The sequence below is a fragment of the Peromyscus leucopus genome, chromosome 19 (genome assembly GCF_004664715.2).
Source record: "Peromyscus leucopus breed LL Stock chromosome 19, UCI_PerLeu_2.1, whole genome shotgun sequence".
NCBI classification, from domain to species: Eukaryota; Metazoa; Chordata; class Mammalia; order Rodentia; family Cricetidae; genus Peromyscus; species Peromyscus leucopus.
In genome coordinates, this window is record NC_051079.1 from 54,828,616 (window position 1) to 54,890,888 (window position 62,273).

The following is a 62,273-nucleotide window of genomic DNA, read 5'->3' on the forward strand; positions in this document are numbered from 1 at the left end:
GAGCTGCCACTCCCTCCAACCTTTGGGAAAGAATGAGGCTTTGCATGGTCAGGGTCATTGTCAAACCTGGTGCCAGCAGAGTGATCCCTGTCAGCTGCAAGGCCAGTGCCCAGAAGAAAGGAAAAAGTGACAAAAGACAAACATCTGTACCCTCCGGTTTCTTATTTGCACAGTCACCTCCATGTTCCCAATAGCCAGGAGGAGGACTCGGCCCACTTATGGCTCAGCCCTAAAAATGGAGCACAGACTCACAGATGAGTGTTTATGACTTTGTGCTGAGGGAAATAAGCCAGCCTGCGGCATTCAGAAGGGGATCGGGGGGACCCAGAGGCTGGGTGTGGAAATGGGGGCTGCTGTCCAGTGGATGAAACAGTCCACCTGGGAATATAAAGATTTTGGCCACAATGCATAATGTGACTATACATGAGGTTGATGATGGTGGGCTGGGTGTAGCCACCCACAGAGCACTTGCCTAGTATGAGGATGCCCACATTTGATCCCTAGAACTGTAGGGAAAGAAAAAAAGTTATGATAGCCAGCTTTAGGTTATGTTTTTTTTTGTCATGATAAAATATTCTTTTTTAAAATATTTATTTCTTTTTATTGTGTGTGTATGGGTGTTTTGTCTGCATTAATGGAAAAGTACTACATATGTGCCCAGTACTCACAGACATCAGAAGAGGTCATTGGATCCCCTGGAACTGGAGGAACAGATGACTGTGAACTGCTATGTGGACACTGGGATTCAAACCCAGGTCCTCTGGAAGAACAACCAGTATCCTTAACCACTGAGCTCTCTCAAAAGCCCAACTAAAGATTGTTTGTTTATTTATTTACTTTTATTTATTGGTTTGTGTTTGTTTGTTTGTTTGTTTTTGAGACAGGGTTTCTCTGTGTAGACCTGGCTGTCCTGGAACTCACTATTATACACCAGGCTGGCCTCAAACTTAGAGATCTGCCTGCCTCTGCCTAGCATTGGAATTAAAGGCGTGCACCACTACCTGGCAGATTCTTTGAAAATGCTTTTTGAATATGTTGTCCGTGTGTGGTTTTTGCAGCATTATTTGTTTTGTGTTTTATACTCTATTATTATCTGAACCAAACCACGTTGCTATGTGTTTGGTTCAGAGGTTTTATTCTTTGTTTTTGTTGTTGTTTTTGAGACAGGGTTTCTCTGTGTAGTGGTTCAGAGTTTTGATGACTCCAAATTAAACACAAACATTTCCATCATCCTTGAAAGCGTCCTCCACCCTGTCCCCTGAGCTCCTAGCCCAGGCTTCCGCCACTTCTCCAGATGAGGTTACCGGAAGCACATGTTGGTTCATAAATTTGGGGGGAAATGTCAGTGTAGACCTCCATAATCCGGTCACATCCCAGGCTGTGCTCATGCCTCTCCTCAAAGGCCCTGCCTGTTCCGACCCCTCGAGCTCTCTGTGCCTTTGTGGGCGGCTGTTGCCTGCCCGGGATTTGGGAGTCAACCACATGTCCTTCTTGAGGAGTCTGATGTGTAAACCCTCAGCGTTGGCTTCAGTCATCAGTGTTTGCTCTCCGTTCGCTTTCGCGAGCGAGGGTGCTGTGAGCATGACTTCTGTGAACACATGTTGCGTTCTCTGGGATAAATGCTTGTGAGTATTGGAGTTCCTGGGTAATTGGATAACTGTGCACTGAATTCTGTTGTCTTTAAACTGCCAAGAGTTTTCCTAGCTGGGTGGTGGTGTCTCATGACTTTAATCCCGGCACTCGGGAGGCAGATGCAGGCAGAGATCTCTGTGAGTTTGAGGCCAGCCTGGTCTACAGAGTGAGTTCCAGGACACACTCCAAAGCTACACAGAGAAACCCTGTCTTGATAAACAAACAACAACAACAACAAACAAAAAAAAAAAAAAACCAACTCCAAAAACTAGTCTACTGACCTCAGCATGTATATTGTGGCAAGCACACACAGATACAGACAGCACACACATACACACACACACACACACACACACACACACACACACACGCACATGCATTTTTAAAATTAAAGTTGTACTTGCACAATGTCCACCCTTTTAAACTTATGTCCCTTCAAATTTTGGCAAACAGTTCAGCTGTGTAGCTACCACTACAATGGAAATGTACAGCAAGCCCCAAACCCCAGATCCCACGTGTGCCGCTGGGGGTCACCCTCCCTCCAGCCCCAGCACCACCGATCTGTTCCTAGATGCTCCAGAGCCTCACATAAATGGAATTACAGAGCACGGAGTCCTCTGAATCCAGCTTCCCTCCCTTGCCGTAACACAACTGAGGCTCACCTGTGACGGTCCACGAATCCACAGTTTCCGCTGGGTGCTCTGTTTCCTAGATCTGCCAATCTGTTTGTCGTATCCCCTAAGCAACCCACCTTTGGTTTGCTTCCAGTTTGGCGCCATCATGAATACAGCAGCCTTTATAAATATATACGGGGTTTTGAGGGAAGCTAAGGTTCTGTTTTGCTTAAGTAAATACGTGAAAATGGGATCGCTGCGTTATAGGATTGAATGCTTCACTTTGGAAGAAACAGAAACGCTTGTCCAATTTGCGTCCCCACCAGCCACCCTGAGAACCTCCGTGCGCTGCTTCCTTGCCAGCACTTGGGGTTGTCGGGGCTTTCTTCAGCTTTTCGTTTTACACAGCCAGCAGGGATATCTTGCTGCTGTTTTAACCTGCATTTCTCTGAGGACTACACTGGGGGCCACCTCTCCATGCTCTGATTTGCACATAAATTGTCTCCTTTAGTGAAGTGTCTGTGCATATCCTCCTAGTTCTGTGTGGTTGCTCACTTTCTCATCACAGAACTGGAGACATCTTTCCACATGATGCTCGCTTTCTCATCACAGAACTGGGGACATCTTTCCACATGATTCACAGAAGTCAGAACAGCAAGTCTGGTTTGTGCATTTGCTCCAGGTCTGTCTGTGGCCTGTCTTTTCATTTTCCCCTTGGAGAGCAGTCAACTCTGTGAGTTCTCCTCAACATACACACTTTCTTTTTTCTTCCATGAACCATGACTTTACTTTTAGATTGAACTAAGAAACCTCCTTCTAAACTAAGATTTGTTCTCCGTTTTCCTGTTTACTCTGGGATGCAGCTCCAGTCTGGCACTTGGCTAGTGTGATGGTTTGAATAGGAATGGCCCCCATACTCAAGTGTTTGACTGCTTGGCCCACGGGAGTAGCACTATTAGAAGGTGTGGCCTTGTTGGAAGAAGTGTGTCACTATGGGGGCAGGCTTTGAGGTCTCATATATGTTCAAGCTAGGCCAACACAGTTTTCCTTCTGCTGCCTGAGTATCGAGGTGTAGGACTCTCAGCTCCTTCTCCAGCACCACATCTGCCTGCACGACACCCTGTCTCACCATGATGATAATGAATTAAACCTCTGAAAACTATAAGCCACCACCTCAATTAAATGTTTTCCTTTATAAGAGTTGCCGTGGTCACAGTGTCTCTTCACAGCAATAAAACTCTAATGAAGACAGCTCACACGTGTGAGGCCTGGTTCCCATTGCTGGCCCTAAAAGCAATAGATGAACAGCAGCTACCTGTCTCCGTGAGACCCTGTAAGGCCACCACCCTTCAGGAGGCTGAGGCAGGAGGACTGTGTGTGATACCAGCCTGGTTACATAGTAAGAGTTTATCAAGAACAAAACAAGATAACTCTGCTGTTTGTTCCAGGGTCAATACCAAGTTTCAGGCCAGCCAGGTGCACATGGACTCAGTCTCAAATACAGAAACAAAACTAAGGAAAGCTCCTCCACAAGCTTCTAAAGCTTTTATAGGTTTATGTTGTACGTTCAGATCCATGATTCGGTGGGAGTCAGTTTTGCATATGGTGGACATACAAGATGACTCAGCAGGTAAAGTCACTTGCCACTGAGTCTGACGACCTGAGTTCCACATCCAGGATGCACGTGGTAAAAGAAGAGACACCCTCTGACTTCCACAAGTACGCTGGTGGCTCAGGCACGAGCCCCCCCTTAAGATTCCCCCACAAAATAAAATTCAAAAATAGAAAGGTAAAAACAAATTGTTTGTTTACATTGGTTTATTTTATCTATTTATTTTTGGTTTTTCAAGACAGGGTTTCTCTGTGTAAAAGCTCTGGCTGTCCTAGAACTCGCTTTGTAGACCAGGCTAGCCTCAAACTCACAGAGATCCACCTGCTTCTGCCTCCTGAGGGCTGGGATTAAAGGTGTGGGCCACCACCACCACTTGACCAAAAATTTATTTTATGAAAGGTATGGGTCAAATTTCATTTTCTGACACGAGACCTTGCTGTGGGATGTTCTATATGCTGTGAATATGTGTTGTTCTGATTGGTTGATAAATAAAATGCTGATTGGCCAGTAGCCAGGCAGGAAGTATAGATGGGATAAGCAGATAAGGAGAATTCTGGGAAGAGGAAGACTGAATCAGGAGACTCCAGCCCGCCATCCAGGGAGCAGCATGCAATGGCATACAGGTAAAGTCACGGAAAATGTGGTGACATATAGATTAACAGAAATGGGCTGAGTTTAAGTTCAAGAGCTAGTCAGTAGGAAGCCTGAGCTAATGCCCGAGCAGTTTTAATTAATATAATCCTCTGTGTGTTTACTTGTGGGACTGGCAGGTGAGAGATGTGTCCTGATTGCCAGCCAGTCAGGACACAGGAAAACTTTCAGCTACAAGACCTTGTCCCAGCACCTCTTGCTGCAAAGCCTGTTCCTCACCCTGCCCTGTCCATACTCTATTGAAAGTCAGTGTATGAACTATCTCTGAACTCAGCTTCCCTCTGAGTCACACCTATTTCTTTATTTCTTTCTCCAATACCACACAGACTGTAGCACCACAGCTCCACAGCAAGTCTGGAAACTAGGTGGAGTGAGTCTTTCCACTCTGTTCTTTGCCAAAATTGCCTGGCTCCTTTCTTTTCCACAGGGAGTTTAGTATCAGCTTATGGGTTTGCTTCTTTAAAATTATACATGCACGTGCGCACACACGGACACACACGGACACACACGGACACACACACACATGGACACACGGACACACGGACACACACGGACACACAGACACGGACACACACACACAAATGAGTATGGGTGCCTTTGGAGCCCAGAGGGCATCAGATCCCCTGACTGGAGTTACATATGGTTGTGAGTCACCCAGTGAGGGGGGGGTCTAGAACTTGAACCCAGGTCCTCTACTAGCAAATACTCTAAGCCACTAAGCCATCTTTCTGGACCTGTGTTGCCTTTTAAAGGTTAACTATTGTGCATACACACCACATTTTGCTCAGGCATTCTCTTGGTGGACATGTGAGCTGCTCTGCCTCTTGGCTGTTGTAAATCCTATGAACATTAAACTATGAACATGAATACACCAGGATTTGTCTGAGTGTCTACTGTAATCTTTGGAGGATATTCCTAAAACAGAAATTGCTAGTGCCGTAAGGTTTTTTTGTTTTTGTTTTTTCATCATGTTGGGGATTGAACCCAGAGCTCCACACATGATCGGTCAGTGCCTTATCATTGAGCCCCACTCCATCCAACCAAGCACGTTTTGAAGAAGAGCCCTTCATCATGGCAGCTGCGTCACTTCCGTTCCCATCAGCAGTGCGTTGTACATTCCAATGTCTTCACATACTCGCCAACATTTGTTATTTTCCTGGCTTAAAAAAAAAAACTTAGAGAAGTGCAGTCCAGGGAGCAGAAGCGGTGAATTGTTATGGTTTTGATTTTCCTTTCTCTAACAACTTGTGTCGTAGTTGAACATTGTATTAATTGCTTTGCTCTCTGCTGTGACCCAGTGTCTGGCAAGGTGCATTTTAAGGAAGTGTTGGCTTTGGCTCACAGTCTAGGGAGGAATACAGTGGGTCATGGTAGGAAGACATCACAGAGACAGGGGCTGGCTGGTCACAGTGCCTCTGTGGTCGGAGGAGACCGGAGAGCAGAAAGGAAGCAGACCAAACCTCAAGGAAGTGACCCACTTCCTCCGTGAGGCTCCACCTCCTGAAGGTTCCACAACCTTCCAAACCAACTTCACCAGCTGTGGACAGTGTTCAACACATGAGTGGAGGGAGGACCCTCTACATTCAAACCACGTCTGGGTGTTACACCCCAGTGACATACTATGTAGACAGGATGCATTTGCAGGTGCAAACAGCACTACTTACACTATGGACCAATGGAGACATCTCTAAAGTTCAACAAAAGGAGATGTTGAACAGGCTGTGTAATACGCATGCTATGGAATCGTATTAGCTTAAAAGGCAGGGAGGGGTAAGTCCCTACGTCCTCAGAGGAAGAGCTACATGCTGTTATGTGAAGTCCATTGCTGAATATAGTATGCAACGTCATTTATAGAAACAAACAAAACAAATAAGACCATACAGTGTGCATAATTGTCATCCAATGAGAAGGAAAACAACAGGATTTCAACTGAACGGAGAGAAGGAATAAAAAGGGCCCAGAGCCGTTGCTGGACATGGTCTAAGAAGATGCTGCTCTACCCGTAAGGTGCTGAGTGGCAAAAACAGCAGTCTGCCAGACAGACTGATGAAAAGCTCTTCCAGCCAGGCATGGCCGTGCATGCTTGTAACCCCAGCACTTGGGAGGTGGAGGTGGGAGTTTCAGAACAGCCTGGGCCATAATAGATCCTGTCTCCAAGAAGAAATCTCTTGGAGCTGTAGAGGTGGCTCAGAGATTAAGAGCACTAGCTGTTTTCCAGAGGTCTTGAGTTCAATTCCCAGCAACCACATGGTGGCTCACAACCATCTATAGTGGGATCTGATGTCCTCTTCTGGCGTGCAGGTGTACATGCAGATAGAGCACGCATACATCATACATAATAAATAAATCTTTAAAAAAAAAAGGAGGGAGGAAGGAAGGAAGGAAGGAAGAAGGAAGGAAGGAAGGAAGGAAGGAAGGAAGGCAGGCGCTATTTAAAAGACCGGGACATTCATACGAGAAAAGCAGAGCTGTGTGCTGGCGCAGCCTATCCCTTTGCCCTCTGCTCAGTTGAGGAAGACCTGGCATCAGCCCTGACACAAAAAAACAAAATGAAAAACACCTCACCCTGAAGTCAGCAGCGAAGAACATCACCGTTGTTCCCCCACTTGGAAGGAGAACAAAAACCCAAGCCAGCAACAGCAACAACCAGAGCGGCTCCAGGCAACTCGAGGCCAGCAGCCAGGGTTATTAATAGCACCGGCTGAGGGTCTGCCAGCCGCCTGGATAACCCTTCCTCCAGCAGAGCAGGCTTCCAGCCGGAGCTCTGGGTGCTGGCACACTGCTGGTGGGTGGGTCATGACCTCCATTAGATGTATGTGACCTTGAACTCCAAAAGGTTGCAGGCCACTGCCCAGGAGCCATGAAAATATCCAGTGCCTGTAACAGTTCCCTACTGAGTTTTGGTTTTGCTTTGTTTGTGGTTTTGGATTGGTTTACATCTCTTTGAACACAGCACCTGAAGCACACGAGGCAAGGGGCCTACCGCTGTCTGATCTGTATCCCCAGCCCCAACAGTAAGAGTTTGTTTAACACAGGATCTCACTATGTAGCTCTGGTTGTTCTGGAACTCACTATGTAGACCAGGCTGGCCTTGAACTCACAGAGAGCTTACTTGCCTCTTCCTCCTGAATGCTGGGATTAAAGGCGTGCACCATTATACCTGGCTCCCCATAGTAGGTTTTTTTCCAACAATTTATTTTTATTTTATGAGCATTGGTATTTTGCCTGCATATATGCTGTGTGAGAGTGTCAGATCTTGGAGTTACAGACAATTGTTAACTGCCATGTGGGTGCTGGGAATTGAACCCCCGTCCTCTGGAAGAGCAGTCAGTTGAAGAAATAACTGTATAGAACAAGGGATCTTATTACAAATGTCCTGACCACCCTCACCTCTCCACCCTGCCTCCCCTGGCCTTACTCACCCACATTCACTCCCCAGGGCTCACACTCAAGTAGGACAGTGGAGGTGACTTTCCTTTACATTCTTCAGAATGTAACTGGCTTCAGGCAGAGTAGAGCGCTTGAACCTAGTAAGGAGTAAGCCATTCAACTCTCGCGCTCTCATTCACAACCGTGCCCGCCTTCCGGTATTGTCCATTCTGTCGTGGAACCGAGGCTTGCTGTTGGAATTCCAGAGAAAGATTGTGAAGGGCTCACCTACCTTGAGACTCAAAGTGCAATTGGTCAATGCTCCATCCACAGCCCTGTCCTTTCTGGCCATAAATATCTGCACTGGGATCCCCTCGCCCCGATTTCTCTCCTCGAATTGCCACATCTGATCTCACTCATCCACAGATGGGAAAGCACAGGCTTCTGTCTTCCTGGAAGGTGCTCCTCAGCCCCTCAGAAATGCACGTCTTCAAGTTTCTGCTGTCCCTGGCTCAGAGCCACGGCATCGTGTTGATGCTGTGTCTTGGGCTCAGAGGTGCCTGAAACCAAACCGAGCCTCCTCAACCTGCAAGTGGCAAGGCTGGACTGCATAGCCGGTCCCCAACTCTTTCTCCCGTGCCTGCTCCTGAGGAACTAGGCTTCTCCACACAACCCGCATTCCCGAGTGGCAGTCTTGTGACACTCAGATGTGAGGGGGTAGTCACCTTGACACAATGGCAGCCATCTTGAGTTGTGACCTCCACGACTGCCTGGAGTCTCCTTGGCTGTTTTTGTCCTGCAGTATCTCAGCAAGCTGTACATAGATAGAAACCACAGCATTGTACGTGGGGTTTTTTATTTCTGTTTACATTACAGTGTACAGTACAACATGAAGAGGAAGTCAGGGAAGGGACCCACACCTACAATCTTACTGCCTACTCACCTCCAGCTCCTCCTCCACCTCCAGCTCCTTCACCTCCAGTTCCTCCTTCACCTCCAGTTCCCTCACCTCTAGTTCCTCCACCTCCGGCTCCTCCTCCACCTCCAGCTTCTCTCCACTCCTCTACCACCAGCTCCTTCACCTCCAGCTTCCTCCACCTCCAGCTCCTCCTCCACCTCCAGCTCTCCTCCACCTCCAGCTTCTCCCCACCTCCAGCTCCTCCTCCACCTCCAGCTTCTCCTCCACCTCCAGCTCCTCCTCCAGCTCCTCCTCACCTCCAGCTCTTCTTAACCACTGAGCCATCTCTCCAGCCCCCCAATAAACCTCTTGCACTAACTCTGTAGCAAATGGCATGTTTCCTTAGTGGCATACCTTGGCAGGGTCCCCCAAAAGGTGCCCATTTCTCCTTTTTAGTAAAATCATTGCACATGCCCTTGGGACTGAATTCCTCACTTTGTTCTTTTTTCAATCTGCATTCAGATATTACATGGTTCCTCATTCGTTCACGTGTGTTCAACTCTACATGACTTCTGAGTCAAGCAGCTCTCTAGGCCCCATGACCTTGACCTTGACCATTGTAGACCCTCACCCCAAGTACATGGTTAGTGCCCTATGTATTCAAATCAACTAGCTTGGATGGTTAGGGCATAGACTACAGACTATCATTTTTGTTAGGAATGATCCCACTGGCCTTTGGGAACATTTCTCATGTTTTTATTAGTTTTCTTTTTTAAAAAAAGATTTTTATTTATTATTGCATACAATGTTCTGCCTACATGTATGCACGTATGTCTGCAGGCCAGAAGAGGGCGCCAGATCTCATTACAGATGGTTGTGAGCCACCATGTGGTTGCTGTGAATTGAACTCAGGACCTCTGGAAGAGCAGTCAATGTTCTTAACCTCTGAGCCATCTCTCCAGCCCTTTATTAGTTTTCTTATTTGAGAGCTCCAAACACTGCATCATACATTCTGGCTTCTTCTCTCTATACCCTGCCCTCTCCTGTCTCCCACTTACCCTGTCAACCACAAACCCCTCCCCCACGTCAGCTCCTCCCCCCAGATTCACATCTTGGTTTTGTTCTGTGGCCCACTTAGTTTAACCAGGGCCATCTGTGTGGTGACCATCAGATTGAAACTGTTCACCGGAGCCTGGTGCCGCTCTCTGTGGGTGCACAACTGATATTATCAGGAGTCGGAAGGTTTCTCCTGGATTTCCTGTGCCATCCATGCCGGATAGGCAAACATTGTTCTGTGTGTGTGGGGAGGAGGCGGGGGCACCCCAGAAGGGACGTGTCCTGCTCTGTCACACTTCTGGAGCTAGGTTGGTGGCCAGCGAGCCACACCAGCCTCCTGTCTTTACCCAGGACACTGGACTTCCAGGCTTCCCCCAGTTTGTGGTTTGTTTGTGGTTTTGTTTGGTTGGGTTTTTTTGAGACAGGGTTTCTCTACACAGCCCCGGCTGTCCTGGAACTCACTATGTAGACCTGGTTAGCCTCGAACTCACAGAGATCCTCCTGCCTCTGTCTTCCAAGTGGCCCTTCCCCCCAGGTTTTTATGTGAGTACTGGGATCCAAACTGACATCTCTCCAGCCCTGAGAGAACTTTTTATTTTTTCAAGAAATGCAAATTTAGCCAGGGTGGTAGTGGCACGGGCCTTTAATCCCAGCACTTGAGAGGTAGAGGCAGGCAGATCTCTTCGAGTTCAAGGCCAGCCTGGTCTACAGAGTGAGTTCCAGGACAGCCAGAGCTGTAACACAGAGAAACCCTGTCTTGAAAAAAAATATAAAATAGGGGGCTGGAGAGATGGCTCAGTGGTTAAGAGCACTGACTGCTCTTACAGAGGTCCTGAGTTCAATTCCCAGCAACCACATGGTGGCTCACAACCACTTGTAATGAGATCTGGTGCTCTCTTCTGGCCCGCAGGGACACATGCAGGCAGAATACTGTATACATGATAAATAAATAAATAAATAAATAAATAAATAATAAAATACAAGTTTGCTGGGGGCAGTGACACAAACCTTTAAGCACAACACTCTTTATCTGTGACCGAGAGGCTAGCCTGGTCTACAGAGGGTGTGGGGAGGGAGGGACAGGGAGAGACTAAGGATTTCAATCGAAGGTGTTTAAACAAACAAGCAAAGACATCTGAACCTGGCTGAGCAGATGTTCACTCCGATACCCTGTGTGTCTGGACATTAGACTTTCTCTACAGAAGGGCATTTTCGTAAAGGTGATTTGAATTGATTGGCCCCATGGTCTCTCCTTCTAGGTGAAGTATCAATGGGAGGGTCCGCTAATGACCTCAGGTGGCTTTGTCCAGCGCCATAGCTCCGGGCTGGACAGGCTGCTTGCTCTGGGAGCCTCTTGCAGGGCGTTCACCGGAAATTGCTTTTGGCTTCTATTTTCCAGCGGGTCAGGTGAGGTTTGTTGACACCGAGGACTCCCGAAGACGGAGCAGCCTGAAGAAGAGGGCTAGAGATCACGCCTGGAGCACAGTACCAAGAGCTTCTGGCCAGCGATGCTGAGCGGAAAGGATCTTCCAGCAACTCGCAGTTCCAGAGTTCACAGCTTGCGAAGAAGGTCGTCTTCGCAGCGGAGCGCTGGTGCATGCCCATCCACTCGGCTCCTCGAGGGCGTGGGGCAGCCTGTGCTCACTGCGAGCGGAAACCTCTCCTGGCCCCATCAATTCTGAGCTTTCCTTCCGGTCCCTCAAGAAGCCAACCTACAACTCTAGTAATGAATGGTGGCAGCCGGATGCTTCCTCCTCTCCCTCTACCTAATTGTCATCTTAACCCACACGGAAGCCCTGGCACCTCCGAGAACCCGAAGTGCTGCGCTTCCGCGTATCCCCGGCCACTTCCCCCTGTGCCCCGGGAAGTCGCTGGCCAGCCGCCCAGCCCCGAGTCGGGCTCTGGAGACTCCAGCCTGAAGACAGGGGGTTCGGGCACTCCGCTCGCCCCCAAGCACACCTGCTTTTCCACGGTCAAGCGATGCTGCCGCTGGCCGTGGTAATGTCACCAGTTACCCCAGCCTCTAGAGGAGAAAGACCAACGAACTGACAATAGCCACCAACACCACCAAATCTGGGGTTCCGGGGCCCTCGGTACCGTTTGCCCACGAAGGGGCGTGGCCCCGGGACCCAGGCGTGGGAGCCAGAACTGTTTGCTGCTGGCAGAAGCGCTGTCTGTCGCCAAGGTCCGGGCCGGGTCGGGTCAAGTCGCCGCGGGGCGGGGCGGACAGGGCAGAGCTTTAAGAGGGCCCGGCCTGGGGACGTCTGGACGACCCGCGCCAATGGAGACCGCCAGGGACTACGCGGGAGCCCTCATCAGGCGAGTGCAGCCCGCCACCCCCTGCGTCCGGGGTACCCCGCTCGCTCGTCTCCATTTCCTCTGCTCCCCGGGTCCTCCGGCGACCCAAGTCACTCTCTCCCCTGTGCGTTCTCTTGAACCCTCGCTCCTCCTCCCTCGCACACCCCATCCGTTCCCTGCCTCCGCTCCCTCGGTTGGGGTCCCCCTGCAAGTCCAAGCCCCCGGGCCTAGTCCCCACCCTCGCCAGTCAGCGTCCACCCACCCACCCCCAGCAGCCCCGAGGTTCCTCCCGCGGAGGGTCGCAGGTGCCCGGTGGGGCGCTCCCGAGGTGCGGGGGAGTCCGCGAGACAAGGGGCAGGGGTGGACGCGCGGGGGTGGCCGCATCTCTTGCAGCTCCTACGGACTATGGTTACAAACCCTGGCATGTGTCCATGCTGGAGGGACAGGGCTTCTCCGGGTCCTGGGACTGAGAACCGAGTTGGGGGTTGAGGGGAGAGAGTCCCGGTTTAGGTACTTCGGGTGAGCATGGGCTCTGCCTACCCAGGGGAGGCTGGGCTCACCCAGGTTTGCGAGGGCAGTTTTGGCTCCCAGCCAACCCCACATCTAGGCCTTGCTCAAGGTGCTGGCGTCACTCCCCTTCGGTTTATCTCCATATGCTGATGGAACATTCTAGTTCTTGATACTATCCCAGGCGTTAGGAGGCAGAGGGGTGTGTGTATGTCTGTGTAAGAAAGAGACGGAGACCCGGAGAGACACAGAGACAGGGAATGAGAGACAGTGAGGATGAGAGACACAGAGATCGAGAATAAGACCCAGACAGAAGGAATTAGAAACATATAGACAGAGAAAGAAAGGCTGGCAGACATTCCGGGTCTCCCTCCAAGGCCTAGCTATATCGTTCAGGCTGGTCTCAACTCATAATCCTCCTGCCTCTGATTCTTCCATCCAGACGACTGGCTTTCAGAGTCGAGACCGGCTGCATGGCAGCGACTTTACAGAACTGGGTAAACAGTGAGATCTTGGAGGTGAAAATACTGCTAAAGGATGAAGAGACCCAAGTGCATATAAATGCAGGCCCCAAGGCGTACCTCTTGCAGAGAAATGTGGATGAGGAAGAATAGGGTCACCAACCGTAGGTGCTGTCCAGCAGCTTATGAGACAGGGTCCTAGGGGAAACCGTGTGTCAATTCTCAAGGTGAGAAAAGCAGCTACCAAAATGAAAAGGCTGCTCTTCGGGCACAGCCGCTGCTTCCTCTTGAAAGAAATTTAAAAAAAAAAAAAAAAAAAAAAAAAAAAAACACCTTAACTTTAGGGGCACCAGGGGACTTGTAAAGGCTCCCAAATAACACTGCATTCTAGCTATCAGCCTCAGGAGATGTGTGGGAGGAACATGGATGTTTAAATGGAGAGGATCATGGGTCAGCTTCACAGCGTAAGAACAGCTCTTTGCCAGATCTCTTAATTCCTGCCTCGCTCAGAGATAGGCTCTCCCTATCTGTGCTTGTTCTGGGAGACCTTGTTTTCCCCATCCGTCTTGTCCGACGGCTCACACTGATCCAGGGGTTTCTCTTTACCACCTTCACAGCTAGACATGCCATCCGCCTCCCCAACACTTTTAATCTCAAGGACAAGAGCAGTGACTCTGTGGTTTTTTTTTTTCAAGGGCCGAGGTTTACGGATGTTAGTGTTCAGTAAGCAGTTGCCAGTTGGCCTCAGAGTGGGAGGCGTGAAGGCCGAGCTTACCCTTGCATCTAACCACACAACAGTTCAAGGAAATCCAAATGTATCTGGGTGCGTCTCTTAGGTGTCACGTGTGAGGTGGAAGTGACTCCCAAGATCAAAACATGGGAGAATATATGATCTGTGACACCCTCCATTCCAGCTTGGCAAGCCCCAGGAGCCCGTGCCTTTTTGTTAGTGACCAGCTTGCTTCAGTTCTCAAAGTAATAACCTACTTCCAGACCCGCCTGCCCTGACCCTTTGGCACAACGTGAATTCCAACCCAAACGGGAAGAAAACAACCTAGAATACTTGCTGGAGGGAAAATATTCTTCCCCCTTCCCCACCCTTCCTTAAAATCCTGTCCAGGCTAAAGAGCCACAGGCAAGGTCCACTGTGTGTTCTTTGCAGTCAAGCTGTGTTTCTGCTTCCTTTCAGCGAGTTTAAATAGCCCAGCACAGTGGCTGTCGTTCATTCGTTCATAACGGGATTCTCCCAGGGAGGTAACTTAATCAATAAACACCTTATTTAAAAAGTTAGGTATTGTACCGAGGGTGTGGTGGTGTGCATGACTGGCTTAGAGAAAGCCCTGGGCAGAGATGGGAGAGAAGGGACACTTGCAAACAATTATGAAGCAGGAGAAATTGAGCATGCGGGGGGGGGAGGGGTGCTTCTTCATAAGCATAAAGACCTGGATTCAGGTCCCAGCATCCTGATGTAAAGCAGGCATGACCACAGGCACCCGGAACCCCAGCCTGTGGAAACAGAGAGGAGGATGGCTGGGGCTCACTGGCCACCAGCCTAGCTCTAGCCTCAGCCAAAGACTTGTCACAAAAGAACAAAGCAGAGAGACTGTAAAGCAGGACACTCCATGTCCCCCTTCAGCTCTGTGTGTGTGTCCACAGACTCACATTCACACAAAGTACTAATTCTTCTTTATCGATTTTTTTTTTTTTTAATTTCTTGAGAAGGACCAAACTGGAGTCCTTCTCAAGAGCAGTATGCACTCTTAACTGCCAAGTCATCTCTCCAGCCCCTAATACACATTCTTAAACAGCTTGTTGACAGGTTGTAGCCACTGGAGACCGTGGTAATAAGGAAAGAGACCTGGAATCTTCTAGCAAAACTCTGGATATTTGTAGGTGTTTATTACAACCTACAGACAAAATCTACTTTGGCCAAACTCTGAAGTTCTTACCAAGCTGATATTTACCCTGAAAGGGCACCATGAGCATTTGTAATTATTTGGAGCTTCTGTGGCTGGGTGCTGCTGGGTGGTACAGAGAGTGCCTAGCAAGTCTGAGACCATGGGCTCCATCTCCATATCAGTCACTCAAGAAAGAATTCGAGTGTCTTTGCTTTTATAAGGAACTTGGTTTTGTACAGCTGCTCTTCCAGTTTAGAATTTATACGGGAGTCCCTGGTGATATTAGAAAGACAAGTTTGCTACAAAGCAAATCTCCAGGTTTCTGTTTCAGGAACCAGACCTCCTTTTATAATAATGTTGCAAAGTGTTCAAAGGCTTCAGGCTTGTGTTCTATGCCCTTTATACCAAGCATTCTGTTAGGTCACTAAGAACAGACTCAGGTCAGGCAGCCTGTGTTCAGACTTCTGGGCAGGCACATTCCAAACTGTGTGTGCTATCTACAAAGAGCCATGTGTGGAGCTTGGCCATGGGAAACCTAATTTGCTGACATTTGCCATTGGGCCCTGCTACCCTTGGATGCTGCCCCACAGCGCAGAGACGCCTCTCTAAGCCTGATGGACACTACTCAATCATTGCCTCCTCTCTCTGCTTCTCAGTGTTTGACCTCACCATGGCCTACCTTAATGCTATCACATATTCTTGCCCCCACGGTGTTTGGCTGATAAAATTCCGCCCTTTACTTCCCTCATATGCATTTCTCATTTTGTGAACAACGGTGAAACACACAGCAGCTATGGAGGATCCCTGAATAGCTTCTGTCACTAATAATACCACAGTACGGCTGGCCTCCACACCCATGGCATCTGCCTCCAAGGATTCTACCAACTGCAGGGGGGGTGGGGAATAGGCGATTGATTGATTTTGTTTGGAGAGGGGGTAGGTTGGTTGTTTTCCTTGATACTAAGTCTAGATTTCCCTAGGTAGCCCAGGCTGGTCTCTAACTTGTGATCTGCCTGCTTCTGCCTCTTCAGGTAGTGAGAGTGCAGTCATTTTGTACCAGCTGCAGATCTGTACCACCTGAGGGTGCAGGTGTGTGCCACCTGAGGGTGCAGGTGTGTGCCTCCTGAGGGTGCAGGTGTGTGCCTCCTGAGGGTGCAGGTGTGTGCCTCCTGAGGGTGCAGGTGTGTGCCTCCTGAGGGTGCAGGTGTGTGCCACCTGAGGGTGCAGGTGTGTGCCTCCTGAGGATGCAGGTGTGTGCCACCTGAGGGTGCAGGTGTGTGCCACCTGAGGGTGCAGGTGTGTGCCTCCTGAGGTGCAGGTGTGTGCCACCTGAGGGTGCAGGTGTGTGCCACCCGAGGGTGCAGGTGTGTGCCTCCTGAGGGTGCAGGTGTGTGCCTCCTGAGGGTGCAGGTGTGTGCCTCCTGAGGGTGCAGGTGTGTGCCTCCTGAGGGTGCAGGTGTGTGCCACCTGAGGGTGCAGGTGTGTGCCTCCTGAGGGTGCAGGTGTGTGCCTCCTGAGGGTGCAGGTGTGTGCCACCTGAGGGTGCAGGTGTGTGCCTCCTGAGGGTGCAGGTGTGTGCCACCTGAGGGTGCAGGTGTGTGCCACCTGAGGGTGCAGGTGTGCACCACTATCTCTGGCTTTTGAAAACAGCTGTATTTTTTCGGTTGCACCTGTGCAGACTTGGTCTTTTCCTTCCCCGCTCTGTATAGAGTAAAGCAGCTATTTACATTGTGTTGGGTATAGGTGTAGGTTCTACAAATTCTACATCTTATATAAGGGGTGTGAGCATTTGTGGATCTGGGGATACTGTGGCTCCTGGAACCCATCCCCTGAGGATACTGAGAGACAGCTGTATTTCTCTCCAAGCCCTGGTTCCAGGGCCTTTCCTCCAGCACTTTCAGGATAAACTTCATCCCGTGGGAGGCATACAGAGAAAGCTTTTTATAGACTTCCATGTGGAATGGGAGGCAAGGCCAGTGGTGCAGGCGGTAAAAGAATTTACCAAAGGTGCAAAGGGCAGAGGGAATTGATTGAAATACACTACAAAGAGGCAGCAGGCGGGCTCCCAGGTGCCTGAGAGGGCATAGAAGTCTTCCATAGTAGTTATGGAGGAGTTACTTAGTTTTCTTGTAGGCACTTGATATGGGGTCCAAATCTGGTGGACATGTTGTTATATGTAAAGCAATAAATTTTACAACATGCATTTTATTTCCCCTCGAAACTGGTCTTATCCAGGTGCATTGGATCATGGGAATCAGGCTCCTGTGTAAGACATGTAGGTCACTAAGATGAGGTCCGAAGGAGTCATGGCCTTGATGTTAAAGTGTGGAGATTTTGATCTTGGTTTTGGTCTTTTTCCTCTGGCGTGTAGATGTATGTATGTGGGGAGGGTTTAGTCATCTTACTGGAGAAAAGTCCACGTAGACTGTCTATCTATGGCTTCTTGCTTTGTGCCACATATTTCTATAACTTCCCTCAAGGAAGGAAGCAAAGCGCCCCTGTTACCCCTTCTTCTGGGAGAGCTGATGTTTGACAGTTTTCCAGAATATTCTATGAAGTCTGATTTCCACTAACCAACCTACTTCCTTAAAGTCCGTTTCCTTATTATTTTTCCTTCAATGAGTTACTTCCTTCCTATTTCATAGAACTGTCTGCACCCATTTTCCAAGGAATTAGGGAGCAACTGTCTTCTCTGTTGACACGGTGAAGAAGCAGAATTCTGAGGTCTCTCCATGGTGTTGCTCTTTTGCTTTCGGGGAGCCATCAAGGAAGGAAGACTGAACCAGGGCTTATGCTCTGCTAACTACTAAAGAGTTTTCCTTAGGCAATCTGTCTTAACATTGACGAGTCAGAATATTGGGTTAGGGGTGGAAATAGAAACCCCACTTTCAGCAATGTGCCAGTGGCCGGATGTGAAGCGTCTGTCCTTCCTATGCGACAAAATAAGCAGGAGTTGCACCCTGTTCTTTAACGCCCTGCCGTGTTCATTTAGCAGCCTGGCCCTACTGATCGTTGAGTTGGAGTGGTCAGTACTCAACGTGTTTGTTAAGCAGGTTTAGTGTGCATAAAAGTGCATTTAACCCCTTCATGTCTTCTAAGATAGTCTTGATCTGAGAGAGAGAGGTGGGGGTTGAAACAGGGTCTCTCTTTGGAACCTAGGGCTCACAGATAGACTAGGCTATATAGAGTGAGCCCTGAGAATCTGCAAGGTTTTATTATTTGTTGTATCAACTGAGCCTATTATTTTATAATTTGACACATTAAGGCACTCACCCTTGACCAAAATGTCAGAATTTGATTTCCATAGTGTGTGTGTGTGTGTGTGTGTGTGTGTGTGTGTGTGTGTGTGTGTGTTAGTCCACGACTTATCTCCAGCAATGAGCCAGTTCTTGGTTAGGAAATAGTAGGCTAAGAACAAAAGATCCACTGTCCTTTCGTAGCCAAGAAGACTTCCTTGAGGGCAGGCAGAGGCAGCGAGGGCCCAGTGATTGCCAGCCCTTATCTTGTCAGATGGGAAAAGACAATGGGGACTTTTGAGCTCTTCAGCTGCGTCAGGTTACTGGAGTGTAGAGGGGGGCGTTTGGGGAGACAAGCATCTTTTTCCAATGAAGAGACCTAGGACCCTGGTAACAAGGGCGAAGATGTTCTGCCTTCTGCTAGTGGCTAGACCCGGCATTTGAAAGCATGGCCCTGTTCTTTTGTGTCTCTGACTTCGTCCTGTTATGCTTTTGACTAGAAAATAAATGGCACGTAGTGGAGATGGGAGGGAAATGTTCAGGCAGACCCTGGGCTCTGTGAGCAGCTTCCAGAGGCCTCATGGGTAATAGCAATGGCCTCTTGCTCAGTAGTAGGAGATAGACTCATCTCCACCGGGAGGTTCAGAGTCTCCTGTGGGAGGGATAGAATCTGGCGGGGTAGATGCCAAGGTAAGAAAGCTGTGGATAGAGAGTCAGGTGTGGTGACGCACACACAAGCCTGGTAAGAGAGGCTCAGGGGTTCCTGGTCACCCTGAAGTACATAGTGAGACCTCATTTCAAAAGCCGTCCCCCCCACCACCCCACCAAATGTGGTTGTCTATTGAAAACTCCAACCTGGCACTGCTTAATGACCTACTTCTCCACTGCCACTGTCCCCGAGTCACTGTCTACCTCATGACAAAGACTCACAGATTTCTTGGTAATCTGTTAATGCACACGGGGGTTGACCTGACGTAGAACTCTTCTGTCTTTTCTCTTCCTCGGGAGAACTTGACCAGCTGGTTAACGTTTCACAGTACGAGTAGGTTGAGGGACAAAGCTAGACAGAGCTCTGACCGGGAAGCAGAAACATAGCTAGCCCCCGGTCCCCGCCTTCCAGGTCACCAGGTGTGACAGCCTTGCGTGAGTTTTGCCCTAGTGATGGCTCAGCCGTATGTGAACATCTTGTTCTTCGGGTTGTGTAACAGAAACCTGGTGCAACTCCTCCAAATCAAGGCAGAAGTTCAGGAGCCATATGCCAGGGCCACCGCTGTGCTGGGACCATTTAGGTCTCTGGTCAGGTGCCAAGGTTTTTCCAATGGGAGAACCAGGTCAGGGACACTTTGGTCTCTCTCATTCCCCTCAGTGCAGTCTCTCGGGGAAACAAATTGTTCAGCTGCTTTGTGCACCTGAAAGGGGAAGAAGGAATTGAGCAAATGAATGCAAACCTGCTGGGGGCGGGGGGGGGGGGGGGGGCAGCTCCATGGGTAAGAGCGCTCGCTGCTCTCACAAAGGACCTGAGTTCAGTTCCCAGCACCCACATCAAGAGGCTCACAACCATCTGTAATTTTAGCTCCAGGGCCTTTGAGCCTATGACCTCTGTGGGCATCTGCACTCACATGCACATACTCATGTGCCCACATACTGTCCTACACCTAATTAAAAAAAATAAAAATAACTGGGCAGTGGCGGTGCACGCCTTTAATCCCAGCATTCGGGAGACAGAGCCAGGCAGATCTGTGTGAGTTCGAGGCTAGCCTGGTCTACAGAGCGAGATCCAGGACAGATACCGAAACTACACGGAGAAACTCTGTCTTGAAAAACCAAATAAATAAATAAATCTAAAAAAATTTTAATTAAGGAGAGTTAATTTTTTTTTTTTTTTTTTTTTTTTTTTTTTTTTTTTTTTGTGTATTTGTCCAGACAGGAACTCACTTGGTAGCCCAGGCTGGCCTCGAACTCACAGAGATCCGCCTGGCTCTGCCTCCCGAGTGCTGGGATTAAAGGTGTTTGTCACCACCACCAAGTTTCTTTCCTTTTTTGTTTTTTTTTAAAAGATTTATTTATTTATTTATTTATTTATTTATTATGTATACAGTGTTCTGTCTGCAAGTATCTCTGCCTGTCAAAAGAGGGCACCAGACCTTATTACAGATGGTTGTGATCCACCATGTGGTTGCTGGGAATTAAACTCAGGACCTCTGGAAGAACAGTCAGTGCTCTTACCTCTGAGCATCTCTCCAGCCCCTAAAATGTTTTGACTCAGTATTTGCAGAATATAATTTGGAGAGGGGGCTGAGGACGAACCCCAGGGTAGCCCTGGATATGCTAAATTGATGTGTTTCTCGCTTGTTCCTCTGAGGTATAGATGTATGTGACATTTAGTAATTCCTAGGCATCTTTCTTTTAGATGCAACTATTAAAACTGCATTGTTGCGTGTGTCTCAAATATCTTCTTAAAAACCCTCATCTGAAGGATTGTTCTCCCCTGTGCCCCTTCATAGGCCCCTGACATTCATGGGGTTGCAGACTAAGAAGGCCCTGCTGACACCCCTCATGCATCCAGCTCGTCCTTTTCGGGTCTCAAACCATGACCGAAGCAGCCGGCGTGGGGTGATGGCCAGCAGCCTCAGGGAGCTTATCAGCAAGGTACTGTGGTTACAGCCTCAGATGTCCTCGGCTAGCTCAGGGTCCAATCCTGGTCACTAAGCCAATGTCAAGGCAAAGGAGTCAAGAAAGATGGCATGCCTGCTGGGTAGTGGTCGTACATGCCTTGAAGCCCAGGACTTGGGAGGAAGGAGCAGGCAGATCTCTGAATTGGAGGTCAGCCTGGTCTATAGAGCAAGTTCAAGGACAGTCAGGACTATAGAGAGAGAGCCTGTCTCAGAGAGAGAGAGAGAGAGAGAGAGAGAGAGAGAGAGAGAGAGAGAGAGAGAGAGAATATCAAACTCATCAGTCCCTCTCTAGGTTTTAGGCCCTTGAGGGGAGATGGTGAAGGATGGGTCTAAATCCTCAAAGAGCCACTGTCTCTCCACATCATGGAAGACTGGGGGTCTGAGGTGAATGCCTTAGCAGCATCCAGCAACTGAAAATGTTGCTTTCCTTCTTTGAGAAGGGAGACTATAGAGACCTGGGAAATCTGACCAGGATAGGTAGTCCTCACGCTAAAACAGTGCTCTCAAACAAGAACGCATCATAGACTCTCGGAGAAGCACAACTCAGAGGTGCTACAGAAATGAGAAATGGGCATCCCGAGTGCAGCCTCTGCAGCAAGAGGTAGGTGATCGGGTGTGCTGCACGAGGCCACGTACTTAAAGGACAAGACTGCAGGGCCATCTGCTTATTCCTCTGCATAAAGGCAATCACAGGAACTAAATATGAGTGCATCACTTATCTCATTCCTTAGGAAGAGAAAGGTCCATTTAAAATCTTCATTTGTTTTTCTGAGTGAAGGCAATGGTTTTCTTCACTCCTGTCGCTTTATCCCAGACAGCCAGCCCTCCTGAAACCTTATCACAAATGCCACTGATGGTCCTGTGTGAAAGATCCTTCATCCTGTGCTTCTGCTTCTTTGCAAACCTAGACTCTGGATGTCCTGGTCATCACAGCTGGCCTGGTCACGCTGGTGCTGGAGGAGGATGGTACTGTGGTGGACACCGAGGAATTCTTTCAGACCTTAAGGGACAACACACATTTCATGATCTTGGAAAAGGGACAGAAATGGACACCGGTAAGTATAGCCTCGCTACTCAAGCAGCGAGGTAGACGTTCTACCTACGAGTGCACTGTCTACTTTAGTGTTGACCGAGCCACGCCTTACGTATATTCTTTATGTACTCGCCTCCTAGCCACAGCCATAACTCTCAAAAGGATTCTCGAGTGTTTCTAGAAAATTCGATGTCTCTGAATTTAGACTGTATGATTCAAAACAAATAATTTTGAAGCATAAGCTTTGGCCAATTACCTGGCTGAGGCAGGTCAGCAGATCTGACCTGGTGACTATTGACAGCCTCATCCTTAGGAAGCCAGGCAAGCTGGCATGGCTGAGTCATGTGTGTGTGTGTGTGTGTGTGTGTGTGTGTGTGTGTGTGTGTGTGTGTGTGCACGCGCGCGCGCTCATCAGCCTTCTGTCACTATAATAAAATACTGGAGACAGTTAACTTAGGAGAAAGGTTTATTTTGTCTAATATGTGGGAGGGTCTAGTCCACGATCAGTTCTGCCCGCTCGCTGAGGCAGCACGTCCTTGCAGGAGCAAGCAGAATGGCAAAGTCACTGGTATTGATCTTCAAGACATAGGATAAGCTTCCCTCCCCTGCTGCAGACTGATATTTAAGACAACAGAGTCGAAACACAGTCTGTGATCTAGGAACATGGGTCCACTCCTGTGCACATGCCCCCAGAACACGCTAGCACCTACACGGCAGATGTATATCAGACCATCCGTGTCCCCCTTGTGAGTGATGGTGAAGACTGGCGACAAACCACGCATCTGCTGCAGGAGGGTGGAGACGTCACCCAGCCATCACTGCGTGTCCATTTCAGTTCACATAGGCTGACATGCCACTGCACAGTTACTGAATACAACGCTCTTCAACCCTGGAGACACATGAAGAGCAGCTGCAGGCACCAGCTGAGTGAATCCCACAGCTGTGCTGAGGGAGAACGGCCTAGGACCGTGCATCAGGCAACCCACCTTCAAACTCTTCCATCTCAGGGCTTATGAAAAGTAATGAAGACTCCAAGCACCTTTGGCATCTGCGTTAATGTGGGTTACATCAATAGAGCCAACATATCACGGCTGTCAATCACGGCTTCTTACCTGGGGATGTTTTGCCCTTAGGAACCATGGAGTAATATCTGAAGATGGCTTAGAATGATAAACTGGGGGAGAGGTCACAGCTGTTACCATCTAGAATGGAAATTGCAATGCACAGCCTTGGAAACAAAGAGTCACCCAGCTCCTAATGTCATGTGTGCCAAGGTTGAGAAACTATAAGCCATATATACAGACATTTCCAATATTCAAAATTAAAAGTGAGAAATTAAAAGATATTTATCAATTAGTAATAACTCAGTAGAGGTTGGCTTGAACTACATATTTTTTTAAAAGATTTATTTATTTATTATGTATACAGTGTTCTGTTTGTATGTATGTCTGCACACCAGAAGAGGGCACCAGATCTCATTACAGATGGTTGTGAGTCACCATGTGGTTGCTGGGAATTGAACTCAGGACCCCTGGAAGAGCAGTCAGTGCTCTTAACTTCTGAGTCATCTCTCCAGCCCTTGAACTACATGTTTTAATAAAATAAATAAATAAATAAATATTTTCAATGGGTGGGTAGTGGTGGCACATGCCCTTAATCCCACCTCAGCACTCGGGAGGCAGAGGCAAGTTGATCTCTGTGAGTTCAAGGCCAGCCTGGTCTACAGAGTGAGTTCCAGGACAGCCAAGACTACACAGAGAAACCCTGTCTCTAAAAACCAAAGGAAAAAAAAAAAAAGAAGAAAACATTTTCTTAAAATAAATGACCACTCTCCTAAACAAGAACAAGGAATTATACTTTTCATACTTTTGCAAATCTCTTTAATGTCTAGAAGACTCTTGAATCCTCAGGTATGGGGCTGGACACATGGTTTAGCAATTAAGAGCATTTGCTGCTCTTGCAGAGGACCCAGATTCAGTTCCCAGCACCCACATGGCAGCTCACGGCCATCTGTAACTCCAGTTCCAAAGGATCTGATGCCTCTTCTGATCTCTAAGAACACATACGTATATGCAGGCATGCTCATGCACACACACTCACACACACATAAACACACACACACACACACACACACACCCATAAATAATTCTCAGACATACCTCTGTGTTCAATCTGCTATACTCTATTGTTTGGGTGGAACTATGAAGGAAATCCGGCCTGGCTGCAGATGTGTCCATGGAGAGGAAAGGGAGGTGCTGATGGTCTCCGCATACTGCTGAGAATACTCTGCTCTGCTACTGCATGAAGAGTCAACAGTGCCGGGTCCACAAAACTCAACCACAGTGGAGGATCTAAGGAGCTCCCAGTGGAACTGGTCACTCTGTTCCACTGAGTACTTCAGTCTGTCTTACATTTGGAAAGGATCTCTCATTGGAGTGGTACTGAAACATCATACTTTGGTCCTTAGGAAAATACTGGCTTGGAACAGAGATGTAGCTTAGTGATGAATGTACTTTACATGCACAAAGCCCTGGGTTGGATCTCTAGCCCGCAAAGAAAAACAGAAGAAAAAGAGAAAAATAAAATATTGATTCATTAAACTACAGGAATTAGGAGAACAGAGAAGAACAATTGTCTTTAGTATTTATTGTGAAAACAGTTTTAACCCAAGAGAGAGCTTAAGCCTGATCCTCCACTCCAGACCACACCGTGAGAACTTCTGCATTAAACCATTTCTAGATAATTCAAAACTATGCAAAATTAGCAATACAGTGTTCACGGGAAAGATGCACAGCCAAGGTGGTTTCCTCCTGTGGAGGCAGTGGGATAACCAGAAGAGACGCACAGGACCTCTGGGGTAGATAATGTTTTGTTTTGTCTTATTATTATGCATATATGTATGCATGCACACAAGTACCTCATAATTTTTAAGATTATTTTAAATGTATGAGTGTTTTGCTTCCATGTATGTATGCATTAATCCCACAGATACCAGGAGAAAGGCCACCAACCCAAATCATGGCCAAATTAAAGCAAGTTTTAATTCATGTACTCGGGCTACCTCTTCCTAAGGAAGGGATCAAGATATCAGCACTGGTCATGGGGAAGATAAGTTTTTTTATAGGTCAGGAGCAGGGGGTTTCCAAATGGGGGACCTGGCAGGCAAAAAAGTGAGGCTACAGAAACATAACGTGAGCATAACAAGTTGGTCATAACAACCTCCTGAAACAGAGGCATGGTTGTCGTTTTCTGGAAAAGGCAGTACAGAATCATTTGTAGTTAAGGTTACAGGTAGGGACATAGCTAATCCTTGAAAAAACAGAGATTAAATCATAAACAAGAACAAACCTCGTTTGACTTTGCTATAAGATGGTTTCCAAGCCCAAGATGGAGGCAGGCTGGTTTATCATATGTGCATCATGTGTGTGCTTGGCACCCCCAGATGATTGGGTCCCCTAGAACTGGAGTTACAGATGGTTGTGAGCCTCCATGTGGGTGCTGGGAACTGAACCTGTGTCCCCTATAAGAGCCATCCCTGTATCCTCCTTAAATGCTGTCTTTAAAATAGAAGGTAAGGTAACCATTGCCTGTAGATAGGCAAATTAGAAAAACTTTGAAAAGACAGATTAATCGTGGGCTCCTCTTTCTTCTTCTTCTTTATTTTTTTTTAGTATTTTTTTAGTTAATTAATTTATTTATTATATATGCAGAAGAGGGTGCCAGATCTCATTACAGATGGTTGTGAGCCACCATGTGGTTGCTGGGAATTGAACTCAGGACCTCTGGAAGAACAGTCAGTGCTCTTAACCTCTGAGCCATCTCTCCAGCCCTTCTTCTTCTTCTCCTCCTCCTCCTCCTCCTCCTCCTCCTCCTCCTCCTCCTCCTCCTCCTTCTTTCTTATTCCTTCTTCTTTTCCCTGACCATCCTGGAACTCACTTTGTAGACCAGGCCAGCCTCAAACACACAGAGATCTCCCTGCCTCTGCCTCCGGAATTCTGGGATTAAAGGTGTGCACCACCGCCTCCCAGCTTCCAATTCTTTCTTCTGGGCTTTCTTTTGACTGTTTGCAGGGCTGGGGACAAGCTAGCCATGGCTTGCCACACACCAGGCCAGTGTTCTCCCACAGAGTGGCTCTTCCACCCCTGTGCTTTCTGTATGAGGTCACCTGTGTGACCTCCAGAGTGTCTGCGTTTATTCTCAGAACCTTACCTGGCCAGAGGGCCTTGGTAGATGTGTGTCTTGAGACGGAGAGATCATCCTGAATTACCCTGGAGTCCAGTGTCACCACAGGGCTCTCATGGGGTGGGAGAGCAGGTGGAGAAGAGCTAGAATGAGATGCAGAGGAAGAGGAGAACCACAGGCTGAGGAAGGCGGCGGCCTTGGTCAGGACCCCTGCTCCCGGAACCAGAAGAGTATAAGCCCGTGATATCTAAGCCAAGGTTCTGGTAACTTATAACAGCAATAGGGAACTAACACCAGTGGAAAAGGTGTATTTGGAGGTGACGCTTTTAAGCTCTGCACAGTAAACGGACATCTAAGAGATGTAGCACAGTACTGAGTCATGACAAGATATCATCAGTATGAATATCGTGACTTCTACGTTCCAGGGCTGGCTGAGGACTCGTGAATCTGAAATACTGGGTTGGTTTGAGGGTTGGACGCTGAGGATGGAAGCCAGCCAGCCCCTCACAGACACGCACAGCTCCGTGCTCTGCCCCTGAGCCCCATCAGAGACTCTGGAGTCCTTTCCTGACTGAATTTCTCAGCCATTTTCCTGTAAGATAGAATGGTGGCTTCCCCATAGAGTCCAGAAGGTTATCCCCAGGAACAAAATCTTCAACCAAGAAGCAGCCACCAGATGTCTCCCTTGCTCAGTCTCTGGGACCCAAAGCCCCATGGGAAGGTGTTCCCTGCCACCCTGGAAGAAGACAGGGTCCAGTCATGCCCTTCCTTTCCTGCAGGTTATAGAAGCCTATAGAGAGAGTGTGTGTGTGTGTGAGGGCCCCTGCACTTAGCATTATAAGGGCATTTTGGTTTAGCACCAAGACTAAAGGCAGCCTAAAGGGAGAGTCAGATAAACTTTGAAAAACCAGAAAACAATGTAAGACAGCGAAGAAGAGCTGGGGGAGGTGATAGATTTAAACCCTTTTTATTATTTTTATTAATTAATATTTAAAATATTAATATTATTTTTAATATTCCCCAACACCCTTCTAGTCCTTAGTCATGAATTGTTTGTTCATTTTGAGACAGGGTGTCTGCATAGCCCTGGCTGTCCTGGATATCGCTCTGTAGACCAGGCTGGCCTCAAACTCACAGAGATCTTCCTGCCTCTGCCTCACAAGTGTTGGGAATAAAGATGTGTACCACCATGTCCAACTCAGACTTGGATTTTTAAATGATGTTTCTTTCTCAAATAGTGGATAGTTGGCACAGGGCTGGCAGAGTCTCTTGTGCATTATACACTGGGTGACAACCAGAATCACTTGTCACTTGTGATCTGGGTAGCAGGAAGAGAGGGACACCTTCTTTAGCAAGAAGGGCTGGCACACTTTTAGGGGAATCGATGTTGAAGTTTCAAATGTATTTGATCGTTTTCATTATGGAACACTCCATTTTCAAGTACTCCCAACCCCCGAAGCTCCTGAGGCATGGGAACTCTGTCACCATGTTAGCTTGACCCTGGATACAGTGGGAACTGGTGTGTGACCAAAACCACTTAGGAAAGCCGCTCATGAGCCACGATTGGCTCCCCATGCCCAGCCCCAGGACTGGAGATTGTCCTTGAACCCCAAACCTTGCACATGCTAGGCGAGTTCTCTATTGCTGAGCCACATCCCCATTTGCACCTTGGGACTTCTTTGTTCCCTCAGAGTCCATTGTAGAGCTATCTACAAACCAAGAGTGCATGTTGCTCCCAACCGGAAGGGTCACCTGGTGTCCCTGGCAGACGGAGTGATTCTGTCAGTGGTTAATGTTCCCACACAGTCACCCTTCCTCCTTGGCAGTTCCTGGAAAATAGGAGACAGCCCGAGAGAGGCCTGGTCCACCTGTTCCCCAAGTCTCAGAGTTCCAGCATTTTCTTCATCAGATCTGCTCATGAAAGGAAACGGAAATAGGGCTTCCTGCTCCTCCCTGGCTTTGTGACAGCAACAAGAGGAGGCTGACCATGTCCTCACATACTCACAGAGTAGCTTCAGGGCTCCAAGCAAACATGCAAGCCTCCTCCGCACCCTGAGGCAGGACCCTAAGCACCTCTATCCATCAGACACAGTCCTCCAAGCCAAAGCAAATTCATCCTGAGTCGCTCAGCTGGAAGTTGATGAGGGAAGAGTACATAGGCATGGTTGTAGTAGGACGTGATGGCCTGCTATAAACGTGACTGGAATAATTACAGCTGACATTGAGGAGACCCTAACTTTGGCAATAACCCCAGAATCATGTGGTTCGAGTGTCTTGGCCAGTATCGATCTTTGTTCGTTCGTTGCTCTAGGGCAGTAAGTATGTCCCAGTCTACAAGCAACCGAAGAAATCGGGAATAGCCAAAGTTACCTTCGACCTATACCGGCTGAATCCCAGGGACTTTCTCGGCTGCCTCAACATCAAGGCCACCATGTATGAGATGTACTCAGTGTCCTATGACATCCGGTGCACGAGTGTAAAGGCCATGTTAAGGTAACAAACGTCTCCAGGGGTGTCCGTAGGGGTCTGGAAACACCCAGGTGTGGCACAAGTGGCCACTCCCCACTTGTCTTCTGTCCCCAGGGCCCAACGACAAGGCCTGGCTGGATCCTCTCTTGTCATCACATCTGACCCATGTTGTCTTCAGTGTAAATCTTAGACCACAGACTTACCAGAAAGCACCAAGTCCAGCTGGGGGTAGAGTTCAGGGGTAGAGCACCTGCTTGGCAGGCTAGAGGCCCTGGGTTCAACACCCAGCAACACACACGCATGCACACACACATCCACACCATGGAATCTGGCCTGGATATTCTGCCCAGACCTTTTCTAAGCTGGAGTAAAAACTTCTGAGGCCAGGAAAAGAACAGGAACTTGAAGGAACACTTTTTGTTTGATTTGGTCTGAAATAACACCTACTTTTAGTCTCGGGACTTGAGAGCCTACCTAGGACAGGGCAAAGTGTTCCTTCCCTGTGAGGAGGAAGCTGCCTACCCTCCACACGCCAGATCAGAGGATCATGATCCCAGTTTTTCCTACAACCTTCCTGAGCTTGACTGGTCTCGGCCCCTTGACCTAAGGGACCACAGAGCAACCCACTCACCTAGGCTGCTAGAATCCTCGAATAGCAAGCCCATGCTCTGAGGAGTAGCAGGGACTCTGTGGGGCTCTTGAGTTCCTACTTAGGCTCCTATCCAAGTGGCTTGAAGGCTGTGTACCCCGATAATTAGCGCTGGACCTGGATAGTACCGGCAGCCTCCCAGGGAGCACTTAGACATTGTGTGCCCCGAAAGCGGTATCCCATGGATGTCACAACTCCAACAGGATGGCTGCTTCCTTGGAGCTTAGTGAGGTGGCATGGGGCGAGGCGTTCCCACCGCTCCAACTCTGGCCAGGCCGGAATCCCGAGGCCCTGACGCGTTTTCACCTCGTTCTGTTGCAGGAGTCTCCTGCGATTTGCGTCCTACGCGGCCCAGGTGACAGGACAGTTCCTGGTCTACGCAGGCGCATACATGCTCCGAGTACTGGGCGATACGGAAGAGCGGCCGTCTCCCAAGCCCAGCACCAAGGGCTGGTTCATGTAGACAGGTCTCGGCTCCGGAGGCCCAGGTGCACGCCGTTCATGTACATTGACTACCTTTGTTTAGAGGCTGTGGGATGCCAGGGGAAGGAAGGGGGCTTGGTGGTACACAGTGCGGAGCTCAGGATTCCTGCAGGAGAAAGGGACCACAGAGGGGTCCTTCAAGGGCCTTCAGACGGGACTGACAGCAGAGTGTCTGGGAGCAGCGTGCATATGAAGTAGACTGTTTGGATCCTTGCCTGTTGTAATAAATCGATCACAAGAGTCACTTTAATACCTGCTTCCTTGCACCCGGTTTATCTCTCTGGAGGTGACCACACTTTCACACAGAATGAAAACCAGAGCCAAAGGCATAAAGACAGATACCACTGCTGTTTAATCTTTCTTTTTAACTTTACTATATTGTTGGGGGGGGAGGGGGGCGTGTTTTGCCCATTGTATATGTCTAGGCAACACGTGCATGCAGTGCCCCAGAAGGCCAGAAGAGGGCGTCGGATCTCCCCAGGTGAGTTCTGGGCAGTCGTGAGCTTAGGACGGACCCTGGGGGAAAGCAGCTGGCGCTCTTCACCTCTGAGCCATCATCGATCGCTCCAGGTCCATTGCTGTTTAATCTTTATCAGTGCTCAACGCAAAAGGAATGATTTGCCACATAAGCCAAGGTTTTAGCTGGTTTAGTTTTTCCTTCGAAGGATCTTTTCCTCTCAGGGATGTGTGTGTGTGTACGTGTTCATACGTGGGAGCGTAGGCACTTGTGCACCATAGCACGCGTGTGGAGGTCAGAAGACAACCGAGGGGTCAGGCCTCACCTTCTACCTTGTTTGGAAAGTCGTACAAGCCAGGCTAGCACACGGTCCTGGGAGTGTGTAGTGCCTGCTCCCTTCCCCCTCCCCGCCCCCTGGTCTCCACCTCCGTCTGGCTGTGGGAGTGCTAGGACTGTAGATCCATGTGACATGTAAACCGGCGGTTCCCTTTAATACAGTTCCTCATAAGGTCGTGACCCCCCCCCAGGCATAAAATCATTTCATTGCTACTTCATAACTGTAACTTGGCCAGTGTTATGAATTGGGATGTAAATATCCGATATGCGGGATATCTGCTATGTGACCCTCCTCTGGGGGGTCAGGACCCCCAGGTTGAGAACCACTGATCGTAACGCCTCCAGACTCAGGTCTGCACGCTTGTTCAGCAAGCACTTCACCCCGCCGAGCCTTCTTCCCCCAAAGCTGCCCCTGCCCCGCCACGCCCCACCCCTGCCCTGCCCCTGCCCACGCCAATACTTTTAATGAGCCCCAAAGGCCCTAAAGCTTGAGGATCTTCGTAAAGAGCCTGGGGGGGGGGGGATGGTTAGGTTCAGCCTGGATTTCAGAAAGAAACAAAACTGTTGGAACTTGGGTTGGAAGCCAATGCTGCCATGGTGCCAAGGGAACGCTTGTGGCCGGCAGCCAAGCTCCGCCGAGCCCTGGCCAAAGCAAAAGCCCTGTTGGCTCTGGGTTCTAGCTGATGCTCAGATGGGCATGGGCCCTCAAGGCACCTTGTGAGGAACCCGTTTATCACCTGGTTCTTTGGAGGTAGCTTCATCACTGGGCCACACTGCTCAGAGGACACCCAAGTATCACCCTCAGCCCGAGTGTGGGAGTCTCTGGCTGTATCTAAGCCTGGGAGACGTCGGTTCCTATCAGATCGATCCTGTGGAGTCGGCCGTGACTTTACTGATGAAAAAACAGTAGCTCCGAGGTGAGGGTCATTTCTGCTTGCCTGTTCCAGCACTGTGAACAGAGACTAAGCCTGGGAGTCTCACCCCGAGACACACACACACACACACACACACACACACACACACACACACACACGCTGTACAGTCCAGCCCGCCGCCACCACCACCACCACCACCACCACCACAATCCTAGCCCTCACTGTGTCTGCCATGTATTGGGTCAGGACCTCACCCCCCACTGCCGCTGTGAAAGAAAAAGTGAAAGGGATGCTGGGAATGAACTAACTGTTTGTCCTAGTGAAGGGACAGGCAGGCACCACTGTGTCCACCACCCTCCTGATGTGGTTTGGCCCTTCCAGCTCTTCTAAAAAGTGATAAGGCTGGAGGAGGAGGGTGACTTTCGAGATCACACACACACACACACACACACACACACACACACACACACACACACACACGCCCTGTGGATTTCAACCCTATAAAAGGAGCAGGGTACCGGCCTTCTGTAGCCCCTGCAGAGACAGCCCAGGAGGGAAGGGGTGTGGCCTGAAGGGGGAGGGACGGGGACCTCAGAACCCAGCACACACCCCGCCCCCCTTTGGACTTGCATCACTTCCCCAGGATCCCACCCTCCTCGGAAGCCACTGCCTGGCTTCCAAAAAAGGAATTTTCACTCCGGATTGATGCTGTTGAGTCAGCCACTTCTCTGGCTCTGTGATTCGGTTGCCGGCCAGGGGGGCTGTCCTTTTCCTCTCAGGATGCAGGCAGGGAGCAGAGGGGGGAAGGGGAGAGGATGCCACCAAGGGAGTCCTAGGGAGGGACTGGGCTCTGGTCACCCACGCCCTCCCTGTGAGACGAGGCTTGCAGCTAGGAGGACCTCCTGGAGCTGGGCAACTTCTGAACAGGTGGCAGGTCTGTCTGCCTTTGTCTCCAGCTCTCCAGTTAGTCATGGGGCAGCTTCTCCCAGACTTCTCAGGAGAGGCAGGAAGGCCTGCTGAGAGGAAGCCACAGTGGGTGGCATTGTGTCATCAAAGGCTGCGGAGAGCTCTTGTAAGAGTCTTTGAAGCTGGGAGAGGGGGCAGTTAACAATCACCCTATGTATGGAAGGGCCTCGGCGAGGCAATGCTCTGTCTCTGGTTCAGATTAGGCGGGGTGTTTTTCCAAATGTAACACTTTCTCCTTCTAATCTTGGTTTTGCTGCGACCTTGTATCTCACAGAGAAGCAAGAGCAGGCCAGGTTGGCTTCTGCAGGAGAGGACTACGAACCCACGGTGTTCAGTGCTACCAAAACTGAAGCCGCTGCTGAGCCGGCTCGTGTGGGTGTCCCTGTCAAGAGCTGTGTGTCCTGGGTGATAGGGCTAAGCACAAGAATACTATTTGTGTATAGACTAACAATTCGAAATACAGGAAGGAAGGGAGGGAGGAAGAGAGAGAAAGAGAGAAAAAGAGAGAAAGCAAGAGAGAGAGAGGAAGGAAGGAAGGAAGGAAGGAAGGAAGGAAGGAAGGAAGGAAGGAAGGAAGGGAGAAAGGAGACGTTCTTACTGCCTTGACACTGCTATGGGTTTTTTCCCCCAGATTTTCAAATTTTATTTTATGCATATGAATGTATGTATGTCTGCATGTATGTTTGTGCACCACATGCATGTGCCTGCCTGGTGCCCATGGTGGTCAGAAGAGGCCCCACATTGCCTGGAACTGGAGTTACAGATGGTTCTGAGCCACCTGGTGGGTGCTGGGAACCGAACCCAGGTCCTCTGCAAGAGGGAGTGCTCTTAAGTACCCACGGAGCCTCCCGAGTCCCACCTTGAGGTTCCTTTTTCAGATGAACTAAAACCAATGCCCACAGCCACTGTGGCTGTCCCCAGGGTACACAAAGGCATGCTAACACCTCTACCTTGTGGTCAGTGGGCCTGATCCAGAGCTTTCTGCTACAGCTGGATCAGCGTGTCATCCAAACCCTGAGAACTTAGCATGAAGTGTTCTCGAAGCCCGGCTCCTGTGTAAATCCCCCGGCTGGGGACAAATGTGTTAGTCCAAGCCTCTCTGTAAAATTGGGGTTCATTTAGGTGGACCAGGAATTCCATTCCTGGAAAACTCACTTAGCACAAATCTTTATCATCGTCCTCGTCGTCGTCGTCGTCGTCGCCATCATCATTATCAAGACAGAATCTCACTACATAGCTTTGGCTGGTCTGGAACTCACTCTGTAGACCAGGCTGGCCTCAAAGTCGGAGATCCACCTACCTCTGCCTCCCAAATGCCGGGCTTCAAGGCGTGCGCCACCAACGTGGCATTTTGCAGAAATTTTAAATATGTAAACATCATGCCTTTGGTCAGCAGGCATCTCTCCATGGGCCACAGCTCTGCTGTTTCTCTTTTATTCACTCCGTAGAAAACAATCGCTTCCCACCAGATGCACAGAATGCCGCTCAATGACACCAGAACTCAGCCTTCAGCTGGGGTCCCATTTGCCCCAAGTTCTTCCAACTCACATAGCAGCACCCTCTGTGCCTTAAAAAAAAAAAAAAAAAAAAAAAAAAAAAAAGACAAGGTTTCTCTGTAACAGTCCTAGCTGTTTTAGAACTCACTTTTTAGTCCAGGCTAGCCTCAGACTCACAGAGACCCACCTGCCTCTGCCTCTCAAGTGCTGGGATTAAAGGCGTGCGCCACCACACCTAGCTTGTGCCTTTTCTTGTCCCCTGGATGACACTCCCAGCCCTGCCTGTGTATTCCCTCAGCAACCAAGAAATAAGTACACCCACACACCAGAGATGCCCTGAGGCCCAGGGCATGCGGGCTGCTTCCCCCACAATGCAAGGCTTTTCAAATATGGCTTCTCTTCAGTTCGGAAGCCCTGCATGCTCTCAGCACAGAGATGAGACCTCTACCTCTAAGAACGTCGCCAGCCCGGGTCCTTCCGTCTCCTGCACTGACTTAGTGTAAGTCACAGGCAAAGGAAACTTTGGGCAGTAATCCTCTCCTTCCTGCCCCAACCCTTGGGACCCCTGCTCCTTGTCACAGTTACCTTCTTCTCTGCCAGACTCCAGAATAAAATGTAGGAATGGGTTTGAAGCGGTGACAGCCACGCCCAGACCTTCCACAGCCCTGAATGGAGTGGCTAGCAGAAGGGGTTCCTTCAAGTCTCTCCATTGTACTCAGGGGAGGGTGGTTGTGGGGGACTCTCCTGTCTGCAGGACCAAATGTGCGCGCATGCGCACGCACACGCGCGCGCGCGCGCGCGCGCGCACACACACACACACCCATGCCAGAGCCCACCACTAATTCAGGTTGCCTCGGCTCGGAATGACGTTGAAGTTGTATGCAGCAGCATCTGCCACTCGTCACTGCAGCATACCCCTTCATCCTCCAGGTGAGTCCAACACGGGTGAAACCCCAGCGGGCCACAGGACAGAGGGTCATCCAGGCGTCACCCTGCTCAGCTGCGAGATGTCTCAGGGCATGAGACTCAAACCTACCAAGACCCAACAGTACAGTAGACACAGGAGTGCTTTTTGGTTTTCTCTTTTTTTTTTTTTGAGACAGAGTCTCTCTACATAGCCCTGGTTGGGCTGGAACTCACTGTGTAGACCAGGCTGGCCTTGAACTCACAGAGATCTGCCTACCTCCACCTCCCCAAAACCGGGTTTAAAGGAGTGTGCCATCATGCCGGGGTCAGGGAGGGTTTCGAAGGGCACTTTCCTCTGCTCCATCCGTCCATTCCCGTCTCTGCCACTCCCTTCCATTCTCTGAGTCACATGCTTCATGGGCGATTTTATAGGGTAGAACCGAGCTTCCTAAGAGTAGAAGGGGTTTTGCAGGTATTGACCCGGGCTCACCCTGTCGTTGGTGGAGGGGTTTGAGCAGGACCACCAGTGGGCTTGGGCTTCTGCTTCTGTTGCCACGTGCAGGAGGCAGGTGCCATGGCTGCTGCAACTCCCTTGGGCATCGCGTAACTCTCTCCTGAACCAGGGGTGTAAGAAGGAGGGTTCTGCTCCCAGAGTCAACCAAGAACTTTGCATCACTTGCCCTCAGATCTCTAGCTTTGCCCTCCTGGTTCAGGTATGTTCAAAATAACTCAAGGTCTGCGCGCACACCTATGGCCCCAGAGTTTCGAATAAGAAGTTCGAATAATAGGAAGTTCGAGGAGAGAAAACTCAAAACACTTTTTAAATAGGTTGGTAGAGTCAGGTCAGCTGGGTCATCAGCTGGCCAGGGCACTGGGCCCACGCTGTGCCCAGGCCTCCCTTAGCTAGGTCACAGCTTCCTCTAAGATGACCCAGGCAGGAGTCGGCCACACCACCCTGTGCTAAGGACCCTTCTGCTCTCTATTCTCAGCCATCTTTCCAGCATCCTTGGATCCAGAGTCCGCAAAGGGCTGTCTGAGGGGCGGGGGCGGGGGCGGGGGCGTCCTCAGCTGTCTGGGTGTCACCGCCTGCTGTGGATTCTTCAGGCCTGTCGCTGCCTGCCAAACCCGGTCTAGGTGGCAGATGGTCACATAAAAATAGCCCCAAAGCTCTTAGGGGACCACTTGTCCAGCTGTCCCGCGGAGGGGAAGGCAGATGAGAGGGCGAAGGAGGACCGTGCCTGGCGAGGCCAAGGGTGATGCCCAGCTACTCTAAGTATTGCCACTGTGGGACAGTGAACGCCATACCAGGCAGAACACAAGCTCAGAAGCACAGACCAAGATCTGTATCCCAGCCAACAAACAAAGCGTGCCCCCCCTTCCTGTTACGGGGCGGGGAGTTAGACAAAAGGGCCCCCCTCTTTCGTCCACTTCTAACCCACAGCAGCTTAAAGGGGTCTGGTGGCTCTGACAGCATGCGTATCGCCCGACCTGTGGGCTGCTTCACTTGTTTAGAGACAGAGGGGCTGACGCGCGAATGAAGCCTTAGGGTCCATCCTCAGCGGCTCCAGCTAGGTTGCTTGGCTCTCCCAGACTACGGTTGTACATCTGAAAAACACAAAGGTACCTGTCTCGGACAGGATGGCCGGTCCAATAGAGGTGGACACTGGGCACGCATCCCTTTGTGTCCCCCCACCCCACCCCGAGTTCTGGACCGTGTGTTTGGGATTTAGTGGCAAATGTAACTCGGAAGGGAAGGGTTAAAGACATTGGGGGATGAGAGTTGTGGGGTGGGTGGGGGGAGAGATGTTTTCTGAATCACTGGACCAGCTGAGAGCCAGGGAGTGGCTGCTGCTGAATTCCAAAGAACAGCTGAGCCAGCTGGGGAAGGGGGGAGCGGACTCGTGTATGAACTGAGTTAACTCTCCACACCACTAGTTTTGCCGTCCAGAAGAAGTAACAAGAGTTTCACATCACTTCTGATTGCCGGTAGGCAGAGAGTGCTTGTCCCATCACCAGAGCCTGAGGGAAGCAAATATTCCACCTATCAGGGGAAAAGGCAGGGGCGTGAGGAGTATAAAAAACAAACACTGCCCCTCTGCCTTTCACAGTGAACACACCACACTGCAGTGTGTATCTCAGCTGGTGTCTGGTCTCTTCCTGACAGTGCAGTCGGTCAGAGGAGAGGCTGGGGAAAAGACAGACAGATCCAAATGGTCTAGAGCCGTCCAGGGACGGGAAGAAGCCAGTGGGAGTGAGGCAAGCAGCATTTAAGGGGCTCTTGCAGAAGTTTTACAGGTTGATGAACACATAGTCAGGCATCCGGGCAGAATCTGGAGGTGGAAACCTGAACCCGGGACAGATATGGTGGCTGTGGAGAAAGCAGGCAATAGGAAGTTAAGTGGGGGCTTCCCAGGGAGTGGCCCTGGTCTTCTAGCCAGACTCTGGGAATTCAAAATAGGGGAGCCAGGCAGGGTCTACATCCCAGGAAAATAGAGGTATGTGAATGGACCAGAATAAGGCTTGGAGCTGGACCCCACTAAAATAGCTGTTCTGTGGATAGCGTCACTGCACAAAGGTGAAAGCAGCTGGTTTGGGTACAGACCTTGTTGTACAAAACTTTCATCAGGAAGGGGCATTTGCTGGTGACGGGACAACTGGTCTATTATGAGTACAGTTTGGAAACCACCGAGAGCTCGGGGCGGGAGGGCAAAGGTCACTATGCAACTCCGTTTGAAATGGACTCTGCATGCCACTCAGCCATATGGTCCGTGGTCGGTGTTGTATTGTATCAGCAGCTTCTCCAGTTTACAGATGAAGAGGCCAGCAACAGCCTTTACCATCAAAACACCCTGGTCCTAGGGACCCCAGGGGTCCATTTCTAGCTTCCCTGAAGGATCTGCTGGATCAACACCAATAAATCCCACTGAAGATCTCCTCCAGGGTGCTTTCTGCCTGTCCCCTCACATCCCTACAGGCAGCCTTCTGGTTCACCCCTTCTTTCTCAGCAGTAATGTTAAAAAAAAAAAAAATCCAGGGTGACTGGATGTGGTGGTGCATTCCTGTAATCTTAGCACTTGGGAGGCTGAGGCAGGAGGATTGTGAGTTTGAGACCAGACTGAAACCATGCCTCCTTCAAGGAAGGAAACAAACAGGAAAACCAAGTAAAGAACAATTGAAATCACTGGACCATCTCTTCATTCTTATTATTTTTCTATTTTATAAAAATGGTGCATGTGATGGTGTGATTCAAGTATACATTGTGTAACGTACAAATCATGGTAAATTCATTTACCACTTTGTTTTGCTGTGGCTATTGCTCTCTATGCTGTGAATGTGTTGCTCTGATTGTTTAATAAATAAAGTGCTGATTGGCCAGTAGCCAGGCAGGAAGTATAGGCAGGACAAGCAGAGAGGAGAATTGTGGGAACAGGAAGGCTGAGTCAGGAGTTGCGATGAGAAGCAAGATGTAAAGATGCCAGTAAGCCACGAGCCACATGGCAAGGTATAGATTTATAGAAATGGGTTAATTTAAGATGTAAGACCTAGCTAGTGAGAAGCCTGAGCCATTAGGCCATACAGTTTTAATTAATATAAGTTTCTGAGTGATTATTTTATAAGCAGCTGTGGGGTCCTTGGTGCCAGGAGAGCACAGGAAAACCTTCAGCTACATGCTTTCTCTTGCTGCGATGAACAGCCTGACCAGAAGCCCCTCCGAGAAGAAAGGGTTTATTTCCGCTTGCAGCTTACAGTCCATCACGAAGAGAAATTGGGGCAGCTGAAGCAGAGGCCAGGGAAGGATGCTGCTTTACTGGCTTCCTCCCCAGAGTTTGCTTGCTTTACTTATACAACCCAGGACCACCTGCCCTGGGGCGGCATTGACCACAGAGGACCCTCCCACATCAATCATTAATCAAGAAAATGCCCCACAGACTTGCCCACTGACGTCTACCTAAAACTGATAATCTTCACATACTCTTCCCTCCTGACTACCTAGCCTCTGGTAACCACTATTCTGCCATCAACGTCTTATAATTACACACATGTACATATGTAATTTTTTTCAGTGGTTGAGAGTTAAACTAAAGGTCTCGAGTGTGCTAGGCACATGCTCTATGGCAGAGCTCCATTCCGGACCCAGCATCTGAGAATTATTTTTTATATCTGTTTCTAATGTTCCCAACACCTGCTAAGGATGACCATTAGCATCTATCACTGGGCTGGCATGTTGCAAGCACTCACTATTTCTAAATGAAAAGAGTGAGCAAGTCGTGAATCATCATTAAACACTAAAAATAGTATTTTATAGTGAAAGAGGTATGCCTCACTGACATGGCCCTGACCCTCAAACTTCTACAGAGAAGGCCTTTGAACTCTGGGTCCTGTCTGTGAGGGACCCAGGAGGGAGGGAGCATTGTGAATAAGACAGGTCAGGGACCCTTGGGAAGGCCTCTAGGGGGAAAACAGTCACAGGGTGCCTCTTTCTCCCCCATCCTCTCTCTTCTCACTCCTAGCTAAAATACTGAACAGAACACTCAGTGTTTGTTCTGTTATCTTGGGTAGGAACTTCTTTGGTTGCAAATTAAAGGGTTTGAGGGCATATCTCATATCGGCATTATACACACAAGGGCATAACACAGCTCCTGTCCTACAGCGATGGTATCTTCCACAACCAAGGCGGTCTTTAAAATTATTTAGTGTGTGTGTGGGGGGGGGGGGGGATGGCACCCGTGCGTGCAATTGGAGGACAACTTTGGGGAGCTGATTTCTCTCCTTCCCCAGGGGGATCCAAAAATTGAAGTTAGATGATCAGGTTCATGTGATAAGACCACTGAGCCATCTCCTTGATCTCCAATCTGCTCTTGATTCTGTGATGAAAACAGTCAGTGACCTAAGGAGGTCTTTCCTGAGGCCTGCCCTATGGCGTATGGGTTCACAGACCTCTTCCCCAAACCTGTCAGGGAGCTGGGCCCCCTCAATTCATGAAAGAACCGTCAGGGATCGTCACCATGAAGATGGGAGCTGTCTTTGCTAGAAGTCTCTCTTGTAGCATGGAGGCTTTACAGGAGAGGACACCAGCAGAGCCAGCAGCCCCCCTTCCCATTAGATTTCCTTCTCGGTGGTGTCTCAATCTCCCTTAACCTGCCCCTAATCAGGTGCTGTGGATCCCATGAGTCAGGTGCCCCAGACCACTAGCGTCCTGCAGGCTCTGCCCAGTCTCCCTCAAAGAGATCCAGAGGGGAGGTGGAGGCCAGGGTGCTGTTGGGGCTTTCCTTTCTCACCAGGTAACTCTCAGCTGCAGGTCCTGCGAAGCCCCTACCCTAACACTGCTGCCCCTTGACATCTAACTCTTCACACCCTTGATCATCTACTCAACTCTTCACACCACTGAACATCTACCCAACTCTTCACACCACTGAAACTATCCAACTCTTCACACCAAACTCTTAACTTTTTGAACATCTACCCAACTCTTCACACCACTGAACATCTACCCAACTCTTCACACCACTGAACATCTACCCAACTCTTCACACCACTGAACATCTACCCAACTCTTCACACCCTTGAACATCTACCCAACTCTTCACACTCTTCACACCACTGAACATCTACCCAACTCTTCACACCACTGAACATCTACCCAACTCTTCACACCCTTGACCCTGAACTCCATCTCCAGGAACCAGTCCTCAGTTCTCAATTTGAAACACGCCATGGGGATAAAGATGTCTGCTAAAACATTTTAGAGCTACTAATAGGAAATTAGAAAACACTCCAACTGTCCACACACAAGGAAACAATTAAACAAACACTAGGGGCCGCAAGATGGCTCAGCTGGTAAAGGAGCTTGCTCCTGACAATCCAAGACTGATGGCTTGAGTTTGATCCCAGAACCCATGTAAATGTAGAAGGAGAGAGCCGGCTTCCTAAAGTTACCTCTGCCCTCCATGTGTGCTGTCCCATGTGACTGCACATGTGCTCACACAGATAAAATAAGAGTTTAAAACTTGAACACCAGCACACATGTGAGGAACAGCTTAGTGGTGTGTCTTGTCTAACGTGAATGATGCTTGCCTAATGTGAAAAACTCTACGTCCTATGCCTAGTAACACAAACACACACACACACACACACACACACACACACACACACACACACAGAGGTAGGGGTGGGATGAGGAATAAAAATTAAAAAGTTAAAAGCACTTCTCTCTCTCTTCTTTTCACCCTAAATCACCCAATTGAGATATCCCAGACTTCTCTCTGGGCTTCTCTCTGCCTAGGCTTCTGTCCCTCCCTCTCCCATGGATGAATTCTGTGTGTGTGTGTGTGTGTGTGTGTGGTGTGTGTGTGTGTGTGTGTGTATGTGCACGTGCGTGTGCGTGCGCGTGTGTGCGCATCTGCGTGTGCGTGTGTGCATGCGTGCGTGCGTGCGTGTGTGCGTGCGTGTGTGTACATACACAAGAAGAGGGCCTCATAAAGGAACAGGAGAAGGGCCCCACCATTGTCTGGGAGCTGCCAGTGCAGCCCAAGGCATCTGGCTCAAGAATCCTCACATCTATGTGTCCCAGAGGGGAAACTGAGGCTTGGAGGTTGTGGAGCTAGTTCGGGGTCCCTTGAGGACCAATCTCAGATTCTGTCACCTTGTTCAGACCCTTCTTACCAAGCCCCGCCACAGACTGGATTTGGGTTTGAGAAAAGCCATTGGCGTCAGTCCTGTGAGCACACCACACCCCCACATTCACTACCCAGCACAGACAAACGCTCTGTGACCTTCCCCGATTTAGCAAGTCATGTCCGTCACAGGCTGGATCTGCCGCAGCCCCACTCTGCACATGCGCACTCGCTGTGTGACCTTTCCTGGCGAGGTGCGCGGAAGTGCTGCCCACTCTGGTGGGACGCCAACAGACCAGAGAGATCGTGTCATCCAAGCCCAGCTTCCTGCTGAAGCAGTGGGTTTATTGGGGTTACTCGGGAGAGCATGGATGACTCTCAGGCAGCTACATCACCAAAAAGCCCTACCTCCGCATGGAGACAACTCACCTGATGCCTACCCCGGTCATCAACCACTCCCCACAGGGCTCCAAGACCAGATTCGGGGAGGCCAGAGGGAGGACGTAGCTGAACTCTCAGGCAAGGGTCTCATGAGCTCCTACAAAAGAATGGTAATGGTCATTACCTTGTAAGGCGCGAGCGGTGGATAGCCACACCGCTCTAACTTGAGGATGGCGACGGTGATGCCATTCTGAAGGGCCGAGCTCCGCTCCAGCACCCACCCCCATCATAGACTTCATGGGTGTGTGTCTGTTTCCTAGGAAACAGGGAAGTGGGGGATCAGGAGAGAGGTGGGTCAGAGGAAACAAAGGTTCGGCTGGAGGAGGCAGTTCAGGGCAGTGATGGTGCAAAGGCCACCAGCTAAGAACAGGGCATTGTCTCGTCCTTGAAACTTGGTAAGAGCAGATGCTGAGTGCGCTTCTCCTTAGGAAAATGGTATGTGAAGTAACACATGTTAATTAACTTGATTTGATTTTGTTTGTTTGTTTTTCAAGACAGGCTTTCTCTATGATGCAGCTCTGACTATCCCAGAACTCACTCTGTAGACCAGGCTGGCCTCGAACTCACAGAGATCCGCCTGGCTCTGCCTCCCGAGTGCTGGGATTAAAGGCGTGCACCACCACTGCCCGGTTGATTTGATCATTTTATGATGTATACTTGTATCAAGGCAAATGTAGCATGTGATACAAATATATAACTTTTTGTCAACTAAAAATAAGTTGTTGTTTTTTTTTTTTAAGAAACTAAAATTCCTTGATACAAAAATCCTTTAAGATGGAATTGGTGCCCTGAGGGTACAGCTCTGCCCAGCACAGCTGAGGCCCCTGATTCATCCCCAGTACTGCAAAAAGTAAAATAAGGGCCAGGTGGTGGTAGTAGTGGTGCACACCTTTAATCCTAGCACTCAGGAGGCAGAGGCAGGCAGAGCTCTGTGAGCTCAAGGCTAGCCTGGTCTACATCGTGAGTTCCACGACAGCCAAGGCTACACAGGGAAACCCTGTCTCAAGAAAAAACATAAAATAGGATAGAAGAGCTGGGCATGGTGGAACATGCTTGTAATCACAGCACATAGGAAGCCGAGGCAGGAGATCTTGAGTGTGAGGCCAGGCTGAGCATAGGTAAGCAAAGAGCAAGTTTGTGACACACTCCTGTGGCATGCAACAGGCAGCTGCCAGGTTCGGAGGGAGCTCCATCTGTGACCTTGTGTAAGGTCGCGCAGGTGCCCTCTAGTCACCAGGTCATTTCAGCCTGATGGACTTGAAGGGGGCCATCCTGCTATCCACGTGCTCACTGCCATTGGTAGGAGTGCCTGGTGGTGGGATCAGAGGACTTCCAGAGAAAGTTCGGACAATGGTTTATGGAGGGCACTGTGCACCAGAAGAGCGTCACACAAAGCTAAACATGGAGCCGGTAGAGGCGAGCAGGCTCTGGCCCCCAGCGGCAGATCAGGGTCAGAATCAGAACCACGGCTGCACTAGACCCAGATAAGAGCCCTCCGCTGCCTTCCAATGTCCAATGTGCCCATTAAGCTTAAATCACTGCTCTAGACTGTGCCACAGCCCCAGACCCCAGGATTCCTGAGCCCACTGCATTCTGGGCCTCTTCCTCCCTCCCGGTGGCCCGAGGATGGTATCTGTGGGTGAGAGGATGAACTTGGATTGGATGTAGGATGGTCAAGTATTAGGGGAGAGACCCTTCCCAGTGTGGGGGAGTTGGGGGTGAGACACCAGTACCATCCCACTGCCTCCTCCTGATCAAACTCCAAGGAGACAGAGTTCTAAATTTGCCACTGGCTTTCCAGATACCAAACTAGGTGTGTGTGATGCATGTGTGTGTGTGTGTGTGAGAGAGAGAGAGAGAGAGAGAGAGAGAGAGAGAGAGAGAGAGAGAGAGAGAGAGAGAGAGAGAACTCCTGAGCATGTGCATAGGAGCGTGTGTATGCTGGAGATTAAACCCCAGGCCTTTTTTACTGCAAAACACATGCTCCTCATAAACTGTGTTCCTGGCTTTATAGCTATCACTTGTGTGTTTTTGTTCCACTTCCTCAGTATCCTGGGCAAGCCTCAGACTTAGAATAGGGTTCTTTCATCTAACTGTTAGCAAGATGATGGGGTCTAAGCTGGGCCCCATTTTTCTCATCGGCTAGAACACCAACTAGTATTATGATAATCCTATGAACTCTGTACAAAAACATCCAGCAATATGCCTCATTATTTTCTTACCCTCTCCCACCACAATGTAGGGGTAAGCCGGAGTTGGGGGACGCCTCCAGAAACCCCAGTAAGTCACATTGTCCCTTATTGAGTCCTGGCCGTTGTGGTAGAGTTCCTGGCATCTACTTTTTAGCCCAACAGGAAAGCACAGGCTCCGATCATAGCCCCAGGACCACCTTGTAGAAATGACCACCCCAGCAAAAGTGGGTAGTGTCTTTTAAACTGCTCACGTGACTAAAGATAAAGAGCAGCCCCCCTCCCCCAAACCTACAGAGCTCCTCTGTGGCCACCTCCTACCCTAGCCTCAGCTCCAAGCAAAAGGAAAGGGTAGCATTTACCGGGAGTCAGTAATTACATTGAGCAAGGGCAGGGAGAGCCTAGATGCGAGTTCTGAATGCCCCATGCAGGGAGCTGGCTAGGTGCAGGCGAGGGGTTTCAGGGCACCTGGGTAAGGTTGTGGCCTCTTCCCAGCTTCCCCAGGAATATCACTGGAGATCTCTGCTTTAGGAGCCTGGGGACCATAAGAAGGCAGTAGAAGCAGTGCTGGGGTGATGGGGTGGGGGGTGTCCAGTGGGTGAAACAACACCCAAATTTGAAGCCATTTGAAAAGCTCTAGAAGAAAAATGTTTTTCGATGTCTTTGGCCCCCTTTCAAAGACAAGTAAATACATTGCTGTCACGAAACACATGACCAGAAGGAACTCAGGGGAGGAAAGGGTTTCTTTGGCTTACATCGTATCTTGAATCACAATCCATTGAGGGAAGCCAGGGTGAGAACTCAAACAGGGCAGGAGCCTGGAGGCAGAAGCTGATGCAGGCGCTATGGAGTGACGCTGCTTACTGGCTTGCTCAGCCTGCTTCTTATAGAACCCGGGACCACCAGCCCTGGGGTGACCGCATCCACAATGGCCTAGGCCCTCCCTCATTGATCATTAATTAAGAAAATGCCCTACAGGTGGATCTTATGGAGGCATGTTCTCAATTGGGGTTTCCTCCTTTCAGGTGATTCTCTCCAGGACACACATGTTCACCCACATTTTCTCTCTCTCTCCCTCCTCCCCTCCCTTCCCCCACCTCTTTCCCCCGACCCCCGTATTTGGAGACAGGGTCTCATATAGCCCAGGTTTGCCTCAAATGTGATATCTAGCCAGACTGATCTCAAATGTGAATCTGAGTGCTAAGAATCCAAGCAAGTACCTTCACACCCAGTTTTATGAAGTACTGGAGATTTGACCCAGGGCTTTCGGCATGCAAGTACTCTTCTCATTGAGTACTTCCCTAGCTCCACACTAGGGTTTTCTCAGTTTTCACGGATCTAAAAAGAAACCACCACGAGTACAAATTACCGATCTTGCTGCTTCCTCATTGTGTGGCATTTCTGACTGGCCTGGGGTCAGGAGGACACGGGAATTTTCCAGATTCCCCTGACAGGAAGCTGTCTTGTGAGAACACCTGGGAGTCCTTGATGGCTGCACAGACTACAGGTGCCAAAGAATCCTGGCATCCCAGAGCCTGTCAGGTGGCCTCCTGGATAAGCCTTTCATTTTGCAAATGAGGAAAGTGGAGACCCGTGTTGTTATCACCAGAAAGGAAAAGCAAGCTGTCCCGCCATCACCCAGGGCTTGTTCCTGAGTCCCTAGGATACCCTGATTTTCACCTGCTGGTATTTCCCCCTGGTCTTGGGTGAGGTCTTTGCCAGACGAGCCTCCCATTGAGATGCCAAAGCATTCTATGTTCCCCAGTGCCAGGACATACCTACCATTCCTACCGGTGATCAGTCCTTATGGGTTAGTGAGGGCATCTGAAAACAGGATGAGATTGGAAAGTCTGGGGACAGTCTCCATGATGGAATGCCCAGCAGTGGCAAAGCCACCTGCTGAGGTCAAGAACAGATTCGGGAGCCATCATACCAGAAACTTGGAGCCTTGGGCATACCGGTTCTCTGGCACTCTCTCTGGCCCCTTGCCTTTGATGAGACTAGAAAGACAAGCTCTTTTGGGTCGCTTTCCTTCTGGTCCTCCCCCTCCAGCAGCTCTGCGCCTGTGTGCTTGTGGCACCTCCCTCTTTTTTGTTTTGCGCTCAGTTTTGTTTTGCTTTTTTTTTTTTTTTTTCAAAAGTGAGGGAGTGGGGGTGAGAGCGAGCCCGGCCCTAGCGACAAACTGGGCAAGCGCTTTCCAACCTCGTTAGGAATTGCAGGCTGTGTGGATGAGGCTGTGGCTAAGTCAAATGCAACGGTGGAGTCACTGTATGGCTGGTCCTCGAGAGGCAGGCGGAGAGGTGCAAGCTAAACATGAGTGCCTGGGGTACAGAGACACCCGAACGAATCCACGTCGGGTCCCAAAGGTCGCCTTCCACCCGCAGGGTGGCTCCCTCAGCTCTCCTAGGTTAGCAGGTCACCAGTACCATGGGTTCCAGTCTCCTCCGGGTACCAACAGCACCGAGGGACAACCAAGGGTGGTGCAGTGAGAGCTTAGGGCTTCCCCTCATCTCCTCCTCGGAGTCCCCGCCAGTCCAACCTGCTTCTCCCCGCCGGGCGCCCAGGGTTCCAGCTGTCGGGACCGCGAGCTGGGCAAGGATCAGCCGGCTAGCTTTTGGGGAAGGGGCGGGGACAGCCCGCGGGACAGCCCTCTGTCATTGGCTGGGAAGGCGAGGGCGGAGGGCCCAGCAGGGTCAAGTCCCGGGAGCGCGCAGCGGGCCGCAGTCACGCCGCCGTCGGCAGAGCCAGCGCCCGAGCGCAGACGCGCCCGCCATGAGGGAGATTGTGCACATCCAGGCGGGCCAGTGCGGGAACCAGATCGGTACCAAGGTGGGCCCGGGCGCGCGTTCCGCTCCCGCGGGTGGGCAGTTAGGGTCGCCGGCCTCGGAAGACCTCGCCTTGCGCCTCGGAGCCAGGGTGACCCCGCGCACTCCTGGGTGGGGACCAAGCCCCGGAGAGCCCGCCCTGTGTCCCCGCGGGCAGACCCGGGGATCCAGCCCGGAGAGTGGGCCACCGGTGCCGGCAGCCGGCTCTCGGGATCCGGCTCGAAGTGGGCCACCAGTCCCAGCTGCGGAATCCAGAGAGTGCGCTCCGGGGACCCGACCAGGAGAGTGGGCCACCGGTCCCGAAGGGCGCGCCCTCGAGAGCTGGCCCCGGGGAGTGGCCCCCACGTTCCTGCGGCCGGGCCCGGTGACCTGGCCGGGAGAGGGTGGGCCACGGGTCTCAGCGGACCGACCGGGGATCACGATCCAGGGGATGCACCCGGGTCTGAGGGCTCCGGGGAGCCGGCTCCACGGAGCTGGCTACAGGTCCCGGGGCTGCGGGGGGAGGGGTGTCCCCGGGTGGCGGGGGCTCCCTGGGCTCCGGGTCTGACTCTCTGTCCCTTGGCCGCTCCCTCGCAAGTTTTGGGAAGTGATCAGCGATGAGCACGGCATCGACCCGGCCGGAGGCTACGTGGGCGACTCAGCGCTGCAGCTGGAGAGGATCAGCGTCTACTACAATGAGTCATCCTGTGAGTCGCACGGCTTCGGGCCGTCTCCCCTCCCCGCGCCACCCGGCCTCCGGCGCCGGCACCTGGCCTTCCCTGCATGCCCTGACAGGACCCGACCGTCCCCAGCGGGACCCCGGGCTAGACCCGCAGAGGGAGGGAGGCGCTCGGGGTGCGGTCTCGGCGCCGGCCCGCCCGCCGGCCGGCCCGGCAGAGTTCGCTCCGGGAAAAGTTCGGGCGGGAGGGAGCTGGATGCCCGGCCACTCCCTCACTCCCCCTGCAGCGGGAAACCCGCCCTAGGTCTTTTCAAACTGCGGGATCCCGCCTATCCCGAAGGGCCGGGAGGCTTGAACCAGACAATCCGTTGAGGTTGTGAAATCACCTCGGCACTCCCGGGTCATCCTTTTCTTAAGCTTTTAAAGAACGGAGCAGAGAAACCGACTGTAGGGAGCTTTACTCGCTACTTTTATTAGGGATGCTTGGTTAAAATTTTGAGAAACACTTGTTTAAATGATTTTTTTTCTGGTTCTTCATCTAAAATTAGTGCTCGCTGGACACTAAAATTGCAGACAGCTGAGTAATTAATGGGGAGATTAGTAAAGTTCCAGACCCCGGGTAATCCCTGTTTGGGAATAATAGCGCTCTGTCCTCTGAACACTTATTTTTTTTACAGCAATTTTTATTATAACAGTGTGACACGCACCTTGCAAACCAACATAATCCCAGGGCCCAGAAATGACACATGCAGGCACTCCCGTGGCCTGGCCTCACATAAAGTGCATCCCCCATCTCTGGAGTCACCAGAATTTAGTCACTTTCCACCTGTTCATCCAGAACTGGGAAGGGCGGTAGACATGAATCATGGATGTTGTTCAGATAGCAGAGGAGGAACAGCTTAGACATGGAGGCTCTCGGCCACTCTAAGAAAACTCCAGTGTACATCATACTTCCTCTTCATCATTGGGTGACCTCTGCAATACCCCATTCTTCAATTTGGTGGTATGCAGAGCCAAGCAGGCGTGGTGGTGGGACACTTCCTCCTCCAGGTCCTCACTGGGAACTACAACTTGCCTGGTGTCATGCCGGGCTACACAGGCACATTCTTCCTTAAATGAGTGAACCTCTAGGAACACAGGACCCCTGGGATGGTACCCCGGAGGAGCAGCCCAGACAGCATAAATGCTCATACATTCACACACACACACACACACACACACACACACACACACACACACACATGAATGGGGCAGGTGCCAAAAAGCAGACAGACAGAAGGCCGGTTCGCTGCCACAGACGGTGTTCATTCCCGCGCAGCTAGAGAAGTGCCATTGTCTAGTAGGAATATGGAGTGTTGGAGGTGAACTGGAAAACACAGTAGGCACAAAATAGGCAGGAAGGTTGGGTTCTCACTGGTCCTGCCTGTGGCCTTCTAGTTCCTCATCCCAAGGTTAAGATTCTCTGAAAGTCACGGTACGCTCTCTGAAAAGACACTGGTTATCCCAGCCAGACAGCTCTGTGCTGATGGGATGGCTGAAAGGAAGTCAGTTTTTCCAGAAACCTGGAAGTAACTTTTTTGCGCTTCCCCCCCCCCCCCCCCCTCCAGCTCAGAAGTATGTGCCCAGGGCTGCCTTGGTGGACTTGGAGCCAGGCACCATGGACAGTGTGAGGTCTGGACCTTTCGGGCAGCTCTTCCGGCCTGACAACTTCATCTTCGGTAGGTTTTGGCTTGCTTACTTGCTTGCTTTTCTTATTGTTTCATTTTTATTTATTTATTGAGGTGCGGGGTGGGGGGCAGGAGTGTTGAACCCAGGGGTCAAATTTGGATTGTCCACCTGTGGCACCCTGTAGATAGTCAGAAGGTTTCAGAGTTTGGAGCATTTTGAATTTTCAGGCTAGGAATGCTGAGCCACGCTCGTGAAAGGTGGAGCGTATTCTGGGGAAACGGAAGAATTCCAAGGGTGATTCTTGGCCTTACAGGCACTACAGAGAGTGAATGTATCATGAAAAATCTGGGGGCTGGAGAGATGGCTCAGTGGTTAAGAACACTGACTGCTCTTCCAGAGGATCCGGGTTCAATTCCCAGCACCCACATGGCTGCTCACAACTGTCTGTAACTCCAGTTCCAAGGGACCCCAAAACTCATGACAAAACACTAATACACATAAAGTAAAAAGAAAAAAGAAAAGAAAATGAAAAATCTGTATCCCAGCCCTTCTTCAGAAGGCCCCAGGCAGACGGAACAGGCAATCCTGTTATCTGAACCACTGCAGAGAGGAAATAATATTTCCCCAGTATTTCCTGTGAGGTGGAGTAGCTTTCCCAAAACATGATGTGGGAAAGCTATAGACCAAAGTCACTTCATCAAGGCGACACTCCAGATCTCACTGTGTTTAAAAACAAAACGCTACTCTGTGGGGCACTGTTGGACACACAGTGCTGTACCTCCCAAGTGCTGGGGAGGTAGAAGCAGGTGAATCTCCGTGAGTTTGAGGCCAGCCAGTGCTCTATAGGTCCTGTCTGAAAAAGAGGAGAGGGGGAGAAAGCACATAGATAATCAGAATAAGCGGATAGGGTCACAGCCAAGAGTCCAGCACACTGTGGCCAGCCCTCTGGTCCTTCCCGCTCCCTGCAGGACTTTGGACTTGCAGTCTAACCTGCACAGACTCTCTAGTCCTTAGTGAGACCGAACTGAATGGGTAGGTGTGTAGGAGGTCACAGAAATGCTCCCACAACGAAACTGCCATTTTTGCCTCCTACAAAGCTTTTGTGCTTGGTTCTGTTCTAAAGGAGGCACAAGATCGTATGTAGTGGTACATGCCTGTAATCTCAGCACTCAGAGGCGGAGGCAGGAGGATCGAGAGTTCAAGGCAGTTTCTGGCTACCTAAGAAGCATGAAGGTGACCACCCAGATTGGTAGTGAACAACTTCCAGTTAGTAAGTCCTGTAGTCTTGGCAGTGACCTTCTCTGGGCCTCTTCTGGGTACTGTGTAGCCCAGAAGAGAAAGAAGGTGGCATCCAGCCATGGCTCTGTGACCTTCATGTAGTGGTTACCTTCTCTGAGCTTCTTCGGCCTGTGAGGGCTGTGGAACATTTCCCTAGTGTCTGATAGGAAGGGCCCCTGCGAGAACCTTCAAGTTCTAAGCTCTTAGGAGAATCTGAGGTGAGGAATGAATGGCAGCAGGTAAAAAGCACTTGCCTTAGAAGCCTGGGCAGGACCAAGGTTCAAGTCCCTGAGCCAGCACAGAGGCAGACATGGCAGTGACGTGGAGATCAGAGGAGATCAGGACTCCACAGAAGCCCACAGGCAGGGAGCTGGGGGATGAAGCAGTGAATGAGAGACCTTGTCGCTAACAGATGGAAGACTGTCCTCAGACCTCCACAGGGGAGTTGGCGTGTATGTACAAACACACATGCTTGGAGGAGCAGTGTTTCAGGTGTTTGGCAAGGGGGAGCTGATTGGTAGTGATTGAGCCAGGGTCTCACGTAGCCAAGGCTGGTTTCTAACTCATGTAGCTGAGGATGACTTGGAGCCGAGCCTCCCGCTCCCAGGTGCTGGGATTGGAGCCGTTGGCCTCCAGGCCTGGTGTATGCTGTGTAGGGATAAAGCACAGGCCTTCACAAGTGCAGTCAGCTGGGAGGAGAGTTCAGTTAGACTGAGGACCCCTTTCACTCTGGGTTTCTGGCAGCTAAACTCATTGTCTTTCTTTTTTTTTTTCCTGACAATTCAATCCAAGAAAGGAAGTGACCCCCCATGTCTCTGTCCCTGGAAGGGAGTTCACATACCCCTCCATTCTAAACTAGTATTTATTTATTTTTACTTTGCCTTTATTTCCAGCAAAATCCAACACAACCACATTATCAAGAAATTGAAAACCATAAGCCAGGTGCCTCATGCCTTTAATCCCAGCACTCGGAAAGCAGAGGCAGGTGGATCTCTGTGAGTTTGAGGCCAGCCTGATTTACATAGTGAATCACCAAAACAGTTTCACCTGCTGTCCATCTCCATATAATCATAGCCAGCTTTGGGGTCTACCTTAACCTGTCTTTATTCTGATTGTCTTCTGTTTTAATTATAACATTATGTAGATTTTTTTCACTGAATACTATATTATAAACCATACTCCATGTTAGTGGATAGTTCTGAGATCTGTAGTTTTAATTAGTACATAATGTAATTAATTAATGGTAGTTAATTCTTAACTTTATAAGGCCAGGTCTTGATAGCTATTTGACAGGGAAGCAATGTCTGCTCTTCTAAAGAATACGGTAGCAGGCTGCTGGGAAGAGGGCCTTGTTGGTAGAGTGTTTGCTTCCCTAACATGAGGACCTGAATTTGGGTCCTTGACACCCCAGCACTTCAGTGCACCCCTATAATCCCAGTGCCTGGGATGGAGGCAGGCGGACACCTGGGTTTATTCAGCCAGCCAATCGAGTCTAATCAGAGCCTTCCAGTCAGAGACCTGATGGAGGAAGATCCCTACCTAGCATTGCCCCCTGGCCTCCTCTATGCACGCACACACATGTGCACGCACACACATGTGCACCCACACACATGTGCACCCACACACATGTGCACCCACACACATGTGCACCCACACACATGTGCACCCACACACATGTGCACCCACACACATGTGCACACACACAGACTACTGTAATGATCCGGGAGTGGTGGCATGGCCTGAAATCCTAGCACTTTACATGACGAGGCAGAGGGTTTGGGAGTCTGAAGCTAGTCTGAGCTATGTGATCCCCTGTCTTAAACGAGCAAACAAAAGAATACTGTGAGAACTGAAGATCCTGGCTTAGAGGTTAAGAGCACGTGCTGTTCAGTGAGAGCTGGCGCTCGGATCTCGGCCGCACACTATCAAGCCTAACAACCCACATAGACTTGTGACGGAAGCTCCAGGAGTAGAGACAGGAGGATTGCTGGGACTTGCTGACTTCCGGCCTGGGGAGTGGGGAGGAAACAAGGGAAGTCCCAGCTTCAGAGAGGGACCCTGCATCAAAGGGACAGTTGTAATAGAGAATAACTGGCGCTCTTCTCTGGCCTCTGGGCATGTATGCATTCACACATGTAGGTGCGTACATAAATCACTTTTTAAAAAGAACATGAGCGAACCGGCCCACAAAAGCTCTTTTTTGGACTTTGATTTCAGAGTAGACTCTCCAGAGTATAATAACCGTCTAAGAAGACATGGCCAGGCTGCCCATGGATAAGTGCACCACTGCAGCACAGACCTGTATGTCATTATTTAGTCTTCCGGTTGACCCTAGACATCCTCAAAACTGTTAGAACATGGCATGAGGTCTAAGTCCCATCCCCAGCATCCATTTGAAAAACAGAGAGCTGGGTACAGTGGGTGTGTACCAGTGGAGACAGCAGCATCCCTGGTACCCACTGGCCAGCCAGCAGAGGTAACTAAACCAGTCAGCTCCAGGTGTGGTGTGAGCTTGTCTGAAAAAACTAAGAAGCGTGAGGGAGACACTTCAACCTCTGGCCTGTATACACCTGTGTATGCATGGACACCACACAGGTACACGGTGTCCATGCACACACAGGCAAAGAAGAAAGGGACATTTGGCATTTAAAGTTCTCCTCAAAATTTTGGCTGGCCTGGACCTGGAATATACTACCATACCCAGGCTTGTTTTTTTCATTTCTGTGTGTGTGGGGGGGGTACCCGCAAAGGCCAGAAGGTGTTGAATGCTTTGGAGCCCGAGTTAATAGGCCGCTGTGAGCCACATGATATGGTATCAGGAATCCTGGGTCCTCTGGAAGAGCAGCAGTAGGTGTTCCTAACCACTGAGCCACCTCTACAGTCCTGTCCCCCCCCCCCACTCCCTGTTAAGAATGTATTTGTTTGTTTACTTGAGACAGGGTCTCACTATGTAGCCCTGACTTGCCTGGAACTTTCTATGTAGACCAGGATGGCTTCAAACTCAGAGATCTGCCTGCCTTTGCCTCCCAAGAGCTGGGATTAAAGGCTCCGCCACCATGCCCAGTCCAGAATGTTTAATTTGTTTATTTGTTTGTTCCCTGACTGTCCTGGAACTCACTTTGTAGACCAGGCTGGCCTTGAACTCTCAGAGTTCCACCTACCTCTGCCTCCTGAGTGCTAAGATTAAAGACTGCATCACCACTGCTGGCTAAGAACGTTTAAAATTTTTAAACAAGTTGTCCTGGCATAAAATATCCTTAATTTAACAAATTGGACATTATTTTTTAATTAAGAATTGTGACTTAAGCTGGGTGTGGTGGCTCATAACTGACCCAGAAGGCTGAATGAAGCAGGGGGGTCACTGTGGATTCGAGGACAGCTTGGTCTATATAGTGTTAGGGTAGCCTGGACTGCAGAAAGAGAGCCTCTCTTTAAAAAACAAAAATGTTGCTTGTCTAAAATTTCTTTTTTGTTATGGCTATCCCAATAGGGTAGCCTGGACTACAGAAAGAGATGCTGTCTTTAAAAAAAAAAAAAAAAAAAAAAAAAAAAGTCACTTGTCTAAAATACTTATTTATTTTAAATTTCTTTTTTGTTATGGCTATCCCCACTGGCCAGTGAAGTCATCCCAACTTTATGTGGGTTCTGGGTACCAGAACTCAAGTCCTCATTGGGAATTGTCTAACTACAGCTGACTCGGGATGGTGCATTTTCGCTGGGTCACGCTCTTAGGTAACTTTGGTAAATTAAAATAGACCATCGTCAGGCAGGGCTTACCAAGTGGAGGAGTGTGTGAGGGCCTGGTCAGGGCCCGTCCTCAGCACCAAAAGACTGAATCAACAAGCCAATGCCGTTTCAGGTCTGGATATAGTCTGAACTGGCTGAAAGAACACAATTGGTGCTGGATGTGGTGGCGCACACCTTTTGTGCCTGCACTTGGGAGGCACAAGCAGGTGGATCTCTGAGTTTGAGGTCAGCCTGGTCTACTGAGTTCCAGGACATCCAGGGCTATGTAGTGAGACCCTCTTTCAAAAAAACCAAGGTGAGGAAGAAAAGGAACTAATTGCATTAGTAATATATAATTTTAAAAAGTGAGAGTTACTTACGTTTGAGTTCCCCGTGGTATGATCATATGTTTTCAAAGCTGCTTTTCTTAATTGCTGGTTGCACAGCGGCTGTGCCCAGGAGACTGTGGGAAGAAAGCTGAGCGCCAGACAGGCCGTTCCCTGAAGGCCCCTTTGTGGATCTGGAGTAGTTTTTCAGCTCCAGGACGAGCTAAGGAGCCAGGGAGCACGGAGAGCTGGAAGACTTAGTCCTTCACCCAGTGTGAGCTGGAGGAAAACCAGAGGGAGGACTGTGAGGAAACCCTGGGCTTCTGCAGTGCGCCCGCCAAGCCTGAGGGTTGTAACCTGTGTTGAACAAGCTGGAGTCACTGATTAATGGCCTAATGCATCGTGTCGCTGTTCAACTTATGACCCCCCAAATATTTAAGCGGGGGTGATCTGTTGCTATGAGACGGTGGCAAAATATTTTTAAAAGTCGCCAGCTTCCTCCTTTTGTCAGGAGTAGAGACAGCTTTGGGGCTAATGTGCGCTATGAATAGGGAGTAATCCGAGTCGCTGGGGGACTTCGGAGTCACTGTAACACCTCCAAGGTTGAGCAAGTTTGATTTAAGGTTCTGAGGCTTGCCTGCAGCTGCCTCCTCTGCTTCTGCACTTTGAATGAATGGCCCAGGCTCTGGCAGTGTGCACAGGCCTTCTGGGAAACGGTGGTGGTTCTACATCGAGTTCTAGTCCAAGGTCAAGCCTGCGTTCCAGGCTGACCCCAGGGTTTGCTGTTCCCAGGACCTGTCTTGGGGTCTGGCCTGGCTGCTGCCCGCTGCCTTGTGTGGGAAGGGGTGGACACGAGTTTGTGGGTTACTCAAGAAGGACAATGGTGATCTGTGCTGCCTAGTGTTTTCTGGATGAGGGGATGGCAGTTGAGAAAAGCCCCCCATCAGACTGGTCCGTGGGCAAGCCAGTGGGCATTTTCTTGATTGATTAATGATTGATGTGGGAGGGCCACCCTTGGGCAGGTGGTTCTGGGTTCTGTAAGAAAGCAGGCCTAGCAAGCTGTGAGGAGCAAGCCAGTAAGCAGCACTCTTCCATGGTCTCTGTGTTCCTGCCTTGAGTTCCTGTCCTGGCTTCCTTTCATGGCGGACTGTACACCTTAAGGTGAAATAAACCCTTTCCTCTCCAAGTTGCCTTTGTTCATCGAGTCTTATCACCATCTTAAGAGTCTGCTCAGAGAAGAGAACCAGCCAGGTTTCACTGGGCAGCACAGTTAGACAGGATGGAAGAGAACTCCTGTTTGTAAGAGAGAAGAGGCCTGCCAGGCGGCGATGGTGCACGCCTTTAATCCCAGCACTCGGAGGCAGAGGCAGGTGGATGTCTGTGAGTTCAAGGCCAGCCTGGTCTACAGAGCGAGATCCAGGACAGGCACCAAAACTATACAGAGAAACCCTGTCTCAAAAAACAAAAAAGGGAGGGAGGGAGGGAGGGAAGGAGGGAAGGAAGGAAGGAGGGAGGGAGGGAGAAAGAAGAGGCCCACCCTAGACGAGGTTGGACCAGGAAAAGCAAAACAAGAGAATGGCTACCCGAGAGGCTAGAGGGCCAGTGCCGCGTAGGTGCTGTAGGCACGGAGCGGGTGTCTGCGCACATCCCTGGGAGCCGTGCAGCGGCTCCGTCGATTATCTTGGAACCTCATCTCACCCCGTGGGGCATAGACGGCAGGAGCGAGAGTCTAGCGCCCCCCTGAGACAGGCAAAGTCAGGGGGGGCACCGTGGTCAGGCTGGGGTGCCCGCTGGAAACTTACCTTTAAATATTGAAACGTGCCTAAAGATTTCATCAGAGCGCATTCAAAGGGTCTCCACATGCCCTGTCCAAACATCGCACGAGTGTGTAGTGTAACATCGGGGACCCCTGAGCTCCACAGTGGCCATGGGGCTATATCTCTAGGCAGATAACTAGTGTGGTAGATGGTTGGGGTTTTCTGTGTACACTCACTCTTCCACATTTGCACACACAACTGGGTCTGTGTTCAGGAGATGAAACTCGTATACGTACTCTTGCAGCCTTTTGAGTTCACTCACATATTTCAGACATCTTCCGTGGTAGTCACAGTACCTTTCCATTGTAACTGTTACTTAGCCACTTTCTGTTTATTGATGATATTTAATCCACTTAAAGGCTTGTTTTCTTTCTTTTCTCTCTTTCTCCCTTTTTTTTTTTTTTTTTTTTTTTTGTTGTTGTTGTTTGGTTTTTTTTTTTTTTTTTGCTTGTTTGTTTGTTTTGGTTTTGGTTTTTCGAGACAGGATTTCTCTGTGTAGCTTTGCGCCTTTCCTGGAACTCACTTGGTAGCCCAGGCTGGCCTCGAACTCACAGAGATCCGCCTGCCTCTGCCTCCAAGTGCTGGGATTAAAGGCGTGCGACACCACCGCCCTCTCTCTCTTTAATTTAGGTTTTTTTGGTTTTTGTTTTGTTTTTTGAGAAAGGGTTTTCTGTGTAGACCTAGTTGTCCTAGAACTCCCTTTGACCAGGCTGGTCTCAAACTCACATAGCTCCTCCTGCCTCTGCCTCCTGAGTGCTGGAACTAAAGGAGTGTGCCACCACACCTCACTTAAAGGCATATTTCCATATTACCTTAATTATCTCATAAAATTGTCTCTCGAGTTACAGTTCTAGGGTTTTGTTTGTTTTGTTTTTCGAGACAGGATATCTCTGTGTAACAGTCCTGGCTGCCCTGGAACTCACTCTGTAGACCAGGCTAGCCTCAAACTCAAGAGATCTGCCTGCTTCTGCCTCCCAAGTGATGGGATTAAAGGCGTGTGCCACCACTGCCCGGCTCAGTTTTAGTTTTATAAGTAATATATAATGGTGAAATGACCTCATCTTTAAAGATAGCCTGGTTTGTTTGTTTTGTTTTTTTAAGGCAGGGTAGCTGTGGCCCTGGCTGATCCACTAGGAACTTATTAGAAATCCTACTGCTTCTGCCTCCTGAGTGCCAGTATTAAAGCATTAAAGGAATGGGCCACCATACTCGGTTCAAAAGAGCATATAATTTTTTTTCTGTTAAGATTTTATTTTTTACATATGTATGAGTATTTGTCCACAGGTATATTTGCATCACATGCATGCAGTACCTGAAGAGACCAGAAGAGGGGGCCAGATCCCCTAGACCTGGAGTTACACATAGCTGTGAGCTGTCCCGCGGGGGCTGGGGGAGCAGTGAGGTGCTCTTCCCCCCTGAGCATCTCTCCAGCCTGCAAACACATCGTGATGGAAGATTACTTTTGATTTTGGCGTGTGATGCAGATGTTTTTGTTTTTCATGACAGGGTTTCTCTGTGTAGCCCTGGCTACGCTGCAACTCAGTGTAGACCAGGCTGGCCTTGAACTCAAACATCTGCTTGTTTCTGCCTCCCGAGTGCCGGGATGAAAAGCATGTGCCAACACCATCTGGCTGCAGATAAGATTTTTTAAAAATTAAATAACATAAAACATAAGTCATCCTCTGTGTGTGTGTGTTTACACATGCAAGTACATGTGGACAGTTTTTTTTTTAGTATAGTGATCAAACCGTATCCAATTCGGGTAATATTTAATATAAGAACTAATAGGAAAAAATACATAGATATTTCTAAGGCCTTATAATCACGTCGTTTGCAATTTTAGGAACTTTTTTTTTGTACCAGCGTCACGTGATAGATGTTTAAGTACAGGGGATGTGCAGTGTTGGAAAGCAGAGGCTAGATGCCTTTTTCCCAGTTCTCCTCCAACCATTTCTAAGTACATCCGTACATATACTACACATAGGTCAGTGTGGGAAATGGATGTTTAATTTTGTGATTAAAGAAACTGGGGGTGTGTGTTAAAATTTAACCATCAATCTTTCCAAATCAAAGTTTCTCTGTAAAGGAAGACTAAGGAAGCCTGTCCGGTAGAATGAGCTGCTCTATAAAACAGACTGACTAGATGGTTTTTTCCTAGCCACTTGAATTGTTGATAAAACTCAGAACTCTTGTAGGCATGTTAGGCTAGGCCTGTGTTGGGCTCCTTTCCACAAGTGGACTGGATATAATTTGACGGTAAGAATCATGCCTGTGCCAGTCTTCAATTAGAGGTGCAAAACCAATAGTTAGTTCTTAAAAATGTTCAAAAGTAATCCTGGATAATAAATGAGGTGCCCCATTCACATTAAAAAATCATTACTGTTTTGAAGCTGGGCACAATAACATATACCTTTTGCAAGATCAGCCTGGCCTGGTGGGGCTACATGAGTATGTATCTTAAATTTTATATTTAGATTGATTTATCGTTAGTTTAATATAATATCCTGGGGTTGACCCCAGGTCCAGGACCTCTACGCATTAAGTTCACTTTTGTAGTGAGCAGGGTCCCATCCCTAGGCACATAGTTGGCCAGTCTAAAGAGGTACCTGCTTGTCTGTTTCCTGGGCACTGTGGTGGGAACCTGTTGCCTGATTCCTGTCCCTTTGCTCTCCGAAAATAGTGACGGTGGAAAGCAGGTCACTGATGTCCCCCCCCTGGAATCTTGCTGTCTTGCAGGACAGACGGGCGCCGGGAACAACTGGGCCAAGGGCCACTACACGGAGGGCGCGGAGCTGGTGGACTCGGTGCTGGACGTGGTACGCAAGGAGTGTGAGCACTGTGATTGCCTGCAGGGCTTCCAGCTCACGCACTCGCTGGGCGGCGGCACGGGCTCGGGCATGGGCACCCTGCTCATCAGCAAGATCCGAGAGGAGTACCCGGACCGCATCATGAACACCTTCAGCGTCATGCCATCGCCCAAGGTCTCGGACACCGTGGTGGAGCCCTACAACGCCACGCTGTCGGTGCACCAGCTGGTGGAGAACACCGACGAGACCTACTGCATCGACAACGAAGCCCTCTACGACATCTGCTTCCGCACGCTCAAGCTCACCACGCCCACGTACGGGGACCTCAACCATCTGGTGTCCGCCACCATGAGCGGCGTCACCACATCGCTGCGTTTCCCGGGCCAGCTCAACGCCGACCTGCGCAAGCTGGCGGTGAACATGGTGCCCTTCCCACGCCTGCACTTCTTCATGCCCGGCTTTGCCCCGCTCACAGCCCGGGGCAGCCAGCAGTACCGGGCCCTGACAGTGCCCGAGCTCACACAGCAGATGTTTGACGCCAAGAACATGATGGCCGCCTGTGACCCGCGCCACGGCCGCTACCTGACCGTCGCCACCGTCTTCCGGGGCCCCATGTCCATGAAGGAGGTGGACGAGCAGATGCTGGCCATCCAGAATAAGAACAGCAGCTACTTTGTGGAGTGGATCCCCAACAACGTCAAAGTGGCCGTGTGTGACATCCCACCCCGGGGCCTGAAGATGGCCTCCACCTTCATCGGCAACAGCACCACCATCCAGGAGCTGTTCAAGCGCATCTCGGAGCAGTTCTCGGCCATGTTCTGCCACAAGGCCTTCCTGCACTGGTTCACCGGCGAGGGCATGGATGAGATGGAGTTCACCGAGGCGGAGAGTAACATGAACGACCTGGTGTCCGAGTACCAGCAGTACCAGGACGCCATGGTCAACGACGGGGAAGAGGCTTTTGAAGACGAGGATGAGGAAGAAATCAACGAATAAGGAGCCTTAGGGTTGCTGCTATGGTGCACACCTGCTCTATTCTTAGCCCTGATGATGTGGGCACGGTACCCTGGTCTACGCGTGTCACAGGCCCCTCTCAAACCAAACCCACCGCAGCGTGTCCCCCAGGTTATCTGGAACAGAGCACTTTCCTTTACTGGAGAATTGGCAGTCGTCCCACCAGACCAGGGTGATTTTTGTACAGGAACACTGAGAGCAAATTAAGGGGCTGTACAAGGCAGCAACCACCTTCCGTTAAGTGCCCAGCCATCAGAATTAGCAGGGGAGTTAGAGTAAGGGTTTGTTTTTCATCCTTGGTGATTAAAAACCAAAGCCACACAGTGTTGCCTTAATCGAATACGCAATATGGAACTTTGTGACAATCCATTCATAATAAAACGCTAAACTTGCCCGTTGGTCTCTTGCTCTTCATCAACGCGATGTGGCATGTAGTTCTCATTTTTCAGAAACCTGTTTTTGTGAGACGCCCATAAATCACACCTGTCTTGGAAGTGGCTGTTTGGAGACGGACCTGCTGTTGTGGTCAGGCTTCCCCGGGTAGCACACAGCTAAGCCTTTCCCTGCCCATTCCTGAGCAGGTGAGATGGGGACCACGGACACCCCCATATATTTGCAACTTTGTGTTTTCCCAGCACAGGAGAGACACCACTCTCCTGCCCCTAGGTCTCACGAGGCTTGCTAGGACAGTGGCACCTCTCTTGTTCTTGTGAGGCTGGCAGGGACCTCATGAGGGCAGAAGCCCTGGCCACTTGGTTTGTGGCAGCCATAACAGCTTAAGGGCTGAATGTCTCGGCTTTGCCCACTTGAAAACTGGATTCCTACAGGAAAGCTAAGAATTGGCCACTGTGGCAAACCCCTGAAGGCCGGTTCCTCCTCAGTTCTAGGAGCAACCTGGTTTCTGGCCAGTATATTCCTTCCACAGAGAGGCTCAGTTCCTTTACTGTCAAAGACCCCCAAGTCTCTGGTAATAGTTCATCACCACTAAATACCCTCATGACTAGGTAGGCCTTACAGCTTCAGAACAAGTCTCCATTGAACCACCATCTCCCAAAGCACCCAGTGGGGAGAGACAGCATGTCCTTCTGCAAATGACCATGCAGAGCCACTATGCTGGTGAGAGAGCGGAGGTACCTAGATGCATCTCTGATCCACTTACAAAGTGGCCATGAGCTGGAATATACACCATCAAAAATAGCTCCCTCCCCTGGGAGACAATCCTGGCCTCCAGGATGCCACTGCATTATACATGTGGTGACAGTGTCCCTTTAGACATCAGCAATGCACAAGGCAAGCTGGAATGTTTTTATAAGATGCAGCTAAAAAGAAATACAAAACCAGTTAAGCATGGTGGCTCACTGCTATACTCAAAAACCAGCCAGGGGGTTGGAGACAGGCTCAACCGTTCAGAACACACATTGGGGACCCATGCTGAGTTCCCAACACCCATGTCTGGCACCTGTAACTCCAGCTCCAGGGGGTCTGATAGACTTTCTGGCCTCCGTGGGTAACTGCACGTATGTATACACACACTTCAAAATAAAGGCTGGAGTTAAGAACATTAGCTGTTCTTCCACAGGACCCACGGTCAACTCCCAGCACCTACATCCAAGACACAACTGTCTACAATTGCAGTCTCAGGAGATCTGATACGCTTCTGTCCTCAGGTACCAGGCACACATGTAGTACAGACATACATGCAGGCAAAAATATCCATGCACAAACAAAGATATAAAAATTCATCTTTTAAAGAAAACCAAGCAGGAGACTGCTCTAAGTTCAGTGCCAGTGTGGACTACACAGTGACTTCCAGGCCAGCCTGAGCTACGGATCTCTAAGCTAGTATCTCTAAGCTAGTAAAATAGCTAGTATCTCTAAGCTCAAACACTGGCATCTGGAGATGTGAGTCAATCTGCAGTTGTACAATCTTTATATCTGAATTCTAGATATAAAATAAAGAACAATCAGACCATAACCCATAGAACCATAGAGGCTATATATACAGCATGGAGGTCCCTAGGATGACTGTGGCTTATAATAAATTTCAGTTTTACTCAATTATTGAAAAAAAAAATAGCCAAATGAATGGAAACACATGAACTATGAACCAAAGGCTGAGGGGCCCCCAGCTGGATCAGGCTCTCTGAATAG

The 62,273-nt window shown here is 49.9% G+C and overlaps 2 protein-coding genes across 2 annotated transcripts; both read left to right on the plus strand.

Annotated features, from left to right (window-relative positions):
• The first annotated feature begins 11,344 nt into the window (after positions 1-11,344).
• Cidea (cell death inducing DFFA like effector a) lies at positions 11,345-29,973 on the plus strand. The gene is made up of 5 exons (XM_028856205.2): positions 11,345-12,151; positions 20,737-20,881; positions 21,816-21,962; positions 28,434-28,615; positions 29,562-29,973. Exons 1-5 carry the CDS (start codon positions 12,114-12,116, stop codon positions 29,701-29,703), a joined length of 654 nt encoding a protein of 217 aa, XP_028712038.1. The 5' UTR covers positions 11,345-12,113; the 3' UTR covers positions 29,704-29,973.
• Positions 29,974-46,715: 16,742 nt separating this feature from the next.
• Tubb6 (tubulin beta 6 class V) lies at positions 46,716-60,514 on the plus strand. The gene is made up of 4 exons (XM_028856203.2): positions 46,716-46,832; positions 47,406-47,514; positions 49,094-49,204; positions 59,038-60,514. Exons 1-4 carry the CDS (start codon positions 46,776-46,778, stop codon positions 60,102-60,104), a joined length of 1,344 nt encoding a protein of 447 aa, XP_028712036.1. The 5' UTR covers positions 46,716-46,775; the 3' UTR covers positions 60,105-60,514.
• The last annotated feature ends 1,759 nt before the right edge of the window (positions 60,515-62,273 follow it).

Coding starts and splice junctions, on each gene's coding strand:
- Cidea (XM_028856205.2), top strand. CDS start 12,114: ATGGAGACCGCCAGGGACTACGCGGGAGCCCTCATCAG. Junction 12,152..20,736: donor TACGCGGGAGCCCTCATCAG/GCGAGTGCAGCC, acceptor GCCCCTTCATAG/GCCCCTGACATTCATGGGGT. Junction 28,616..29,561: donor AGTGTAAAGGCCATGTTAAG/GTAACAAACGTC, acceptor GTTCTGTTGCAG/GAGTCTCCTGCGATTTGCGT.
- Tubb6 (XM_028856203.2), top strand. CDS start 46,776: ATGAGGGAGATTGTGCACATCCAGGCGGGCCAGTGCGGGAACCAGATC. Junction 47,515..49,093: donor CTACTACAATGAGTCATCCT/GTGAGTCGCACG, acceptor CCCCCCCTCCAG/CTCAGAAGTATGTGCCCAGG. Junction 49,205..59,037: donor GCCTGACAACTTCATCTTCG/GTAGGTTTTGGC, acceptor GCTGTCTTGCAG/GACAGACGGGCGCCGGGAAC.